General features: G+C 47.0%; 8 protein-coding genes across 20 annotated transcripts in view; 1 reads left to right on the forward strand and 7 right to left on the reverse strand.

The window, feature by feature from the left end:
* Positions 1-4,956: 4,956 nt before the first annotated feature.
* On the reverse strand, positions 4,957-10,612 carry LOC142898076 (uncharacterized). The gene is made up of 3 exons (XM_076040842.1): positions 10,080-10,612; positions 7,275-9,626; positions 4,957-6,001 (listed from the first exon to the last, which is right to left on the reverse strand). The coding sequence occupies exons 2-3, from the start codon at positions 9,600-9,602 to the stop codon at positions 5,639-5,641; spliced, it is 2,691 nt and encodes an 896-aa protein (XP_075896957.1). The 5' UTR covers positions 9,603-9,626; positions 10,080-10,612; the 3' UTR covers positions 4,957-5,638.
* Positions 10,613-11,620: 1,008 nt separating this feature from the next.
* On the reverse strand, positions 11,621-19,931 carry ntd5 (ntl-dependent gene 5). Its single transcript, XM_076040886.1, has 8 exons — positions 19,770-19,931; positions 18,495-18,629; positions 17,675-17,866; positions 13,994-14,117; positions 13,391-13,467; positions 12,631-12,813; positions 12,309-12,506; positions 11,621-12,141 (listed from the first exon to the last, which is right to left on the reverse strand). The coding sequence occupies exons 1-8, from the start codon at positions 19,864-19,866 to the stop codon at positions 12,059-12,061; spliced, it is 1,089 nt and encodes a 362-aa protein (XP_075897001.1). The 5' UTR covers positions 19,867-19,931; the 3' UTR covers positions 11,621-12,058.
* Positions 19,932-20,741: 810 nt separating this feature from the next.
* On the reverse strand, positions 20,742-30,202 carry dbpb (D site albumin promoter binding protein b). The gene is made up of 5 exons (XM_076040885.1): positions 29,190-30,202; positions 28,654-29,001; positions 27,550-27,993; positions 24,289-24,548; positions 20,742-23,418 (listed from the first exon to the last, which is right to left on the reverse strand). Exons 2-5 carry the CDS (start codon positions 28,841-28,843, stop codon positions 23,209-23,211), a joined length of 1,104 nt encoding a protein of 367 aa, XP_075897000.1. The 5' UTR covers positions 28,844-29,001; positions 29,190-30,202; the 3' UTR covers positions 20,742-23,208.
* Positions 30,203-31,669: 1,467 nt separating this feature from the next.
* On the reverse strand, positions 31,670-40,501 carry LOC142898070 (uncharacterized). Of its 10 annotated transcripts, none has more exons than XM_076040830.1 (4): positions 40,260-40,500; positions 39,591-39,703; positions 35,576-38,009; positions 31,670-35,269 (listed from the first exon to the last, which is right to left on the reverse strand). In XM_076040830.1, exons 3-4 carry the CDS (start codon positions 37,542-37,544, stop codon positions 32,916-32,918), a joined length of 4,323 nt encoding a protein of 1,440 aa, XP_075896945.1. In that variant the 5' UTR covers positions 37,545-38,009; positions 39,591-39,703; positions 40,260-40,500; the 3' UTR covers positions 31,670-32,915. The 10 variants fall into 10 exon arrangements, with proteins under 10 accessions (XP_075896945.1, XP_075896944.1, XP_075896946.1 ...); XM_076040829.1 differs by having other exon boundaries at positions 35,558-38,009; XM_076040831.1 differs by having other exon boundaries at positions 31,670-35,731; positions 37,325-38,009; positions 40,260-40,489.
* Positions 40,502-45,223: 4,722 nt separating this feature from the next.
* On the reverse strand, positions 45,224-57,569 carry shisa7a (shisa family member 7a). 2 transcript variants are annotated; one of them, XM_076040847.1, is made up of 6 exons: positions 56,795-57,569; positions 49,791-52,330; positions 49,115-49,269; positions 47,847-47,912; positions 47,424-47,609; positions 45,224-47,303 (listed from the first exon to the last, which is right to left on the reverse strand). In XM_076040847.1, the coding sequence occupies exons 2-6, from the start codon at positions 50,570-50,572 to the stop codon at positions 46,294-46,296; spliced, it is 2,199 nt and encodes a 732-aa protein (XP_075896962.1). In that variant the 5' UTR covers positions 50,573-52,330; positions 56,795-57,569; the 3' UTR covers positions 45,224-46,293. The 2 variants fall into 2 exon arrangements, with proteins under 2 accessions (XP_075896962.1, XP_075896961.1); XM_076040846.1 differs by having other exon boundaries at positions 49,103-49,269.
* Positions 57,570-58,914: 1,345 nt separating this feature from the next.
* On the reverse strand, positions 58,915-63,016 carry ube2s (ubiquitin-conjugating enzyme E2S). The gene is made up of 4 exons (XM_076040892.1): positions 62,835-63,016; positions 61,639-61,786; positions 60,511-60,701; positions 58,915-60,396 (listed from the first exon to the last, which is right to left on the reverse strand). The coding sequence occupies exons 1-4, from the start codon at positions 62,835-62,837 to the stop codon at positions 60,022-60,024; spliced, it is 717 nt and encodes a 238-aa protein (XP_075897007.1). The 5' UTR covers positions 62,838-63,016; the 3' UTR covers positions 58,915-60,021.
* A 1,015-nt stretch (positions 63,017-64,031) lies between these two features.
* Positions 64,032-66,689, forward strand: josd2 (Josephin domain containing 2). The gene is made up of 5 exons (XM_076040902.1): positions 64,032-64,170; positions 64,430-64,558; positions 65,533-65,658; positions 65,886-66,080; positions 66,405-66,689. The coding sequence occupies exons 2-5, from the start codon at positions 64,437-64,439 to the stop codon at positions 66,514-66,516; spliced, it is 555 nt and encodes a 184-aa protein (XP_075897017.1). The 5' UTR covers positions 64,032-64,170; positions 64,430-64,436; the 3' UTR covers positions 66,517-66,689.
* Positions 66,690-67,882: 1,193 nt separating this feature from the next.
* ttyh1 (tweety family member 1) overlaps positions 67,883-68,458 on the reverse strand; it is a 22,225-nt gene continuing 21,649 nt past the window's right edge. For all 3 annotated transcript variants that reach the window (XM_076040859.1, XM_076040860.1, XM_076040861.1), the window contains one exon: positions 67,883-68,458. This exon is cut by the window's right edge and continues 561 nt beyond it. The gene's annotated coding sequence lies outside the window, so the exon portion shown is untranslated.

The following is a 68,458-nucleotide window of genomic DNA, read 5'->3' on the forward strand; positions in this document are numbered from 1 at the left end:
CTTGTTTCCAGGAAGGACATGGGCAGAATTGTCGATGCGCTCGTTTAAAATCACGCCGAAATGAACAGCTTTTGTGCGTTTCGCTCGCCAATAATGAGCCTTTTTATTTAATCCACACCACAGAGGAGGGAGCGCTGTCACACTGCAGGTGGAGTGTAGGTGTGAAGTGCATGGAGGGCATGACTGCACTGTACCGCCGGCCATCATCTGTGACTGAGAACTAGAAAACAAGCAAAAGCAAAACAAAGAATTTCCCATCCGCTTCAAACTGAGCATCCTGTGTTTTCTCCACGTCCACAGTCTGCACACTTCATGTGTTTGGACTGAACAGACAGACAGAACCGAGACTTCAGACCAGGCATGGGCAAACTACGGCCCGGGGGCCATATGCGGCCTTTTAAGCTTTTTCATCCGGTCCGCAAAACTTGGAGAAATTATATTATTAGTCAGTAAGTCATGAAATAGCTGTATTTCATCCATTTTTTCAGTGTTTTAAGAGTCATTTCAATAAAGAGCTAAATACTTAATTTTCAATTGACACTTAACCACATGTTTTCTAAATATATATGACACATGTTTTCTTCTATGAGGTCTATGGGTCACCAAAACACTCCATCCGTCTGCTGCTGCTCCAGCGCCCCCTCTGTCAACATTTTAGAACCCACTGTGGTCCAGTCCACCAGTCAAAAAGTTAACCCTAACCCTAACCCACCTCTGCTTTAGACATTACACACTTGCGTCCGAGGCCGAGACCCGTCGGCGTGGAGCTGCGGCTGTCTGTCATGTCATGTATTCAGCAGAACCGGACACCGCCGCGGTGAAAACAGCACAACTGCGCAACCTGACGACGCACACGGCGATCGGATGGCAGCCTGTACGTAGCGAGCTACACAAACCACGCCACCACACCACCACACTGTGGGTCCCGCTCTACGATAATGATTTGACACCTGTCCGGTCTAGAAGGAGAAATTTGCTGCTGTTACATAGCGAAAGTTAACGATGACAACGGGGACGTTGGAAAACTAGGATGAAAGGCTCAGCGTGTAGGATTGTTCTTCTATAACGGCCACACAAATATTTTCGATGTTGTCGCACCTTGACAATCATAGAAGAAAAATACTAACAATCGTATATATATGCAATGAAGACACAAGGAATCCCATTCAGTTAAGGCTGAGTGCAGTTTTTGGCATCTAATGCTCACCATTAGGGAATGAGAACGCACAATTTATATTTCTTGGCAACTTCTAACTAAAATATGCTACATACGTTGCTTCAATTCTATTTCATGCCAGTAGATGGCTTCCAGTGGCACGCTCTGGTCCTTTAATTTGGCCTTTCCCGGGTGGAAATTGCGGACCAGCGGGCGCAGCGGCTGCCTGCTCTCTGCAATGACTGCCGTGTCTGATTGCGATTTAGCGTTTGAAAGCTGAGGCTAACGAGGCGTCACGTGGCCGCGGGCGCGAGGCGGCGTGCCATTCTTTTTTTTTTCATTATTATTGCAATTATTATTATTATTGCTGTATTTGGATCTGCACGCACGCTTGTTTGTTTGTTTTTGTTTTTTTAGTATTCTTCGACGACAAAGAGCTTAGAGATGCTGCCCAGTCTTCGATGCTGGGGCCTTTAATCTGATGTGGGTGAGGGACAAAAAAGATTCTGACGTCAAGTCCCTCTAATCACACGGAGCCTCGGAGTGAAGATAGCAGCACACGGGCCAATTACGGTTGCCATGGAAAGAAAATGGACCAACTAATGGAAGACGAAATGAAGGAGGAGGTGGGGGAGGGGGGGGGGGGTCTCAATTTGATACGTAGGTACAGACGGGCTGCGCTTTCAGGTGCTATATTAGTTATTGTTAGATTTCTTTCTTTTTTTTTTTCTTAAAAAAAAAAAAAAAAAAAGTCTTCTTGCACTATGTGACGTGCGTTCGACACACACAGGCGTATAAAAACAGACTGTACTGCAGTATAGAGGGAAAGGTGATGTAATTGGTTCCCCAGCTCGGCTACAGCAGCCTCCCCTGCACGCACACTGTGAGAGACTCCCTGTCTGATTAACACCTGTTACTCTTTCCTCACACACACACACACACACACACACACACACACACACACACTTCACAGTCTTAATCCAGCACTGTCTGGTGAAACATGAGGCCCGCATGCTGCCTGGCTGTCCCTCGTGTAAATGTATAGAACTGGAGTTATTCTGGATTCCCCTCAACGCAGCACACACAACATATTTAATTTTTTTTTTTTTTTCCTTCTTCTTTTTTTTTTTTTTTACACACGCGCCTCCTTCGCGGCTGGAATTAAAGCGTTGAACGTTCACTGGACTCACTTTTCTTTTCTCCGCCACTGAGGCAACGTGGAAGGCGGCCAGGAAGTAGCAAAACCATGCACCGCATTCATCACGAGTGCAAGTGTGCCCTCACATGGCCGATTACTGCAATGACAGCCGGTCCAACAAAATGGAAAGAAAAAAGGAGAGAGAACAGAAAAAGAAAAGAAAAATCCAGTCACGGTTAGTTTAGCTTTCCATCACTTTGGCCCTCAGTGGCAATTTTTGGGACGTGTGTGTGATGCAACAGAGCGGATACACAACAAACACATCAGAGCTGAAGGTATCAGAGAGGAGAACAAGCTGAAACACGGCGGCGGCGGCACACTTCATTTCATCTTCGGGCCTCGCCGCCACCGCCGCCGTCACCGCCGCCGTCACCGCCTTTATCTCATGGGTCTGCAACCAGGCTCCCCTCCACCTCCACCCCCCCCACCCCCCTTGCCCTACCTTTATCACTTCAATCGCTTGGCCGTGTGCCTCGTGGCACTCCGAGGGGCTCCGGCTGCCCGTTCCACCTCACAGAACACACACACACATGAATGGAGAAGGGTTGGACACAAGGATATATTTCAAACACACACACACACACACACACACACACACACACACACACACACACACACACACACACACACACACACACACACACATTTCTGTCCTTACCCTCACTGTCCGTCATCCAGCTGTCTGTCAGTCACTGCACTTTGAAGCTGGGCGCAATCTGGACAGCTTCCAGTCCTGCACGCACACACGCATGCACGCATGCACGCACGCACGCACGCACGCACACACACACAAACACACACACACACACACACACACACACACACACACACACACACACACACACACACACACACACACACACCTCCAGCTGGGCAGCTGATCTCACGCACCCAGCCAGCCAGCTGAATATTCATCATCATTATCATCATGTACTTGAGGACCTTCTAGTTCGCGGCGCTGCCGCAGCCCAGTGGTGCCAATTAGGTGTGGAGGGAGGGGTGTGGGGGGGCATTTTGTGTCAGTTCATTCTTTTATATAGATTTTTTTTTTCCCCCTCCCCTGACAGAACAACCTCAGTTTAACGGCAGGGCCCTCGGAGTCAACTCCAAAGTGTGCGTGCAGCACTTCAGCAGGGCCTCTGGAACAAAAGGGATTAGAAGCGGCCGCCAGTAAAGGCATCGTGCGTTTTACGGCGGCGCCGCCGCCTCCGCCAATGAGGGGGTGCGACTCGCATCATAACGAGCGCAATCTGTGAACAACATCAATAAAAAGCTCTGGGGGGCGCCGCCATAAAGCTTGATCAACACACTGGCAGCCATTTGTTGATAGAGTAATGAGACTGTGATGCACAGGCACCTCTGGAGTTTGCCTAGTTGCAATTACAAAACTACATATATTATTTACTCTGTTTATTTATACGTTTGAATATATAATATATGGGCATAAGCTAAGAAAATTGAAATGCGCATTCGACTGAACATAATCAATGTAAAAATGAAATTTTTTTTTTATCACCTCGTGTTTTTCCAATTGGAAAAAAAAAGACCTGAAATGATCACATAGGCTCAAGATAATCTATTTTTGCAAATGTAGAACGCACAATTGATTGAAGAGGGAACTTGAACTGAGTTCAGTTGAATAAGGCTTTTAGACTTTTACTCAGTCAAACCAAGTTAAAAAAAAAAAATTCCAGGTTTGACGTAAACACATCTCCAAAAAGTTGCTTTCTTTTTTTGGATCCAAAAAGTCCAAAGACATATTTGAGATTAAAGCCTGTAGCTTCTCGGATGTTTGCTTATTTAACCCATAAGACATTCCTGTAATCACTGATTAATCACACTAACTGCTACAAGATCCCCTAATTAATCATTTTCACATAAGAGATTAAAGATGTTTTGGGTCCCAGCTTGTTGAAAAATTGCATTCCAGACTTCAGCTGAATTTAATTTGCGCATTTCCCCCCCAAGCCGATCAAATAGAAAACGGCCAAGCTTAAAGTGGGAAGGCAAAACTCTTCTCATTTCATCTCAACTCTTAAGACTTGTGTATATGAGACAACTGCGGTCCAAAACCAATGGACGCCACTCCCTTTGTGAGCTCTACAGTCAGGTAACGCTGAGAAAAATGCAAATCTAACCTGAAGAGATTCACTTCAGCAGACTGTCTGTCCACTCAATGAACCCTTTCCCTTTATCTGAAAAAAAAAATGAGTTAGGAAAGGGAAGGGGAAGGCATGCAATAGCATCAATGTTCGTATAGATGGCCGGTCCAGGAGCAGGCCGGGCAAGAGGGTCGTTTAGAGGAGAGGCTGTTTAATAAGTTATCTGGGGCTCAGCACTGCTGGGCTCAGTGGCTTAAATGGAGCAGAAAATTGAGGAAGTGCAGAAAACAGAAGACTGTCTGGGAAAAACTCAATTACTACCTAGAGGCACTCGGGCCACATCAGGTAAGCTCCACCCTCACAAATATCCGTGTAAAGTCCAGTTTCATCTTTATAGATTGAAAAAAAAAAAAGAAAGTAGAACACGTGGATGTGGGAGCCTCCCCCCCCCCCCGAGTGTGATTGAAACATGACTTACAAACGTGCTACAAAGATTCAGGTACAGTTGGCAAATTTTAATTCAATAAGTTAACACAAGTCATAATTGAACAGAAAATATTGTTTTGGAGTTGTGTTAGAATAAATGGCAACATCGGCCCAAACTCTCACGTGATATGTATTAAATACAGAAAGTCAATGACAGCAACAAAAAAAGGGGATATAAGCATTTACTTATAAATATTGATAAAAAAAAGAGACTGATAACCGAGTTAAAATAAAAAAAAAGTGCAAACGACTCACAGTGTCTCTGACAGTACGAAAGATTACATCTTTCACATTAAATAGTGCAGAAGTGCTGTTCTCTCACAGATAAGTACTCTTTGTATTTACACAACTGGAGCAGGGAATGAGTTTCTCCTTTTTTTGAGCACTTGAGGGTTTTTTGTTTTTTTTCTTGTTTGTTTTAGTACAGATTGTACAAAAATGCTCTTTCATATTAGAATTTTTCATTCAATATTTTTTTTTCCCTGACACAGGAAAGCCCAAAAACCGCCATATACTTTGAAGGCTAAAGTGCCCGTTAAAAGGAATGTAAATAATAAACATTCATATAAATAAGTCGCGTTAAAAACAATAATTTATATTGCAAGTGCTCCCTTCTGGAAAGAAATTTTTAAATAGGTAAAGTTTAGTGTTAGCAAAAACACTCGTCGCGTCTTCAACCGATGTGCAGACAAAAGTTTAGCTTTCGGCCTCCGACTCTGAATGATCAAAATTGGACACAGTGGAGTTGTACCATTCAGCGCTCTCCTCCTCCTCCTCCTCCTGTGCTCCGGCTCCGGCCCCGCCCCCACCGTTCCCTCGGTTGGCTCCGCCCCTCTCGCTCAGCATTTCCATGGCTACTTGGTGGTAGGGGTGCTTGCGCTTGGTGTGGCGGCGCAGTGTGTTGCGCTCGGCAAAGCGCGTGTGGCAGAGCTGGCACTGGTAGGGCTTCTCGCCCGTGTGGACCCGCTGGTGGCGCTGCAGCTCGCCCGCCTCCCTGAAACGTTTGGCGCAGATGGGGCAGACAAAGTTCCTCTGGCCTGTGTGGATGTGCTTGTGTCTCTGTGGAGAGGAGAGGGCAGTGTTGTAGTCAAGAGCGCACAAATCGAGACCAAGACACTATCAAAACTGGAGATATCATGTTTATAGATATAATATCTATATATATATATTATATGACAACAATTAAAAGGTGTCCATTTGTCCCTTGGAAAAAAAATGTATATCACAACATTAATGCCAGATCAACAATCACATCAGAAATGTTGCCACAGCCAATAGCATGCTAGCTAGCTCGCCAGAGGAAAGAGTAATGTTCTGATGGTGTGAGGAAATCATCAACGCAGCGTTTACAGCAAGGCCCTGAAAATATTAAGAGTTAAGAACTGAAGTGTGCAGACTGAAGTACACTTTACTGAATGTCAATCTAATTTGCTTTACTTGCAACATCTCAAGAGAATAATGAGACCAATTTCACAAACGCCCAGACCTCAGTTTCAAGCCATAGTGCAAACTGCTGAGCTGCACACGTTCTCAATAAGACATTGTATTGGTAAGAGCTTAACATACAGCCCATAAATACATAAAAAAAAAAATACCCTTAGTACACCCTTAGAACGGTTCCTGTATGTATATAAAAATATCCATAGATCAAGGGTCTTGCTCCTAGTTAGCTGCCGTGTCGCACCACCACATTTCTAAGGAAGCCCAGTGTGGACAATCCAGCTGCCTGACAGCACGTTTCATATTTAGGGTGAACGCTTGCTGTCCTCAAAGAAAATAAGAAGGGGGACGAGGTATCCAGGTTTGTGCTCGAAGGCCACCGTAGTTCACTGGCAAGCTTGGAACAGGGGAACTAAGAGAAAGAGCACTGCAATCTGAAATGTAACCACTTGATGTTGCTGTTTCTTCTTAAAAATCTCCAAATATTACACTCTGAACCTTTAAGGTGACTGACACTAGAGGTGAATTGTGGATGTCCATTTGGCGCTGATTGGCTGCCAGGCTTCCGTCAGTCTGCCCCAGGGCACCTGTAACTACACATAGCTCACCACCACCAGTGTGCTGTGAATGTGGTGTGAATAAATAATGGGTTCAATGTAAAGCAATTTGGGTGAATTGAAAAGCACTACATAAATCCAATCCATTATTGTTATTATTATTATTTAATGAAAATCTAATGATGTCTACCTGCACTTGATTTCTGCTTATTTCTAACTTATTAACCTGAAGAACTAATAAGCCAAACATTAGACTGGCTTTCAGCGATCCAACGGTCAGCCGTGATAAAAAGGTTGGAAACCTGTCGATGTCACCCGGCCTGGCCGGCACTGACCTGCAGGTGGCTGGAGCGTTTGAAGGCCTTGCCGCACTGCTGGCACACGTGAGGCTTCTTCTGTGAGTGGGTGATGGCGTGGCGCTCCAGGTCGGACAGGTAGAAGAAGACCCGCGGGCACAGCTGGCAGTACAGCACCCGGCGAGGGCCCACGCTGGTGGGCGATGCCAGCGGAGACTGGGGCTCCATGGGGTCCATGGGGTCCAGTGGGTCCAGGGGGTCCATGGGGTCCAGGGGGTCCAGGGGGTCCAGGGCGTCCAGGGCGTCCAGGGGATCGAGGGGGCGGAGTTTAGCGGGCGGGGAGGGCGGGGCCGCGGCGCTGGAGAAGTACAGGTGGTCGTCCAGAGGTAAGTGCTGTGTGTGCAGGACGCGGGTGTCGGCGGGGTCAGGCGGGGGCTCCGAGGTCGGGGGCGTGGCCTCGGGGTCGGGCTGAGCCGCCTGGTCACAGGCTGCAGGAGTCAATGGCTTGTGGTCTTCAGCTGAGACTTGTTCAGCGTCTTTACTTACTATGGCTTTAATTTCAGACTGAGAGCAGCTGATCTGAGCGCAGCACAGCAGCGGAGCGGCGGCGGCGGGGGGCGAGGAAGAACTGGCGACGAAGGAGGGGAGGAGAGAAGAGGAGGAGACGCTCTTCACCCCCGGCAGTATGACGGGGGGGTTGTTGGGACTCAGCCGGATGACCGGGTGAGACGCGGCGGGCAAGGCGAGGGGGGCCTGGGGGAGGGCCAGCGGGGGCGGGGCTGCCGTGATCTGGGCCAGGTGTCCGGTCGACGGGTCGAGGATGGCGAAGGGGGCGGAGTTAGGGGCGGGGTCGCCGGAGGAGGAGGAGGAAGAGGGAGGAGGTACGGAGGAGAGGAGGAGCAGCACGGGGGCGGAGGAGAGAGGGGAGGTGGAGGTGTGGGAGACGGAGAGGGGGAGAGTGAGAGCCAGGGGGGCGGAGGAGAGGGGAGGGGGGGTGGAGTGGGAGGCGGAGGAGGAGGAGGAGGTGAGGAGCAGGATGGGAGTGTTGGCGGGAGGGCAGGTGAGGATCTGGATGGGCTGAGGGGGGAGAGGGGGGACGGAGGAGGAGGAGGTGGGGGCAGGGGAGGGGGCGGGGCAGGGCAGTAGGGGTCCCGTCTGAACCGGCCCGACCCGCGGTGGCATCGGCGGTCCGGAAGGCTCCGTGGAGGCGAGCACAGCCTGGGGCCGCTGCACCGGGGCTGCCAGCGGAGGGTCCAGGTCATCGGAGGGTCCGACCGACGCCTCGTCCACGGTTTGGCTCGTGTTCGGATCCTCAGGCCGAACCGGTCCGGGCGACCTTTGACCTTCCGCCAACTCGGAGGGTGGAGCCTCGGCCGGGGGGGCGTCCACCTGCGGCACGTCGACCAGCGGCACCTTGAGGCCGTCGGGGCCGAGGGTGTAGGGGACGCCCTGGTCGTCGATCAGCAGCAGCGAGGAGGGGGAGAGGGGAGGCGAGGGGGCGGGGCCTTCCAGGGCATCCATGGGCGCCGTCTCTTCGTCCCACCTGCGATCATCATCATCGTCGTCGTCGTCCTCCTCCACCACGTCTCGGTCTCCCTCCCCCTCGTACTCGTCCACCTCCATGATCAACAGACTCTCGCCGCCTGATTCGTCCAGGAAGCGGCTGCACTTCCTGTCTCCGCTCCGCCACCTCCTGGGTAAACTGAGGTCAAGAGGCTCTGTCTGCTCCTCCTCCTGCTGCTGCTCCTCCCCCTGCTCCTCCTCGGCGTTCCCCTCCACCAGAGGGAGCTGCTGGCTTGGCGTTTCCACAGTGTCCGGTAGGAAAGTGAAGGTTCTCTCTGAGTCTTCAGTTTGGATTTTCCTGCTTGAATCGTCTTCTCCTCCCTCCGTCTCGGCCTCCATCTCTTGGATCTCTGGTTCACTTTGAACATCTTCTGCCTCCTGGGGCCGCACGTCTGTAATTTCTCCTCCAGCAGGTGGCGGGACGGCCGGTCCAGTGGCTCCGGGAACAGGAGAGTCTTTGGTCGGACCGCCGCCGCCGCCACCACTGCTACAGTCTGTGATTGACCTCTGACACCGAGGGGGCGAGGCAACTCTGAGTCTGATTGGTGGGCTGTGCTGCAGTGCGCCGATGGCGCTCACTTCCTGAGAGCGTGGCTCACAAGTCCCGCCCACCTCCGGCTTCTTCCCGCTGATTGATGGAGCGCCTGGCCGGGCGGCCGGCGTCGCCTCCGAGGCGCGGGGCTGAAGGTTACCTGGCGATGCTGGCGAACACGCGGAGCTCCTCTCCACCGGCTCCGCAGGCAGGCTGCCATCTTGGACCTCTGAGCTGCTTCTGGTCAGGACTGAAGCCAAGTGAGAATCCATTTTGGGGCAAACCCATTTATACTTCTGCAGAGAAGAAAATCATAATGAAAAGCGATAAGAGATGTCAGAATCAGGATGGGATTGGTCGAGAATGACACACATCACAGTGATTGACACACCATGTGACAGGAAGTGAAATGCCACAGTCGTGAGTGTTGGGGTCAAAGTCAGTCTCCAGGTCAGAACTGACTCACTGGATCAGTCAAAGCTGCCCCAACTCCTCTCTGTCTCTCTCTGTCTCTGTCTCTGTCTCTCTCTCTCTCTCTCTCTCACACACACACACACACACACACACACACACACACACACACACACACACACACACACACACACACACACACACACGTTGCTCGGCCGAACCTGACGCCCCCTTCCTCCCCCCTCCGCACCACACCGTCCTCACAACCCGGTCCGGTGCTGTTTTGTCACGGCTCCCCCGACACACATCCCGAACCGACACCGTCGTTCATTTCTTACCGGAAGGGTTCGATCCAAGCCGCCGAATCACTCGAGAGAACCGCACCGAGGCGCAGAGGAGGGTCCGAGCGGTGCCGAGGAAACGGCATTTCCTCCCCCAGACGACTTCCTCCTCCCCTTCTCCTCCCCCTCTGCCCCAGAAGCACAGACGGCGGGTTTTTTTTTTTTTTTTTTTTTTATTGTTATATATTTATTTATTTATTTTTATCTCGGAAATTCCCGGAACAGCGTTCCGCGAACGTTCCCGCCCGTGGCGTGAGTCGCGAGCCCCTGCTAGAACGTGACGCCGAGGAGAGCTGCTGTGGCTGCGGTGCTGCCGGTGCCGCCGGTGCCAGTGCTGGTGCTGCTGGTGGACGCCATTACGCACAGGTTCGAGAGGTTCGAGAAAGAGAGAGAGAGAGAGAGAAAGAATAAAACCCCAGCCGGCGTTATTCTGCGGCTCGGACCCGGGACTGCGCCATCAGCGGCGCGGCGTCAGTCGACGGAACGCGGTCGCCGAGCGAATCCCGTCTCCCCTCCTCCTCCTCCTCCTCCTCCTCTCCCCCTCCTCTTCCTCCCTCCTCCTCGTCCTCCTCCCTCCTCCTCACCCTCTTCCTCTCTCCTCGGACCTACAGCCAGCCATTTTACAGCCGAGGGTCCGAGGCTCAGCCCGGCAGCTGTCGGACAAACTTTCCCAGCCGGCACGCCGACATTAATTTTCTTCCTTCCCTTCCGGTCGACGCGTTTTTTTTTAAAACAATATTATTTTTTTAATGTAAAAAAATATTCTCCACACAGACGGCTCGCTGCGTGAGGGGACTTGGCTTACCCGTGCCGAGGATATTTCCGGAGGACCAAATATGACTGTGCACAGTGTGAAAAGGGTGATGCTGCGAATGCCGAGGGAGGGAGGGAGGGGTCAGGGGGAGTTGCTATGGTGTCGCAGCCTACCGGGTCCGACCAGTGGCCATGTTCAGCCTATAGAGCTCGGTTGAACCTGCAGCCCCTGCAGCGGACAAGGGCTTCCGGTGTGAGAGCCTGAGAGTCAGCGAGGCGGGAGTCAGGCACAGGAGGTGCCGTGGGAGAAGAAGAAGAAGAAGAAGAAGATGATGATGATGATGATGATGATGATGGTGATGATGATGATGATGGTGGTGGTGGTGGTGGTGGTGATAAGCTAAGATTAGATGAAATAAAATAAGGTGAGCTTTCAGTGATTCCCCTTGAGAGAAATTTTGGTTAACACAGCCGCACAGACGAGTATGTAGCAGCAGCAGCATATAGAAGAAGATAAGTGGAGCCAAGAGCTGAGGGAAAGACACTAAGAATATTATACACAGACAGGGATTTGAAGTACAACACGCGAGTGGGCTGAATGTACTGTGAAACAGAATATCTGCCTTCCGCAAATGTGCAGTGTGCCTGAGAAATGCATTACTAAATAATAAAAAATAGAAAGATAAGTTGTGCTGCGCTATGAAAAAAAAAAAATCTTATTTACTGTCTAAGTAATGATGTATTGAAAGTAATGACGATGCGTCGAGTGTCCGAAATAGGAAGCCTTATCTTTTACAGCACTTTATTGCAAATCAACACTCACAAGTCTTCAGGACTTGATGCATCACACACGCTCAACATAAGGAAGTGGTGCAGGGTCACAGTGAGATATCACAGAGTCAACGAGCGGAGATACAGACACATCCGGTGTAGCACATAGCAATACCAAGTATATAGATCATATCATCAAGGCCTCTGCGGAAAATAATCGTGCGTGCGAGCGGTTCGACGGGGGTCAGCAGGTGGAAAATGGCAAGAAGGCGGCAGTGATGGGAGGCCTCAACCCGCTGATCCATAGAAGCTGAGAAGGGGAAAAAAACAAGAGTCTAAAAGGCCGCGATCAAGGAGCAGAAAATTGACTCAAAAGCTGCAAAAGTGAAGGCCGCTCTTTGTAGTTTTCTGCCGCGTGTCAGGCGGGAGGTGAAGGTCACATGTCCAGGCCGTCACTCCATGTCGGCTGGCTGGCACGCTTCAATCGCCGAGACCAGGCGGTGAGGGAAGAGTTTAAACTGCAGCCATGTGGGCTCTGGAGAAAAAACAAAGAGAGGGCGAGTAAGTGTTCCAGAAGTATCCAGCTGCCAGTCAGCCTCCCTGGTTTCTATTTGCGGTAGTTGACATGCAGGCTTCCAGATAAAGTGAAAAAACAAAAGGGCAGACAGTGTGGGCGTCGGCGGCGTCGGCGCAGGTCTTTACCGAGGTAGCAGGCTGGGGGCTGCAGGTTCCCGTCGAAGCAGCTCTGAGTGGCGGTGAAGCTGCATTGCTTGTCGGGATGCTTGCAGAAGAAGGTCACGACCTCCCCGTGAGGCACCATGGTGTCGGTCACGTCGAAGGGCCAACGCTTCACCCCAGCGACGACCACGTGGCTCCGCTCGGCCGGGATCAGACAGCGCGCTGCCACAAGTTGAGGCCAAGAATTCAATAAATAAATTGGAGGTTGGGGTAGAGATGCAACATATATGTGTTTTGTTTTTTTAACCTCTCTTTATTTTAAATTCTGTGAAAGATCTCCTCCCACCTCTGCAGTGTGGCGGCGATGCGCTCCAGCTGCCGTTGGACAGGCAGGTGACCTTCTGGGGTCCGTCCAGCAGGAAGTTCTTCTTGCACAGGTAGTGGATGTCAAAGCCGACCTCATATTCAGTCTTCTGCACGGCCACCACATAGCCCTGATCCACCTCACGAGGAGGATGGCAGTACACCTCTACGGAGAGGGCAAAGGGTGGATTAGCAGTGTGGTGATGCAGAAGATCACTTTACTTTGAAAGCAGAGACGAGGAGAACCAGATAGGGGTGCTGGACAGTTGGAGGGGGGTTAAAATTAAAACAGCACCTGTTTAATTGGCTTGAGAAGAGTTTGAGCCAGAGTCTGCCACGCTTCTTTTCAGTGAGGGCAACATGCTGCGTGTTGCTGCCTACGTTGCAGGCCTTGCAATTCCACACGGGGCCACATGATGGCAGAAACATGCTGCAAAACAACAGCAGCTCCCGCAGCGGATGCTCGTGTATTCCCGCTTTGATTCACTCTTTATCAATTTTTTTATGTTGTTGTTGTTGTTGTTGTTGTTGTTGTTGTTGTTGTTGTTTTTTAACATAACTGTTGTGTGTCCTTGTGTAGAATAAGGATGATAAATGCGTAGACTCTTTAAATAACCATCCAGTTAAACATTATGTGTCTCCTTCTATTATTAATTAATTAAAATAAATAAATAAATAAATAAATAAAAGGCCCACGTTTGAAACGCACGTGGCAAGTGCAAGGCACACTGCTGCACACTTACCCTTGCAGATGGGGTGAGGATACTGCCACGTCTGGTTGTCCTCGCAGTAATTCTCACTGCTCCCCACTATATCTGCCCTGTGGGGGGGGGGGCAGGAAGTCGGAGTGACATTTACAGCATTGCCAACTGAGGAAGCCTCATCAGAATTTAAATAAATGAATAAATACATAAATAAGTGATGGATAAAAAGGTGTGAATGACCCCCCCCTCCCCTCCTCTATTTCCTTTTTACAGTGACTGGGTGCTGTGTGCACAGTTCTGGCTGACACATCCGCTCAGACTCATCTTATCCTGCCGGATGAGTCAGTGTGTAAAAGGGAGTCAATACAAGATTAGACTGTAATGACCCAGTTTGCTCAATGGCGAGATCGTCGGGCTGGGACGTCCACATTAATTTCCCTGCCACTCAGCGCTCGTCATGTCTCCCCTCCACGACACCTCTCCCGTTACCCAGCAGCCCCATCAGCTCACTCACTTCCTCTTCTTCACACTCTCCATCCGCATCTTCTCACTTCCTCCGTTTCTTTCACTTTGTTGTTGTTTTTTTTTGTTTTTTTTAAAGCTTGTGCCTCCACGTTGACAATCTCAACCACGCTCACTCACCCAGACAGGCAGCTGTAGCGGATGGAGGTTCCCACTGCGGCGTCGCCCTCGATGCTGAAGGTGTCTGTGACTTCCTCAGGCAGAGGGCAGGTCTGGGCAGCTGCAGGCTGGGATGAGGGAGCCTCTGTCAGCCAGAAAAAGAACAACCCAGAGGGTTAATGGCGGTTTGAAGAGTCAAGATTGCAGGTATAACTCAATAAGGTCTTCAAAACAACTACAAATGGGAAAGGAAAGTGCTGCAGTTCTTCTTAGACTGTTTCTGTACTAAAACTATCGCTCGCTATCGATCTTTCACAGGTTACCAAATTTTTTGGAATCTGCTTCCTTGTTGAAACTTTCCATCACTGGCACCCACAGTGAGGCGACCTTATCAGATATGAAAGGAGATGGGGTGCAGTCGTGGAGGCCTCAGTGAATTACTAATGGCATCTTGAAAATCACCAATCCTTGCCAGCAGTGTGTAGTTACACCTACTGCCACAGGGTGGAGACTCGAGCTCTCCACTTCACATTTCTCTCCATTTTAAAGGCCTTTTGTGGAACAATTCAAAGGAATCTGTGTGAGTGAAATTGAATTTTAAAAAAAATGCACGTGCAAGTTTTGAGATAAAATCAGGTGATCAGAATTAAATATTTGTTGCTTTCTCGTTTTCATGCATTCGTTGTAAGGGCTCATGTTGTCATAAAGACTGGGCCCACTTGTCCGCAAGCAGCCATAACATCCCACTCCATATTTCAGCCCATAAAGACGATTTTGTGGTTTCCCCTTGAAATCATAACTGGTGTAAGGAAGAAGTGACACCAAATGGGACATAATAACACAGGGATTAGCATTAACATTCTTTGCAATATTGTTCCTGACCAATGGATAGTGATAAATCTGATTCACTGGGCCTTTAAGTAATTGTGTTAAACATAGGATTTAAACGGTTTGCATTATCGTCCTCTGCTACTGTCACTGACTGGAAAGGCTTCCGTGCTCAAGTGCGTGTGTGCGTTGTGATTCATGCAAGCCATACAAAGCTCAGTGGCCTTTAGTCGCACTAGTTTTCACAAGAACACAGCAAACATGTCGGGACCAGTCTCCTGGAGGTGACATGAACCGTGCAGATGTCTGAGAGGAAGGTTGACTGAAGGGAATGATGGAGGAGCGCGGGGAGAGAAGGGCAAGAGAAACATCCTGCCACCTCACCTCGCTCCTTTCTGTGACTTACAGAGATTTATTTTCCAACCCGTGTCTTTGTTCTATTCAAGTCGAAATAACCCCTCTTAGGTAAGAAATCAAAAGTTGGACGAGCGGGTGAAACATCACCCTTCACCTCTCCAGCCTCACGTCTATATATCTGCAATTGTGTAACACCTGGCACTGTTCTTTTCCGCAGGTTTGAGTGCCTCACGACCGTGGAAATATAAATATCGAGAGTGGTGCTTGGAGAGAGCGGCTCCGAGTGACCTGGGCTCCGTCAAACGTGGGGTTCTGGGAGCCGAGAACGGCGGTGGAAAAAAAAAAGAAAAAGAAAAAAAGGCAGAGGCAGCTTTTGGCCTGAGGGCCGTCTTAGGTAGCGGCAACTGAGGAGCGTTAATATAAGAATGTAAAGGCGCCTATGGGAGAAGGCAGCGTTACGAGCGTGCTTGGCTGCGGATGAGAGCCCCCGAAGCCCGGTTCTGTTTTCACATATTGGCCCTACTCTCAGTAGCCTGGCGCTGCTGCTGCCGCTGCTGCTGCTGCTGCCGCTGCTGCCACCCACACAGGCTGCAGAGCTGCACTGTTCTGTAGCAGGTAAGTCAGATTCATCTTGGAAAATTTCAGACCTTTACAATGAGGCGCAATGCAAAAACGAAAAAAAAAAAATCCACCACTGATTGACTCACTGCGTTGCAACATACATTGCAGGGAGAGAAGGAGAGAGAGAGAGAGAGAGAGAGAGAGAGAGAGAGAGAGAGAGTGCTTATATAGGCCCAACCGAACCGATGGAAAAGGATGAGAGGAGAAAGAGATGAAAGGATGAGAGGATGAGAGAAAGAGCCGGGGAAAGAAGAACAGGGAAGAGAAAAGGCCTGGAGCAGCGTGAGCAAGAGAGCTTCTGACTCTCCTGACTGTGATCTGTCGCCCACACACACACTGAACACATGTGCAATCTGCCCCCTCACGCATACACATCTAATGTACACACACACACCTCTGCCTTGAACAGATACTCAATTTGTGTGTGTGTGTGTGTGTGAGAGAGAGAGAGAGAGAGAGAGAGAGAGAGAGAGAGAGAGAGAGAGAGAGAGAGCGGTGCTCGGTGCCTCTCTGACAGTGATCCGCCGCCCACCGCCTCCCTCAGCGCAGCCGTGAAGGAGCTCCACTCGCACGCTAGCGCGCACGCGTGCCAGCCCAGGGAGCCGCGACGCCACGAAACGCTCTCACGCGGTACCGAGCCCACCTACCTGCTGCCGGTGCAGAGCCAGGGCCGTGGTCGCGTGATATCGGGGGGGTCGGCCGAGATCTCGAGGCGTTTGATTGGTGTCGGCCCTTCAGAGGCGACAATGTGATTTTTGTCAAGAGAAACGTCCGCCCAACACCTGAGTTGTGTTTGTGTTGACGTGACCCAGGCGGTGAGAAGCACCGCTGGTTGCTAATGCACATCCCGCTGTGCACAGCAGTACTTCCAAATGTTCTTTTCCTTTCCTTTCCTATTTTCTCCTAATAGCCGACTATTCATATTCATTATTTTCTTTTCTATATTTAGACCGATGAAAAGCACAAAGGCGAGATTGTCCTTGGGTGGGGGAGGGGGCACAGTGGATCTTTTTTTAATTACTGAAAAGCACTTTTAAAAAAAGGGGGAAAAAAAGTCAGCATTGACGTCAGCTCAGTTTTTTTTCTCCTGGTGTCCTGGCCTGTGCACCGCACAGCGGGTTGCACCGGAGCACAACACATTCACACGACGCTACTTCTGGGTCAATAAAGAAATTGTTGTGGGAGACCTGGATTCGTATTGAAGCTGCGTCCAAAACATGAATCACCCGGCTTCTATTTTTAAGCCGCGACATGAGCTGCAGTATACTGTACCGCTGCCAGTGGATTGGCTCGTCTCTAATGGCGCTGGACGAGGGGACTGAAATAAAATTTCAGGTGATATCTGCCGGCAACAAGCAAGGGAAGGAAACGCTAACCGTTGAACAAATGGAAAATTAGCTGATATCATCATCATCATCATCATCATCATCATCATCATCATCACACAAGGAGACTCCTTCTCTGGTTTCCTTGCACGGCAAGCAAAAGGGAACCGTAATTATTAGAATTAGTTGTGCTGAACTCCGCCCCCGAGCTACAGCGGGGTCACCTGACACACCAGACTGAATGTGTGAGGTGCAAGAGTTCAGAGCAGGAATCCAGCTGCGTTGCAGGAATCCAGCTGCGTTGCAGGTCTGCGCGATAAGAAGTGCATCATCACCTTGGCACAAACATCTGCTCCTTGTTAACGAGCAGGGAACACACAGCAGCGGCAGCAGCGGCAGCAGCGGCAGCGGCAGCAGCAGCAGCAGCATCCTTCCAGATGTGTATCAAGCTGCTGATGTGTGTGCGTGTGTCCCTCACTTCGAAAGAACCACAGAGGGGAAAAGCAGGCAAGCAGCAGGAAAGAACATTTTTTCTTCTATCCCCCCCCCCCCATAACATCTTGAAACTCACCTGTGCAGACGGGCTCGTCCCCGCTCCACTGACGGTCACCTTGGCAACGGCGGATGATGACATCCAGGCCGTTGGCCAGCGTGAATCCCACATGGCAGCGCACCTCCAGCAAGGCGGAGAAGGTGTGGGAGGGCGAGAGGAGGCGGGCGGACACGTTCTCGCCCAGGGCGAGAGGCCAGGGGCAGGTGCGACCTGAGGACGGGGCGCAGAGGAAGATCAGGGGACAGAAAACATCCTGTGACGGGAACCATTCTGGACCTTTCCCACCGTTGGAACCATCAAGCAGGGATGGCAGCAAGCCGACCGTTTCCTAATGACGTTAATGAGGTTGTATGAGCGAAACTGGGTGAACTGGTGCTGCCTTTAACAATGAAGGAACGTTGTAAAACAAGAACACTGCACCTTTTGGCCCCGGGGAATCAGAATCTGAATCAGAATTCCTTTATTAATCCCAAGGGTTAATTGCTTTTTGTTGCGACAACAGCTCCAATTCAAAGTTAAAACAAGCATAGAAATATAAAGATGTAAGAAATACAAAATAAAGTGCATGATAAAAAAACAGAAAAGAACGGCAGCGATGGTCAAGAATGTGCAGTATGTACAAAATGTGCAGTACATGAATAATGTGCAGTGGTAGTTTTATGGGAAGCTGTGTGTTGGCACAGCTGGATACACACACACACATACACAGTAAATGGTGTTCATGGTGATTACTGAGGTTGTTGTGGGGGATGTGGAGGAGGATGGGTGTGTGTGTGTGTGTGTGTGTGTGTGTGTGTGTGTGTGTGTGTGTGTGTGTGTGTGTGCAACACTGGGGTACCTGGAGCCACACAGCTGAGACCACAATGGCCGTCACACAGACACTGACGTTTGCTCCCGCAGTCTGAGTCCAGCTCGCAGGGCCGCGGGCACGACCTCCTCCTCTCCTCCCCCAGGAGCCTCTCTGGGCACGACCCTGTGGTGGTGACACACACACACACACACACACACACACACACACACACACATAGGCACGCACAGAAACACATGCACAAACACACACACACACACACATAATAACAACATCAGCAATTGTTCCTTTGTTTGCAGCCACTTCCATTCACGGCCTCTCGTAAACCAAAAAAATGCAGAGGGCCATAATTGAGGTTTTGTTTGCCAGTTCTGCTTTAAGATGAAGGCAAGGTAAACTGAGTGTGGGTGGCCGGCAGGATGTTTGCTGCACTGCTTGCCAGATGAATGCGTTTTGAGATGCAGTTTCTTTATTCTCTCTTTGCTGGGTTTTTTTTTTTCTCAAAGAAAGAAAAGTGTCTGGTCTGCCTTTTTATTTATTCATTTTACGACTTTAAGTCCCCCCACCTCCGTCTTCCATCACACATAACGACACCAAATCTAACTAACTAACACTGGCAACAACAACCGGGTCCAGATTTCCAGAACATTTCAGGACGGGACGGCAGCAGCTTCAAACAGGGTGCCCCCCCCCTCTTTTTTTTCCCTCCCTCTCTCCTTCTCTTGAACTGAGAACACACGCTGTTGTATCCACTCGGCACGCGGCGGCACATGTCATCACACATGTGCGACCATAATGCTTCCACGGTTGTCTGGGAACAGCAGTGGTTTGTGTTGCAGGACAGAACAGAACGGTACGTGTGAAGATGCGAGCTTCAGCCCAAACTGAGGAGTGAGATTAGAACGCTGAGAGGCTCTGCAAGACCATCCTGATCAAACACTCTGATGCCCTGCAGCGGAAACTAATAATCATTTTCCAGCCCTGCAGTCCAAGCCTCACTTAGTGCATTGCATAAAACCATCCTCATCATCAAATGCACAGTTGTTTAATGGTCTAATTGCATTGAGAGCAACCCCACCCCCCCACCCCACCCCCTCCTACCTCCCCAGGTGACATCACGCACCTCATCTTATTATTCATATAGGCTCTTCAGGGCGACATAATGGTGCAGCAGGGGGGCCCCAGCTGCTCAGTTAACTGCGCTGCCCCAGGATGCAGAACAAGTAATCACACCTTACCCTGCTTTCAGAGACCACTGAACCTGTACAAGTCCCAGGTCCCAGTCGGGAGCAGAGGGCGTCCTACCTGGAGTCTGGAGGAGCACCGTTCCGGTCAGAGCCCAGAGGGACAGCAGCAGCAGCAGCAGCGGCGGCAGCGGCAGCGGCAGCGGTGCACGGTCCATCCTTGAAGCCAGGCCTTGGACGACGATAGTGCCGAGGCGTGCGCACACACAGCGGTTTTAAGGGAAGAGGGGAACAAAGGGTGGGAGCAGGGGGGGGGGGGGGGGGAGCCAAGTGTGATGGGGAGGGGAGAGGGGGGGTAGATGAGAGGGGATTTGGGGGTGGAGGGTGGGGGGCGGGGGGGCGGGAGGGGGGAGCAGCCCAGGAGTACACATCTGGTTTGTGTTGAGGAGGAGAGAGTTGGAGTGAAAATTCCACTCTGAAGGACCTTTCACCCATTTCTGTTGAGACAGCAGATAAAGGACAACACGCACGCACACACACACAGACACACAACACACACACACAGAGACGCGTTGGTCAACAAAAAATGTTGACCAAACAACAACAAAGCAAAGTTTATGGACTTTATCTGAACACTTAAATCCAATCTGAACTGATACTGCCGTTTTGCAAGTTATGTTTTCATTTCCCAAAAACAGGCCGTTTCATGCCAACCTTGGCCGCACTAGAGCGGCACGACTAGTTACCAGCAACTCGTTCTACTTATAAATCATGCCTAAAAAATAATACTGCCTGAACGTACAAGCAGGCATAACTGCTTGTTCTCTTTTTTTTCTATTAAAGGAATGTGCATCATGAGACCAAAATCTAAGGGAGGTGGGAAATAATCTGGTTATGAGGCCGAGATAAATAAATGACGTCGTAATGCTCCAGCTGTCGCTTCCTGCTATTCGTCCCCCCGGGGGGAAAAAAACAAAAAAAAACAGGCTTTTGTTGGGGTTGCAGGTGCGATGCACACATACGGATCAAAAGATGTAAAACTAGTTTAAAGAGAAGACATCAGGAGAAATAAACTGACACGTTAGGGCAAAGGTGAATGAGAAGATTTTTTTTTTTTATTATTGGTGGTTTTGGAAGAAAAAAAAAAAAAAATCACATCCAAACAACCAGCACTGAGTGGGGCTGTGCACCGCGGACATCGGTGGCGCAGCAGGGCATTTTGAAGTTCAATTACAGCCACTAGAAAGACTCATCAGCCACGTGTGAGGAGATTAGAGACCGCAGGGAGAGCGAACAATCACTGACCGAGGTGAGAAAGGCCCAACGAAATCCACGAGAAGCAAACTGACGGTTGTGCATAGTCCATACGGCGACAAGGGAAAAAAAATAAAATAAATCATGACGATAAAAGCAAGTCCACATGAACATCATGTTAAAGTTACCGAGTCACAATTGAGCAGGGGAGGAAAAAAAATAATCCATGAGTGAAGGAAAAACACAGGTGGCAAAAAAAAAACTAAGTGGGAGCGAAGTCAGGTGAGAAAAGAAAGGAGGGTTGTTGTTTTTTTCTGTTTTTTTTTTTTGCCATTTGCAATTGTCTTTTCTTAGAAACACTGAAGATCAAACATGGTTTAAGGTGCAACGGATCATGTTCATCTAAAAGAAAAGGAAAATCATTCAGTAATATAGAAACAGCAACACCGAGAGGGATAATCATCATAATCATAACAATAACAGTCGCAGCAATGGAAACTATTTATCATGATCATTTATTAAAAAGGGGTTAAAGTGAAAGTCTATCACTAGTCATCCCTCCCCCCTGGGAGCATGCCGTGCCCCTGTGTGGGTGACGTGGGTACACAGAAGTCTATTGATACAGTATAAAGAGTATTAAAGGAGCAGTGGGGGGGGGGCTAAACAGAACACAAGTTAGCAAGAAGCTTCGAGGATCAAATATAGGAAATTTTGGCTTTTATTGCTCCCAGAAATCTGAGAAATTAATACCATTCCACTCAATGGGAGCATGGAACCCATCTACTGGAATACATCAAATACACAATATAGTATAAGCTTATCCAATATACACGACAACCCGTCCCCCCCGCCCCCGCCCCCCTCAGCCCATAACAGTTCTAATTAGAGTACAGTAAAGTAACAATGTGCATTTTTCTGTATTTGCTAACCAGGAAGATTGATTACTGTTTAAGAACGGTGTGGGAGAGAGCGAGAGAGAGGGAGGGAGGGCGAGAGAGAGAGAGAGAGAGAGAGAGAGAGAGAGAGAGAGAGAGAGAGAGAGGGAGAGAGGCGCAGGGACAAAATGTTACGGCAGGAGTTGCACAGCAGCAGAGCCGTGAGGGGGCTGACTGCCAGCGAGCGCCGACAGGAATAGAGGAGCAGGATATAGAAACACCCAGTGAAAAGAGACGTCCCGGCCATTAAAAAAAAAGCAATGAAGAAGAAGAAGAAGAAGGAGAAGAGCCAGAGATGCCCGGCGGGCATTTCGGCAGCTAAGATAAGAAGCGACATCAACAACAAGCAGAAAAAAAAAAAAAAAAAAAAAAAAAAAAAGGCCTGGACTGCAGAAAAGACGGCAGGACCAATTTAAGCACGAGCGACGTGCAGGAGGAAATTAGAGGGACGAAAATATAATGAAGAAGGGGATTAAGTCGATAAAGGGAGTTAAAAAAAAAAAAAAGAAATAAGGTGAGATTGGCCAGGACCAGGTGGAGGATCCCACGAGACTGTTTACATGGTGTCACCTGCTCGCTCGCTCTCTCTCTGTCGCCAACTCGCCCCCCCCTCCCAGTGAGTGACGGGAACACAGAAGAAATAAAACGTAATTTAGTGCGCGAGTAAAATCCACAGAAATGTTAAACTATACGATTACAAGTTCATTTCTGCATTTCTGCTGTCTATAGCCTAACTGTTACACGCGCCCACCCTCCCCCCCGCCCCCTTCGCCGCCGCATCTTGACTACAATAAATCGAGTCCAAAAAAATATATATATTCATATATATATATATATGTATGTATGTATAGACACCCATCGATGACTGACCAGCTGTGAAACTTCTCCCGTCTCGTCCAGGATTAAAAAGACATTTACTATAGCTCAGCCCCCCACTTGTTCTCTGCTCCCCCCCACCCCACCCCGGCCCCACAACATGTAGAAAATATACAAAATTATTCTCCAAATTTGCTCTCACTCAAATTTTTCAGAATCATTATAAAAATATACAATTCTCCGATAGCAAAACTCTTAAAAGTCACATCTTTAATCTGTTAAATTACGCTCGCCATTCATCACTTTTAAGAGTCGACACCTCGAACAGAGCAAGACACCTGAGCTGCGTTACATAAGCCTTCTCCCCGTCTGATACATTCATCATCATAATCCTCCTCGTCCTCCTTAGAATCATCATCGTGGTCGTCGTCGTCATCATCACGATCGCCATTGCTGTGACATCATTGTGTCTATCGTGCCGTCCCTGGACACCCAGAGTCTCAAATCCAGCTTTGATTTCTCCACTTTCCTCGTTTCTCTCCTCGCTGGTCTTCATCACTGGTCGGCGCTCTCATATTCGTGAATGAGGCTGCGACAGCGGCCAAGTTCCTTGCGGACCTCTGCCAGCTCCTGCCGGAGGCCGGCGTTCTCCCTCTCCAGGAAGGCGGCGCGCACCGTGATCTGGTTCTCCTTGATGCGCCGAGCGTCGCGGGAGCGCTTGGCTGCCTCGTTGTTTTTATACCGGCGGTTCCAGTATTTCTCATCCTGCAACACAGAGAAAGAAGACCGGTGAATAGCTGGTCAGAAAGATGGTCAAAAGCTTCAAGGGCTATACATCATTATCATTATTGTTATCATCATTATCATCATACAAGTTAAGTCTTCACTAAGATTCCGTATGAGAACAACTAAAGTCTGCAAATACATCACATTTGGCAGGATGTTTGCTGCGCAGCTTGCCAGATTGAGTGAATTTTCGGATTTAATCGTAACAATAACAGCTGCAGCAATGGAAACTATTTATCACGATCATTTATTTAAAAAGGGGGTTACAGTGAAAGTCTGTCACTAGTCATCCCTCCCCCCTGGGAGCATGCCGTGGCCCTGTGTGGACGATGTGGGTACACAGAAGTCTATTGGTACACTATGGAGAGTATGGAAGGCGCAGTGGGGGCGGAGTTAGCGCGAAGCTTTGAGGATCAAATGCAGGAAATTTAGGCTTTTATTCCCAGAAGTCTGCAAATAAAATCACATTTCACAGCTCCTCAGTGACACAACATTGAAATATGTTTCCTCTTAAATTTGCCTCTTGCACTATTATTAAAATGTTGTTTATTTGTTGTTTTTATTTTTAAACCGCTGCATATTTTTGTGGGCTCACTTCACTGATGACCTCTGAATTCTAATTAAACATGTTGCTACTGCGTGCATTCCTTCTTCCTTAAGATGCGATTTCTCATTTCTGATGGATTTTCAGGCCTGCATGCTGATTTGCAGTTAAAAATAATCTTCTTCGGTGGGTCATTACTATTCTTATGGCTAATAATCAATTATTCTGTCTGTTTGTCATAAGTGTCATACATTCATTTTGTTTCCCCCCCCAGTTGTTCCCCACTGTTGTGCGTCAAAACTTACTTTCATGTTGTCCGGCACCAGGATCTTGCGGGCTTTCTTGATCATTGGCTGCGGCTTGAGCTCCTCCTCGCTGAAGGGACGCTTCCTGGGGTCGAAGCCCGAGCGCCCGTTGGAGGGGGGCAGGCTGTCTGAAGAGTCCATGTCGAACATGCTGACCGCATCTGGCCCGCTGTCTGTGGGCGTCAGCAGCGGCGGGCAGGACGAGGAGGAGGAGGAGGAGCAAGGTGACTCGCAGGAGTCGTTCATACTCGTTTGACTCCCTGAAATAAAGAGACAGGGGAAGAGCGTCGTCAGCATGCGTTCCTCCGGACAGCACGCACCATAAAGGTGGATTATAGGACTGGGATGACAACGGTGCAACGGGAGAAAAACACACGCGGCAGTGCACCGTCCTGACCACTAGATGGAAGCACAGAGCTAAAAGCTGGCGCCTCTTACAGAGCCGTTTGAGTTTTTCAGGCTGCTTAAAATAACATTCATGTGCCACAGACCAGGATTAAATTTTAGTGGAGTGCAGAGGGTGAAAATTTCAAAACAAAATCCTCCGATAGGACAGAAAATACTTTACATTGAAATGGACGGATTTGAAGGTTTTATTGTGAAAAAAATATTGCCATTGAATCAGGAAATAAAGAACTTCTTATTATTGTACGCTCTTCAAAAGAAAAACGTGACAAAGTACAGAACACCAGGAGGTCGAGCGGTTCCAGTGGTAATCGGCCTTCTGACGAATCTCTGTGAGCGTCAAAAGAATCTCTGTCTAGTCTGCAACCTCGTGTTTTAACATATCACAACCACATGAATCCTGGCAGGAACGGACATTAGCTACGGCTATTAATCGAAACCACAAGTTGCAGCAATCCACCATTACCAACTAAATCCCAGCACTGAAGTAACAAAGTGGAAATGTTATGTAACTTTCCACCCCTCCCTTTTAAAAAAAGCACTTTCTTTAGGAGGTGGCCTGTAAAGGGCTGGAGCGTCACCCACCCCCCCTTCACTCCACTGAAGCACCTCACTGTATTTTCTTCTCTATAGGAGAGAGAGGTTCCCCCCCGACTCATACTTTGCACTAGCAGCTGGCCGAGCGCATGCCTGATCAAATGAAGGAGCAAGCGAGGGAAACCACGGTGAACTAATGCTCACAAGTAAGTCTAGACATGTGATGGTGATGCTAAAAAACTGGCTGTAAAAATGCCTCAATACTATAAAAAACACAACCCTGGCCTCTATTCTTGCTACTGAATAAAGACTTTTTATTATAATGTAGATTTCTAGCGGGGGGGAAAAAAGGTTTGTCTGCTCACTGGAGAGAAAACAAATCTCCATCTATGATGCAGCTGGCTGAGCCGAAGCTCATTGTCTCCGTAGCTGCAATATACAAACAGCAATCAGCAGAGTAATGGCTGCGTAATGTCCTTGCACTGTAATGGGACGGCTGGATGAGGCCTGTTACAGTAATTACATTATCCACTTATGCTGCCCATTTTTACCTCATTGCGCGTCTTTAGCTTAATGTGTGCATCTCATCTCGTCAACCGCAGACATAAAAAACAATAACACCTGGCAACAAAAAAAAAATCTATACAAAGAGTGTGCAGATCCTGTCGAGTAATGAATAACTGCACCTCCTGTGTCAAATGTTCGATATTCAGCTGCAGCACTGCAGCAAGGTTGCCTGTTTGTTTCAATGGCGCGCTTGTTTTATTGTGCTGTCGTCGTATTATTGCCACACAAGGTTCTTTACTGACGCTTTTTAGAACGTAAACGTTTTGCATATCAAATGATGACTGTGACAGATGCAGACTGTGGAGGGAAAGACCCACTGCAGTGCTGACATTATCAAGTTACATTATACCAATGCATCCATGACACTAAAATCCACTCAGTGTCTTCCTGCGAAAGCCACACACGAAACCGCTCCCAAAAGTTGGATTTTGTTCTTACTAAATGTGCATTCAAAGTCAGGAAACGTGCAGATTATGCTGCTTAATCCTTTCCATAATTTTTTTTTTTTGGTGGGGGTGGGGAGGGGGGGTTGAAAACGTGCAAACCCTAAACCCTCCTGCGCTTTCTTTCAGAGTGCAATTCCTTCAGGGAGGAAATGCTCCGAAAGTGACTGAGGAAGCGTTCACCTCTGAGGAAACGCTCCAATAAGTGACTATGCACACATCAGGACTTGTGCAACAGCATTCCGACAGGACACGACGCTGCTGCTGCTGCTGTTTGAAAGGCGAGTTGTACTATGCCTTCTCAGGTTCAATAAACTCAAATATTGTCAAGTGAAACTAAATTCAAAAATGAACAAAGCTGTGAATCCCATCCATTTATTATTACTGTTATTAGTGTTATTATCATTATTATTATTATCATTATTATTATTATTATTATCAATAATAATTTTGGGGTGGTGGCAAAGAGGTGTTGCAGCCCTAAAAATTCCTCTCCGGGCCTCCGCCTGGTAAAATGTCCTTAATAGCTGATGACAACACGTCCAGCAGGAGGGAAACTCTTCCTGTTGTCGAGTTGGCCCCGCCCCCCCGGGCTCCTCCTCCGTGTCTATTGGCCATGCCTCTAGTTCTCTCGGCCCAGTGCTCAGGCTCGGCACGTGTACTGAGGCGTACACATGGCTGTGGCGTGTGAAGCGGGGAGAGAGATTTAAAGACACGCAACCGCAAACAGCGCGCGCTCAGCCTGGGCTGGCTGGGGCTGCGCTCTCTCACTCTGCCCTCGCTGTTCTCACCCTCCCGCACATTAATAATTGGCTGAGGCCGAACGCTGACTGCGTGTGTACTCAGAGCAGCGTGCGGCTCACATGCGCCGCTCAACCGCCAAACTTGAGGCTGACTCATGGAGGCGACTCCGTCCTTCACCTCTCGCCATCACTTGACTGCGTGCGATCGCGACCTTTCGCCCTCGCGGTGAAAAAGACGACTGATGGATATTTCTGATGGGCTTCCCATCAAGTTTGCACTTGGCTAAGGAAGGGTTGAAGTGCTGAGTCACCGGCCTGTGGGAACTTCATAAGCAGGCATCATCATAACCTTGATTGCACGCCGACCATTATTAAATTGTAGGGTCTACGGGTCTCATATCAGAGGACGATTTGTCTCTCTCGCCTCGTCAACTCTGCTAAGTTTACAGAAGGCCGGCCCGCGATATTACTGCGCTGAGCTGATATGAGCGAACCTTGATGACGTGTCCTCCGTCCGATTTTTCCAATATCTCACAGTCTCGCTCGGAAAGCGTCGGCGAACTCACCGTGCAAGCAGTCGCTGCCGCTGAGGCTTTGCGGCTGCGCCACCTCCAGGCCGATGAGCGACGGCGAGGAAGAGGAGGTCGGCGACGAGGACAGGGAGCCGTGCGGGGACGAGGGCGGCAGGCACTGGGAGCTCTGGTTGGGGACGGCCGACTGGGGGCTCTGCGAGGGGACCTGGGCTGAGCTGGAGCTGTTGTTGTTGCCCATCCCGTTCTCGGTCAGGAACTCCTCCAAGTCCATGTACTGGAGCTGGAAGAGGCTCCCGTCCGCTGCGGCCATGCTGCGATCCCAGAAGATAGGCCCCAAGAGCTGGTTAAAGTTTCCGCCGCCGTTTGCGCCGCCGCCACCGCCACTTCCCAGACAGCTGTTGCTGTTGCTGAGTCCACCACTGTTCCTCATGGCGCACACTCCCAGGGAGTCCTCGTCAAGGTCAAGTCTGTCCTTGTCTGCCAGAGAGAAGAGAGAAGACTCATTGTTACCACCAGACTGGGAAAATAGTTTGGATTTGCTCAGAAACACCTACGGCCTGAAAACCTTTTTGTTGAAGAACTGAACTCTCTGGATAGTCGACTGCATTAAACGTGGATTGGTGACAGATGCACAATAAGACGATGAAAATCTTGCCCTTCCATCTCTCACACACACACACACACACACACACACACACAAACACACAAGCTTGCACTCACAGATGGGCCAGATGGTAGCTGAATTGCAGCATTAGACAAGAGCTGAAACTAATTTGTTATCATAACATATAAATAAGCTCTTAGACAAATCTCACAACAGATGAGAGTACAGTTTGTGCAAAAAAAAAAAAAAAGTATCACTTATTTTAATCTGGGCCCCTATTTTGTAGTTGCAGTCAGGACTATAATCCGTGTTGGCAATTTAGCAGGTTCACTGAGAAGTCATCATGACTAAGTAATTATTATTCCGCTGACTTTCTTTGATTTTGGTGGGAATAGCAGCAAACAACATTTCTGTTCTCATACAACTGCAGCTATTGGACTTGAGGAGCGTGGAGCAACAGAGTGGTGCAACACAAACACAACAGCGTCGTGACGTTGGCTCGATTTGCCAAATGAGGAAGAAGATGTCTTCACCTTTCAAGTCACACAGTTGTTTGAGCCGCTGGTCTCCCTTCATGGGGTGCTGCAGGAGAGACTTGAGACCCGTCAGGGAGTTGAGGTTCCCTCCTGTGAGCGAGCCCGCCGGCTGGGTGCAGCTGCCAAACTGTGGGCTTGCACCTGCCGGGAGGTCGGGGGTGGGAAGCTGGGTGAGCTGCCTGGACATCCTGGACCAGACGGGGTAGCAGGGAAATCACCTGGGGGGCACTTGAAGGGGTGTGGCCACACCAACAACAACAACAACAAAAAAACAAAAAAATCGAGTGGAGCTCCTGCCAATGATGTCCTGGCTTGGAGGACGAGGCTTGAGTTGTACAGGAAGAGCTGAGGTGGAGGGAAGAGTGAGAGAGTTCTGTTCAGTGTCAAACCTGTTAAAGTCAAACAAGCTTCTGCAATGCAAGTGTCACAGTGTGAGCGCTGACTAAACCATGCAGGAAGTTACACTATGAAAACGTATGTTGAAAAAAAAAACCAAACAAACAAACAAACACACACACAATGAAGATTCATACCTTGATATCGTAGGAGGAAAAATGTCCTTATTTCCTTAGAAAAAGAAATTCACCAAAATATTCCATTGCAGATGGCTGCTAAAATGTGATCAAGCTGCGGTTCTCCGCGTAGGAGTGACGGTCAGTCCATCCGAGAGGGAAATCGCTCCATCACAACAATAATAACAACAGTGGTGGAAAATGTCCGCACGTAAAGAAGGACGCCGTTCAAAATGTGAAGATCGATCACTCGAGTCGATCGATCGACAGTGAAGAAAACGGTAGCAGCCCCTCCTCCTTCAAAAAAAAAACTACTGCGAAGTCGATGTCCGTTCAAACGAAACGAGCAAATCCAAAAAAAAAGTGACGTTGAAGAAAAAAAATAATAATAGTGTTAATAATCGAAGAAGGCGAGTCGGCGGCCGCGTCGGTCAGATGACAACTTGTGTTGGTATTTCTCTCCTCTCCTGTCGCTCTACTGTCCACCGTGCACGAAGGAGTGAGTGAGAGAGAGAGAGAAAGAGAGCAAGGGAGGGGGGGGTCGTCTCTTCTTTCCGTCTGTACTTTTTTTTGTAGTTGCATCCGGTGGATCCAGTCACGGGCGCACGAGCTCTGTCGTCTCTGTTTGGGTCCGTGCGGCCACCACGTCCCGCCCGTTCTCTCTCTCCTCGCTCTCAGCTGGAGCGGACACGGGCGCTTCACGTGACGTCACGCCCCCTTCGGAACAAGCGGTTGAGAGGCGCTGTGTATGTGTGCGTGTGTGTGTGTCTGTGGGGAGGCGGGAGGTGAGGGGGGCGGAGCGCAGATCCCGGGGTTGGTTCGTTCATTATTAATGAGGCGCACCCGCCCTCCTCCCTCCCTCGTGCCAGGCTCCGAGGAGAACAGCTCCGTCGCGGGCACTGGAACACCAACGGGCGGGCGGCTCGCGGTGTGTTTACGTCGCGGACGGAACGCGACATGTTTGCTGGTTTCCACGAGGTCAGGAGTCCCTTTGACTCTGGCTGGCTGCACGTCACAAGCCGCCGGTGTGCAAGGGTTCTACCTGCTGCGCGCACGCACACACGTTTATTATTGAGGGTCTGTTTAGGAGGTTTGTCTGTTGCTTGCACGCACACACACTCACATGGAGAGAGAGAGAGAGAGACTGTCTCTGTTGTGGAAGTGTTTTTACAGTAAAAAATAATAATCATTTTTTTTTTTAAAAATAGTATTATTATCATTATTATTATTATTATTAACAGTAATAATAATAATGACGATGATGACAATAATAACAATGATAATATCGTAGCGCACCGCGGCTCTTCCAGCTCTCTTTGTAATCCACTGAAAACGTGCGCGTGCAGTTCTTTGGGCTGCAGCACGTTTCCTCCCAGCTGTACAATAGACGTCCACCGGCTCACGTGTGCCTAGCACGCGGAGACGTGGCTGTAAGCCGGCGACTCTGCCTCACGATTGGCCCGCCGAGGACGCGTCGCTCCGCCCACGGCGCGAGCCCATTCGGCGCGAGCGAGTCCAAGTGCGCCCGCCCAGGCTCCCTCCGTGCATGCCCCTGCCGCGTGACTCGAGTTCCAAACGGAGGGAAAGCAGCGCGCGGGGCCGCCTGCCGCACACAGCAAATAAACACTGCGTGCTGGTCGGAATGCACAATAGGAACATCGACAAGGTGCAGCTGAAGGGCTGGCCGCGCACCGCGAGTCCACCGTTTTAATGCTCCGAGTCATTGTGTGGGTGTGACGATGTCACCCTTTCACACAGTTAATAACACAACCAGCGCATTTGTGTGTAGAATGTCCCCCCGACTAACCATTCAGCTTCGTTGTTTGGTCGGCTTTTAATGCCTTAAAATTGATTGTACACCTGAAAATACCAAATGAATGGTACCAAGTCCGAGCAGTGGGTTAAAACATTATTTTTCTAAAGCCAGATTTCATGATGTTTAAATAAAATTGACAAACTTCGTCAACTCTACACAATTTAAATGTTGGTATTCATATGCTAGTCAAACCATTTAGCACAGCTATATTTTAGTATCGCCATTAGGAATGACCCATATACATTTGCACAAACCAAATTAATGTGCAGTGAAACTTACTTTCTATTCCTACCGGCCGTAATTACATGAATATATCGACACATTGCGTTTAGCTGGGGTCATGTCAACAACAGACAGCCTTAGAATTCGGTCTCACGGGCGGCCCTTCGAGCCCGCCCCATCACACCGAGATCCATGTGACTCCCACACGCCTCCATGGCAGGCGAAGTAACGTTCAAAAGAAATGTGTTCGTTACTGCCATCTAGTGGTGGCAGGAGAATATGTTCTAAAATTATAAGAAGACACGACTAACGACGTGCAATTCAACATTGGAATATTGACTTTTACTCAAACGTAATAAAAATATAATATAATACTGACTCGGGTTAAATTACTTATATTTAACAAGCACTTTGCATTATTTCTGTGTGAGTACAATGTAAAGAGAAATCAAATCAAATCAAATCAAATTATGACACTTAAGGTTTATTCATTTCTGAAATATAATCAACTACCGACTTCTCTGTAAATAATGTAATAGAAATCTACTCAAACTATCATTTTCTTGAGAAGAAAAAAAACAAGGCTTGACGGGGGATAGACATTACACATGTGAGTAACGTGACATGATTTACTTCAAACTTATTGTTTTGTCTAAAAAAAAGTTGACATTGAGCATATGATTGCAACTCAGCAAATAGCAAAGGATATTAAGGGTTAGGTTTAAGATTGGCATGAAAAGTGATTGGGTTACACACATAAATACATGGAATATTACATTTGCTTCTAACATGATAGGTCCTTGTCTTAAACACACTGTGAAGTACTGTAGAAATAATCACTGCTAAAAAGAGCATACAAACATGAGATAAACTTGTTACAGTCCACGTGTTTTACCTGTTTTCAATCCCTTGGTATAAAAGCTAATAATATCTCAAATAAATGATGTAACATCTAAGCAAGGCTTTCTTCATTTTGGCAGGAGAGGGATCCTTGTAATGCTAATTACCAGAATTACCAGAACCAGACTTTGACATTTTATCTATATGTGATTAAATCACTAGTGACTACAGAGTAACTTTAAAATCATCTTTAACACTACAAACTTTTGGGGATATACTGAATAAACCATCACATATTGTAGGAGTGGTTTCACAACCTCATCAAAAAACTTGACCAGAGAACAAACATGCACTGACAAACTATCAACAAAGATCTTTGTCCCTGTGTCCCTACTCCCAATAAATGCACTTTACATAAAAAAAAAACCCCAAAAAAAACAAATCCTCAGAGCCTCTAAGTGAACAACAACAAGACAAAGTACACAGCAGAGACGTTTATCATACAGCAAGAGGTGTAGCGGGGATTCTAGTTATTGTAGGGAAATACATTAGCAGGTCATACCACCTAAATTCGTCTAGTAACTGCACAGTGTCAGCCAAGCATAGTGTCAATGCACTTAAGGGGTTAATAAACCTAAGGAAACAGTCACGTCTTTAAAAACACCTTCCAATACAATCTGGAAGAATTAATGATGATATTTTATAGGATGCTCTACAGTAGTTGTTAACACACTCATTCTAATAGTCAGTAGAATATGAGGCAAATTCTTCACAAGGCAACGCAAGCCTTTCAAGTCCCTTTATCTCGTCTTTCCATTTCAAAACTGGAATATGCCCCCTTTTTTGCCACTTGTTAGAACCCAGACTGCTCAGTATCTGTATGGTCCCTGGGGGTACGGCGCCTCCCCTTGACCCTCTTGGGTCTGTCGCTCTCTTGTTCTCTCTGCAAACTTCAGCCTATTTGCCTCCCCTCGTTGCAGTCCTTTAGCCCTGCGGCGGCAGGATACCTTGTGCCTGTGGAGAAGCGTTGCATTCCAGAAGCGAGAAGAGCAGCGTCGGCATGAAAAAGTCCCCCTGGCACGATGGGAGGCTCGGTGGATGAAGGCTGCCAAAGGCTTGTGAGACTGTTTCCCACATACACTGCACTTTAATCGCTCCTGAGTGGTTGAGGCTTTGTGTGGGTGTTTTACTGCCATGTGTACCAGCAGTCCAGCTTTACGAGAAAACACAGAATTGGGGCATATCGGACAGCCGAATCGCTTAACGGGGACTTTGAGAGACGACAGGATGTGCACCTTCATTCCCCCCGTGTTGACCAGCTTGTACCCACCACCACCTGATCCTCCTCCTCGTCTAATAGTCAAACGAAGAGAGCCTCGTTTTTTATTTACCTGCCCTCTCACTGAACAAATTATTTTTCTCTTCCTTTTGTTTCCATCAAATCTGACTAAATCTTGGTATTTCCACTTATTTGCACTCTTGTTGGACTTTTTTTTTTTCTTCTTGTGTCGTCTCGCGTCATCGTGTGATGGCTGAATGGTGCAGTCGGGGTGTTGGTGGGACACGGTACCTGGCTGATGATGAGGATGATGGTGGGGGTGATGATGGTGATGATGATGATGCAGGTGGTGATGTTCAGTGGAGGGCAGTTCCGTGAGGGGCTGGAAGGGGGCTGTAGTGTGCAGTGTACGGCTACGGGATCCGGCCGGATATATGTGCTCTCCTTTCACCCCTGCCGGAGAATGCGGATGCTGGGGGGCCATGATGGTCGAGTTGGGAGGCAGGGGTTGCGAGTAAGACGGAGCAGTAGAGGCTGAAGAGTGGGCTGTGTCGTAAAAGAGGGAAGAGTAACCAGTTGGTGCGTGTGGGGGTGCCTGTTGGTGGCTGTGTGTAACAACGCTGAGACTCTGGCCTCCGTGACCTTCCGTGGCAGGAGCCATCTGCAGCAGGGCATTGGTGGCAGCCTCACTCTCTGACGTCGACTGATTAACATCGCCCCCGGCTCTGTTGTCTGCAGACCTGCCGCTGCCTTCTTGCGGGTTCGAAGCTTCGTTACGGGTTATTCCGTGCTGCGATTGCCTGTGTCGAGTCAGGCTGTTGGAGTAGGCAAATGCTTTGCCACACACCTCACAGCAGAAGAGCTTTTCTCCCCCGGCTTCGTGAACGGTCTGGTGATGAGCAGTCAGATGGAAGTGATGGCGGAATGACTTCCAACATATAGCGCAGGTATAGAGTCGCGGTGCCTGCGGCTGAGGCTGTGGAAGAGGCTGAGGTTGTGGATTGCTGTCTTGAGGTTTGACATCTTGGGGATAGTAGTAAGAGGAGGTGCTTGGCGCCTGGTTCTGGCCTCGGTCTTGGCTCACGCTACACTGTGGGTTTGGGTTGAAGCTGTTGAGGTTCTCTGCAGCAGGTGTTGTGGGTACCTCTTCGAGCTCCCCTTTCTGATGCAGTTTGCTGTGCCTCCTGAGGCTCTGGGAGTAGCCAAACTCCTTCCCACAGATGTTACATTTGTAATTCTTCTCTCCAGAGTGGACAGTTTGATGTTTGCTGAGGTGAAAGGCCTCCCGAAAATACTTTCCGCAAACGGCGCAGTGATGGGGCTTCTCGCCGGTATGGATGCGGTCGTGTCTTCTCAGGGTCTCGCGACGTGCAAATCCCTTGCCGCAAACACTACAGAGGTGGGTGCGTGGGAGACCGCTGGTTCCCATTCTGGGGGTGTACTGCCTACGTTTGGGGGGTTGTCCACCAGACGCGGGGTCTTTCTTAGCTCTAGGTTTACGGGGGCGTTTTGGTTTAGCGGGAGGATTCTGTGGGTTGCTGCTCATTGCCTCCTGGCTCCCCACACCTCGAAAACTCTTATCCATGCCAGATGTTGTTGAGGGTGCGCCCAGAGGACCTAAACCAAGACCACCTAGCAGACCTCCTATGATGTCACCCCTATCATCTCCTCTATTACCGCTGTTACTAGCCGCTGTGATAGCAGAGATTGCATTATTGACTGAGCTTGTAACATCATCCTCTGAGTCATCCAGTAGAGACGAAAGTGGCAGGTGGGGCTGTTGCTGCGGATGGTGGTGCTGGTTGTGGCTCTGTGAGTGTGGATGCAGGGTCGGGGCCAGGGGTGCCTTTCTCAGGGATGGGCCCGCCATCCCACTTCCACAGGGGGAGGCACCAGAGTAGCACGGGGATGGATTACCTTGAGAACGGTGGTCATCGTGGTAGCCTGTGTAACGATTCCGAGAGTAGTCAGTAGGGTATTTACCATCTGTTCTGTCCCTGTCATTTGAATTCCCTCCCCTTCCAGTCTGAAACATACTGTCACATCCTATGCCTGATTTTGGCTCTCCTTCCCCAACAATGATTACACCATCTTCTTCCTCAGTTTTCCCATAAATAACCTCTCTATTGCTTTGATAAGTTCCCCTTCCTCCATTACCTCCTTCACCCCCTCCCCCAACTCTGTCCTCGCCATCAGTTCCTGTCTTGCCGCCCCTTTGTTTGGGTCCCCTACCTGGCTTGCCGCAGGTACCTGAGGCTGCGTGGTTGAGTAGAGAGGTGCTCTCACGGAAGGCACGACCACAGGCAGGACATCGGAATGGCTTTTCCTCATGTATCTTCTCGTGGCGTGTCAGTGACTCTCTACGATTAAAAGCCCGAGAGCAGGTGGAGCAGCCATATGGGCGGGCTGAAGAGTGTAAAACACCATGTTGGAGGAGGTGCCCTTTTTTCTTAAAGGCTTTGCCACAATCAGGGCAATGAAATATTTTGTCTGGGCTAGGACAAGAGTTGGATGAGGACTGGGTTTCTTGAGTTGAATGGGGAAGGCTCGGATCTGACTGTGTTTTAATATGAATAGGATTTGGACCAGTAGCGGTAGTATTGCTAGTACCTGCAGCTGTTGGCTCATGCATGCGCATATGCCTACGAAGGCTTGAAAGGTGAGGGAAGCTTTTGCCACAATCTTTACAGCTATAAACGGGTTCTGTATCAGAAGGCGTAGGATTTGGATGCATTGCGCTTTGGTTATCAGATTTAGATAGGTGAGAATCATTAGAAACCAGTACTGAGGCAGCAGTGGAAGAAGGAGCAGAGGAGGAGGAAGAAACTACAGATGAGGATGAAGATGAGGTGAGAAGGGATGAAGGGTCTCCACCCATGTTTGATATGCCCACCCCACTCCCAATTAATGCAGGGGGTTGGCCATGACTTAGCCCTCCGCCATTACTAGTACTGCTGGGATTACCACTGTGGCTGCTGTTGTTAGCGACACTATCTGATTTCCTCTGTGGCAAGTAACCAGCCATAGCCTTTTTCCTTCGACTACTAGTACCACCGTTTTCTCCTTTTCCATCATCCTTACTTAAAGATAAATGAAGCGGCAAAGGAAGCGGTAGACCTGCTTCCTGCTGCATCAAAGACGCTATCTGATTTGACGAAAGTACTGGGATACCCTGAAAGTCAAAGCCACCCAATGACGAGGGCTGCGAGCCTGGGTGGAGTGGGTGATGGGGGTGAGAATGAGGATGAGGATGAGAAAGAGTGTGAGTGGGAAGTTGCTGCTGTTGGGGAGGCTGCTGTGTTCCTTGCTGTGGCTGAGGAGCGGAGTGGCTGTGCGAGTGAGAAGAATGCAAAGCAGGCGGCGAACCAAGACTAGTGCTAGGTTCTCCACCTGTCTGACCTAAACCAATTCCTAAGTGATTATGAGTTCCCTGCTGAACGAGAAATTGCTCTAGACTAGCATTGGCAGGTACTCCAGAGAGAAAATACTGATTAGCGGCTAACATGCAACTAAACTGTTGGTGGAGACTTCGAGCGTCAGACTGGGCCCCAACCAACTGGTGTCCCAATGAACTGACTGCACTGCTGCTGGGAGGATTATTAGGGGTGGCCACAGAGGTTGAAGGGGAAGGAGAGGAAGAGGAGGGACCAGATGATGCCTGGGGCACAGAGAGAGCAGGATGCAGAGGAGGAGGGGGTGGAGGTGCTGATGTTACTAATCCTCCTAATCCCCCAGCACTCCCACTACTGCTACTTCCCCCAGAAAAGTGCTCAAAGCGGCCTACACCTGGGTGCAACTGCTCCTGTGCTAGTGCTGCCTCAGACGGGTGGAAAGAGCGCAGGAACTGCGGGTAGCTGGAAGAATGGCTTGTGCTGCTGCTGCTCATCTTGCTTGACTTTGAACGAGAGCTCTGAGATGAGGGAGGTTGTTGTTGTAAAGGTGGGGGAGGAGGGGCACTCATCTTGGCAAAAAGGGAGGCAGAATCAGAAAAGGCGTTACCTCTTGACCCTTGCAGGGGGCCCAAGCCAAGTCCAGACAGAAGCGCTCCAGAAGTCTCAGCCTGCTGCTGCTGCTGTTGGTGCTGGAGTTGATGCTGGTGAAGCTGCACTTGCTGTTGATGCTGTAGTTGTCGATCTAAACCGAGGCCTTTGAACTGGTGGGCCTGATGCCCACTTAACATCTCTATAATGTCCAGATTGTATTTTCCAAATTGGAACATTTCCCACTCACTGGCACATGGGGTTGCAGGGCCAAACCTCCAGCGCTAGAAGCGGCAACAATAATCCCAAGGCTGGCTGATGAAAAACAAAAGTGACCCTAAGGGCGAGGTTAGGATACTATTTGTCCAGACTTGCTTAAAAGTCTTAAATGTAAAGTTTGTCTCTCCAGACAGTTTACTTCTGGTGATGCTACTCGCTGTTGGTCATCCACTGCCCACACTCTACTTCCAAAAGGAGAGGAGTAGTCAGGAAGATGTGTTTGTAATCAAAAGGTAATGGTTTTAATAGGAAAACAAGTTCCGTCTAACTGTAAAAAAAAAAAAAAAAAAAAAAAAATGCTTTAATCATTATTGTTTTAAGAGGCAGTTCAAACAACTTCTTGTTTCCTCTGCAAGTTAATGCGTTGCGTTTTTGTTCATCTAAGAAAGATTCCACATCCTTGTTCAGCCAAGAAGTTCCTACAGCTGAAAAAACACAATTCACAGAAGTATGAAAGTCATAGACAGGAACAGGAATAAAACTCTGAATGTTACAAGTTGCTGAAATACATGGGGCATGGTAAAGGACATACAATGTGGGAGGCTAAGGAAGTATCAACAACAACATAAACTCTATTAGACTGATTATGTGTGTGAGCTATTTTTCCAGAAAAGAATCAAAACAGAAACTTTGAGGAAGCACAGTTTTTGAAATAGACAAGGCATTCACATTTCTTGCATTAATGAGCTTTTTTTTTATTACTAAAAAGCAATTAACAAATATATTCACAATCTGCTGCATTATTTGGTCTGATTACAATTAAATATTTATTTCAGATGATCTCATATACATATATATATATATGTATATATATATATATATATATATATATATATACACACATATATATATATATATATATATATATATATATATATATATATATATATATACATATACACACACACACACACACACACACACACACACACACACACACACACACACACACACACACACACACATATATACACGCATATATCTAATTTCTTATTAGCCCTGATGTAAGATATTTTAAAACAGCCACGTAAAAATAGAGATGACCAATGTCAGAATAGCAGATGTGTTGGAGATCTCACTGTGTCAATGCCCCGTGTATTTTGGCCTTTACTGTACCTTGACAAATCAAGCTTTGAAAATGCACCCAATCCATTTAGGTTCATCTAAATGGACAAATACTTTGCCATTTTCAATGGCAGACCTTAAAGAGAATTACAGATTTTGAAACACTATTTGGTATTACAATGATTTAGTCATCACACTTTTCAACTGAGGAAACATAATGGGGGGAAAAAATTGGAAATGTCCGCTAAACCAAATTGTCTGAATTCTTATATGAACATTAATTTAAGATTGTCATCAGCCTTTTGCTGTATACTGTTTCCTTTAACTATTTTCCAGAAATTAAATATTCTCATTGACTTACCCAAAAACACATTTTTAAAAAATCCTATTCATGTTACGGCAGAAACATTATTTTCAAGCTAAGATTGACTGTTGTTATCACATCTTCATTACTCATTACAGGAAGGAATTACAAAACACAATTTTTTTTAATATTGGGGGGGGATCCCCATTGAACACTTGGCTCACCAAACATGCTAAGTTTACAAAAGTATCCAGTGCATTACATTTAATATAAATGTATAATTAGTCTGTTTGACTTCTACAGTAGAATTCTTCCAGAACACTGAATTTGACCACACGCATTTATAGCGGTGTGTTCAAGTGTGACTGAGAGACTGAACAGATGTACTTGCAATTACTGTGCAAAATGATGATGTATGAATTCTACAAAGGTACACATGACCGCCTGCATACTTTTCTAAGGTCTGAAACGAGGAGAAGATAGACATTACAATTTACGGGAACTTGAATGCAAATTTTTTTAAGCCAATTTTCTTTTGTTTTTTGGAGTGAGCACTTCGGGATTATGTTCAAAGTACATTGGCGACAAAAGATTCGCCCACTTTGTGTCTTGTTTTGCTCACCTCATAAAATCTTACCGTTTCCTCCGATCGATGCGACGAATCCAGCGGGGAGTGAGCTCCCCTGGCAGACGAGGGAAGTAATCTATCGCATCCTTGACCGACTCTCATTTTAGTGTAAATCTCTAGTCCTGCGAAGAAGAACAGGAATCCTCAAATACCATACTCGCTGCACAATGTAAACATTAGCGGAACCTCAGAGGCGCAAGTGATAACGGGCGCACTTAAGGGAGCATCCAGGCTAGGTTGCATCTTAAAAAGAAAAGAATTGAACATTGGACGCACTTGTACTAATTTCACTTAATTTAAAATGACCGCCGTAACTATTTTATTTCCACCTAGCTCGGCGCACTTCGCTGTTCGGCGCCGCCGCCACACACGTAATGTTGGAAACCTACAAAACCGCTCAAGCTAACATTAGCCCCGCATCTAAAGCAAATTAGAATAATAAGCACACAGACTACCGGGGAGTACATGTGCTAGCGTTAGCTCGCACACCCTCGTAACCTATATTCGGTAAATGTTTACCCGCACATCCAGTTGCAGAGCACAGTTGCAGATGGATGAGGCCTGTCACGCCTTCCCCTAACCGCCTAGCTAGCTATCATCCGCTTCCATTTCTGCGTGCTGTTTTCCAGTCGTTAGCCAGAGCCATTTTCACTGATGCTGACTTTGGCGAAAGCTTACGCTGTTCCTCGCAGAAATCGACGCCGATGGATCTCCCCGTCGCTCTCCTTCCATTCGATTTCGGCCGCTCGCGTTGGCCTGAGAAGTTCTGGGGAAATACCTCGACGACCGGCAGAAATTTGGGTGGTCGGCAGTAATATTTTTGGGTAAAAGTGAGTGACGTGTGCTCTCTTAACATTGGTCCTTTCCGGCCCTTGTAATATTTCCGGGTAGCTCTAGCGGGGCTCACAGGGGGCTGCAAAGGAGCAACAACGGGTTCACCGCCCGGCTAGACCGGGGGTTCTTTTCCACAAACGCTGCACATTCACATAATAGGTGTACATTCGTCTTTCACGAGGTTATATCATCACTTTCACGCTCTCGTCGAGGGTTGTTTATTCTTTCTCGGGGCTACATAACAGCTGATGCTTTGCGGGCCCAAATTAACAGAAGTATTATTGCATCTGCGGGCTCCAGTGGTTCCCATGATGATAATAATAATAATAATAACAACAACAACAACAATAATAATAATAATAGTAATGAGCTGACATTCATAAGTTTCCTTGATTCGAGTCACCTTATGGTTTATTAAAGCTGTAAGGAAAGTCTAAGTACAAATCGAAATTTTCTCACAAATTGAGTGGCAATTAAGAATATGGATTTTATTAATAATAATAAAGTATCATTTTGTAGTGATGCAAACAAAATTAAGAATTAAGAAATACATATTTGCATACGTTATTGCCACCCACTTAACTCAGTTTCAATAGAATACATTGTATGTAACACATAGGTTTTGTAGCAGTGCACACAGTTTGTTTTTCAAGGCCTAAAACATCCTCCCTCACCTTTGGTCTACATCAATTCGTCCCATTCAACTGCTGGACCTACATGATTATGACCAAGAAATATGCATGAGATTTGATTTTGTTCATCTGGGTCTAAAAAAAAAATATTTAAAAAAAGAGCCGTGGATTATTCAAGAGCTTATCAGGATCAATCCACATTTTATTATGATGCTTACAGAACATGATTCAGACATTTCAATCAAAAAAATGTGAATAATTTCAGTGTCTGTGATTCAGATGAAGGGTGTTAATCATGTGAGGAATAGGATGATAATCATGAGCCAATGCTATGCAGGGCACTTACTTGAAGATTCAAGGAAAGCCTTTAAGTAGACAAGAAAAAGAATAATAATTTCTAGTGTCTGGCATTGTTCTGTTTAGATGCAGCACACTAAGTGTGTTTTGTTTGAGTACACTAAGTAGATAAAGAGTAGAATCCATCGAGAGTTGTTTGATGGTACAGGGGCTTTACAAATCCCTGATACAATCTAAGTAGCCTAATTGTCAGGCAATGTAGGCTTGTTCAGCCTTAAACATCACAGTCGGTTTGTGATTCATGTAGCACTAAGAGGTCACTGAACCTCCTTGTGGTGAAATGTGCAAATTACAAAGACACAAATACATCAGCTGATGCACCCTGTGCTGAACACAAACACAATCATTTTTGTGCATGCTGTGTGGCCCTTGTGTAAAAAAATGAAAAGAAGAAAAGACTGAGCCCATTGCCTCAGCTCGCTCTTTCATTTAAACCTTCATACATCTCAGCGCAATAAATGTATTCACGGGAGGTTTTAATATGAGTTTCACAGCCCTCATACTCCCCCTGAGGCTCCAGCAGGTAGAGTGTGATATAACTCTGTACTTAGAGGGCTTGTGCAGTGAAGTATATGAAGACAATCTCACCTTTTCATTTTAAAAAAGCTCAGATGTGCACTCCCACTGGAACCGTATAGCGCTACTGTGTCTTACACAACATCCTTATGATGTGATGTTTTATCATGGACCTCATTTGTGTGTTTACTGTCCCACTACGGACTAAAAGGCTGCATTGTGTTGCACTTGTTCTGATCCTTTCTAAAACAATAATGTGTCTATTATTATATATGTCTATTTTAATATCCAAACATCAAATCAAATTATTTTCACCTCTCCACCGAGGCCTCAAGCATGCAGGCTGTTGCATTAACATGTTAAACATGTGGTGTGTTTTGGCTGAATTCAGTTGGATATTTGTGCAGAAAAAAGCCTCTTAGTGGTCCTCAGGTTGTGTGATAACTGAGTTCAATACCAAGGTTCTTGAAATCCAAGTACTTCCATTTCATGGCCACAAGAATTCAGTCAACAATTAAGTTAAATGATCAGGAGTTTTTAACTTGGGTTGCTGAATACAAACCTAACTGAAATCATTTTTAAATATGACGTACTTTCGGATTAAACTATACTTTTAAATATATGTATGTTTTAAAAGAATTTCTGTTTATCAACTGTAACAATTTGTTATAAAAGCGTTTGTAATAATAATAATAATAATAATAATAATAATAATAATAATAATAACAATAACAATAATAATAATAATAATAATGATAATAATGATAATCCAAAAGTATTTAACTCACAGTTCCCAACTCTGAGGACAACTTTTATTAGTTACATTGTATTCTGGCATTATATTCTTGTTATTTACATTATTTACTGGAAACTATACTCAAATAAAATATGAGACATTTTTTACCATAATTCATGAGCTATTAAATTACTAACACTTAGGATTAAAAAAAAAAAATAAACTAAAAACATAATATTATTATTAATATAATGAAAAGGTAATAGATGAAGACCAGCTAACTGTGAGTCGCTTTACCGAAGGTTCACCCGTGTGGTGCGCTTACTTTAATAACGAGTGTAAAAAAAAAATTTCCCACCAACTTTATTATACAAATTCTTTGTCATTGTCGTATCCAAGGGGGTCACTGTATTGAACAAAAGGCATGAAAAACAAATCCATGAATTTAATTTATGGACAAAACTCCCGTCCATACAGTTCACTGATAGCAATGCTTTTTTTTTTTTAATTAAAGTGGCCATTGACTCTCTTCTCTCCAAATGAATTCATAATGGTCGAGACACACACCATATTCATTCATTTCTTTCTCATCAGCTAACCTCATTAAGCTTGCTAGCCTGTCTAGTAGATCTTAGTTGTAAAGAAAGAAACTGCCCCTCTAGTTCTTGTAGGGGCGATGACAATAGAAAGACAACAAAATGTTATGAGTTTGGCACTGTATATTTCATTAAATACTAACACATAATTTGTTGAATCCTCAAATTAATGCCAAAGAGATCACTCAAAATATTCTGATTGTACTAGCTATACAAAATACAATACTTGCACATATTAGATCAACCATTTATAAAAGTGTGAAAATGAGTACTCAATGGATATGGCTTGTGAGATTTTACAGACTTTGCTACAGACCCTTTTGTGGCTCTATTAAAAAATCTACTATCTACTTTATGTCCTCTCTCCTATCCCTGAAAAACATACTGCACTCAAAGCATTCAGGTTGCCATTAGATCTATATTTCTTCCCGACCTGGGTAATAAACATTCATCCAAACACACATACACTATGGCATTATGAGTTTGGATCCCATAAGAAGCTGTTTGGTCCCGCTGCTCCAGTGGAGACCGATGGTCTCCAATCTGGTGGTGTTAATGACTCGTAACTCACCCCCAAAACATCTATTCCTCGCTGGCTGTGACAACACTTCATCTACACATAGTACGTTAAGAAGGCTGCAGTTTCATGTTTTTTTTTTTTAACAGATGTTTTTTTTTTTTTCTTGTTTTTTTGTACCCGACTGGAAACCTAAGTAATCACTCGAGATCAAGAATAAGGCCGATGTCTAGGCACAGTACATACAGCTGGAAAGTTGGCCATGTAAGCAGTGGTGACCTCATAATCCAGGCATACTGTAAATGCCTCTTGGTGAAATGGAGCTGGCATGCATCAAAGTTCAGAACATTTGTAAAAACTTTATGACCAGATGTGTGGAAAAAAAAAGTGTCGTGAGAATGCTAGTTATCTAAAAAACAATAAACACTTAATCCCACCAAGTAAAAGAACATCACATTATAAGATAATTGTTAATAATAACCATAACAGTTATAATAATTATTAATAACACTCCATCATATTCATACAACTACATGTAGCACTGCGTATAGGAAGATTGTCCGAATGGAATCTGTGTTTCAGGGTTTTAATCTCTGTGTCCTTTTACACGACTGAACAAAAACCAAGGAGGTTAAAATTTTCTTCTCTGATCTGCGTAATTATGTCAAATTTCTTCTTGTTATGTAAAACTCCATATGATAGCCTCCATTGATCAGTCACACTTTCAGCCGAGTTTGTACAGGATGTAAACTTTGAGGACACGATACAAAGTCAGCTTGTGCCTGGTGCAAATATCAGGGGGTTAGTTTGTGCAAAGTTTCCTCTGTGTGTCTCTTTGAACTGTGCTTAAAATTGCTCCTTTTTTTGTACACATTAATACTTAATACATCATGACAATATCAACACAAAATCAAGAGAAAGAGATAGCATTTTATATGGACCACAGATATCACATACTACAGTATATAGGATAGGATAGCCCTTAGTATTGATAAGCGTTGTTATTGATGAGGATTTTTTTTTTTGTCTCTTTTCTGCAATTCTTACTGGCTGAAGTGCGATATGATACAGCAAGGTCTTCGTCTGGAGGACGGACAGGGCTTTCTAACCGTCCAAGTCTCTTATGGCATCTGAAGCCACACAGGAGAAAGGCCTCGGGCCACTCCCTCTGAGGACTCAGCGGTGTGTGTGGGCTCACTCCCAAGCCCAACCTTTGACTGTACAAAATCGTAGGATTTGTCACCTGGTGAGAATAATAAAGTGGTGATTGTCAGACCAGCTTCCCCTGTGGTATTTACTTTGTATCTCCAGAAATGGCTTTTGAAGGACAGTTGTGTAAGTGCAACCTCTGCATCATGGTCTACTCATTTGTGCTCTGTAAAAACAAAAGTAATAATAATAATAATAATAATAATAATAATAATAATAATAATAATAATAAACCCCGTAAGTTGCCTCCCTTTTAGTAAACTGAACATTATCTCTTGACTCATCTTCGCTTGTGTCAAGATGTCTCATACTAACGTGACAGATGGCTCTTTATTATCTAGTAGCCCATTGTATTTTTTTTATCGTTAGATCCTGATTCGTAGGAGGGGAACTTGGACAAAAACCACGCCCGTAACTTAATTTAACACCAGCTTACACTTCTGTAGCGTAACAGTGATCAGAGTGTGAGTTCCTCTGTGGATTTGATCTAAGGTCACATGGAAAACGAGGCAATCCAGGCATCAGATTGGTAACGTGGGTAAGTCCGCAGTTCTTTAAACGAGTGCCGAGTCTTGCCAATAGTCTCTGGCTGTGGCGTCCCAGTTGGAAACGGCGACAGACATCCGTTCTGTCTCCGTGTGTCAGGAGGAGGTCCCTTCAGAAAAAGTCACAAATCCCCCCCCCCCCCCCCCCCAAAAAAAATCCTGACCAGGCACACGGCTCATTCAAACCTCACCGGGTCCTTTCACCCGTCAAATTCAGTCTGGCAAATCGTGGTCCGTGAGAGCTGAGCAGACTGGCAGTCCAGCAGGTGGTTTGCTTCATTCTCTGTCAAGCTCTTCATGTTCCCTATAAGTCCTCCTCTTCATCCACCTCTTTCTTTCGTATACTATCTAATATGGCTCCTGAGTACTTTATGAAAATACATGTATAAGGACAAAGTTATGAACAACACTTCTGTTGGTTGTTGCGTCCCCACGCTTGAGATCAGTCTTTTCTACTATTCATGATGCCATTGTACATGGCAATATGGCAAAAAATTTTGTTACAAAATATGGCTGATGTAGGCTATCACATAATTGGAACAGATATTCCCCACATAAAGTCTTGTTTTGTTGTAATATAATTTGGCTATTGAATGGCAATAAAACACTAATTAAGACTTTCCTAAACACATTATACTGTTACTACCTTTTATATTTCCTCTAGTTTGAAACCTGTAGTTGTTTCTCTAGTAGTTAAATGCTGAAGGGTGATCTATTCCTATGTCTTTGATGGAGGTGGAGGGGGGTAAACTCTTGTTTAGGCACAAACCTCACACCGTCACCTCATTTTTACTCCCTGTCCTGATCCCCTGATTTCCTCCCCCACTTCCTGCGGAGCCTCCGCCACCTCCGCCCGGAATGAAATGCAGCTGCTCGATGGTGTTCTGCCTTTTCGCCGCAAACGCCATCCTCCTGGCACTGTGGCCCCCTAGTGTTCCCGTTCCCATGACGACACCCGCCCCGGGCATCTCCCCCGCCCAACCCACGCCTCCCCCGCTGCCGCTGCCGCTACCACTGCCGCTGCCCGCGCCGCTGCTCATGTGTCCCGTCATGCCCGTGTTCCTCTCCTGCTCTCGGCCAGACGTGGGGTGGGAGTTCATCTTGATCATGTGGTGTCGGTCGAGGGAGGGCGTTGCGCAGACGTTCTGCTGAGACTGGGCCTTCTGCTGGCGCGGCAGAGTGGGGACGACCCCTCCTGTGTGGGCGTACGGATCCACCACTCCCATGCCGCCGGGACCCATCCTCTCCTCCAGGTGGTCCGGGGACATGAGCAGCCGTTCCTGCCTCTCCTGCCTCTCTTGCCTCTCTTGCCTTTCCTGCCTCTCCTGCCTGTCCTCCCTCCTGTCTTGGGGCTTCCTGGTGAGGGTCTGCGTGTTGGAGTTCTTATTCAAGGTACCCATGGCTTTGTAGTACTGGTGTTGCTGGTTCTTGGACATCCTGGACAGGGTCCCAGTGTTGCCGGGAACGTCGCCCATGTTGAGCAGCTGGTCGGTGGACTTGACTTTCCTGGCGGGCTTAGACAAGGTGTCGTAGTTGGGGTTGTACTGTGGTTCCGGGGGATCCAGTGGGTAAGGATTGGGAGTGGGCGAGGCGGGCATGCCGGGAGGCGGCGGTGGGATCCAGGGACGTGCTGCATGTCTGGGGAGGGTTCCTCTCCCGCTGAGGGTGTAGTCTCCACCCCAGTGGAGGTGGTGCTGGGAAGATTGGAGAGCCGGCTGGGCTGTATGAGGCCGGCGCTTGGTGGTACAGTAGCCTGACGAATACTCGTCAAGACCTTTCTCTGTAAGCCAAACAAAAGTGGTGACCCAACGTTAGAATCATCTGCGCCACTCTGACTGACTGAGAGATGTGACCGAGTCTCCAGAGAGGCTGCAGGTCCGACGAGGGCGCAGGAACTCACCGAGGCGTTTGAGGGACGAGTATCTGTTGAGCTCCGGTTTGGTGGCGCTCTCGTAGGAGGGCGGCAGCTGGGCCAGGTTGTGCAGGGAGTGGTGGAAGGAAGGCTGGGACTTGGTGTTGTTGTGCTTACTGGAGAGCAGGGTGCCCCCGCCCGCCAGCTGAGCGTTGTTCATGCGAGGGGTGCGCTCTGCGGAGACCACGGGGGAGAAAACAAACGTGTGCTAAATGAGATTTTCTCCGCGCCGTCAAGTGCTTGTTGGGATCTGTGAACGTTCGCCAGACACGTTTTCACATGCAACAGCAATACGAGCGGCTGATGCAACGGTCATTGCTATCATTGTTAAGATGAATGGGCCCTAATTTTGGGCTTGACCCAAAACTGAACAAGCAAATGAAGCATTGTGGTCTCTATCAACAGGCTTACCAATAGTGGCGGTGTGTTTGGGACTTGACCCTGACGAGTGGATGAAATTGTGCTGCAGATTTCCCACTGTAAGTGAAAAGCACAAGAGGCAATTAAATATAGACTGGATGAAAAAAAAGAATATTCCTGGTAATTGTTGCTCATCTTTCTGCGTCACTTTGACTCATCACATGCTTCTCTGCATCATCACAGCATTTGAAAGCATTAACCTCTACATTATGTACATTGAACAACCTCACTTCAGAAGAACCAGTGGGCTACTTCAATGTTTGACTTTTGACAAAAGAATTATGACTAAACAGTCACCAGTTCCGGCAAATATAGATTAAAGTTTTAGTTATATGTATCTCGTTTAATCAGCACATGTACCACATCATTCAGAATATCAAGACATCAATATAAGAAGCATTGATGAAATCAATGTCTGCTTTATAAAACAGTAGTTACTACTCAGACTATCTGACAGCAACAATATATTTTAAACATTAGAAGGTGGAAGTATAGATATTGAATTGGTGCATGTAATTCAACATAAAATGACCATAGAAAATCTGATGAAAACAACTTATTCATGGCCTTCTTTTTAAATGATTTAAATGAATAACAGCAGGACATGAACATCACCTGTGGACAGAGAAGGAATTTAAATTTGTCTAGACACAGGGAAAGACACACAAACTATCTGTGTTTGAAAGAGATCTAGTTCCTCTTTTATAAGCTTCTGAGAAGTGAATCTCTCCATAAACACACATTATTGAATATGGCTATAGTTATATATTTTAGATGTCCATGTAAATGGTTGCGATAATATCCTTTCTTAGGAAGAAATAAAAAATAAACAGGAAGACATTAGACTAGAATGATGAAATATAGGCTGAATTGGAACTCATTAAATTAATCAAACATTTATTGCAATTTAACATTCATTTAACATTTTGAAACAAGAAAAATAGCTAATTTAGTTAAGGAGACAAAGAAGAACCCTCAAATATAAATTTGATTCAAATATTATGGATCACCATATATACTACAAAAACTACAGGCATAGTACTACTCCTAAAGAAAGCCATCCTCAAATGAATGAAACAGAAACCTTGCCATTAAGCCAAGCTATAGTCGGGAGGGATGGATGGATTGATGGATGAATGGATGGATGGATGGATGGATCCTTTAGTTAAATAGCATGATGAGTCACTGCACAAAAAGGATGTGTTCAGAGGCCGCGCCGATGACTGACGCTGCCTGTGATTCATTACCAAGACCCTCACGTCTGTTGTCCTTGCTGGGTAATCCTGGGGCGTAAAGATTTTTTTGGGCTCTCCCCAGTGTCCCCTGCCCGTCCCCGACCGTCAGAGCCACACTGTTGTTTCTCTCATCCTGCTGGACCGGGGTGGACTGGTGCCGCAGCATGTCAACAAGAGCTCTATCAACACAAGCAAATGGGATGAAAAGGGTGAACAACGGGAACTATAATTCAATTTCGTGCTGGTCAAACATCTCTAGGGCTGCAAAGTCATGTTGAATTTAAATTGAGTTTTTCTGTCTTATCAACAATGCTTATACTGTACTGTTCAAAATAGCAAAAAAACAAAACAAAAAAAACAACAACAATACACTCTTCTGTGGAAAACTATTCAAATTTCAGAAATAAAACTGCGAAGCGTGGATGCAAAGATTATTTTGGCTGTATAAGGGCCCAGAGGAATCAAAACAAGCTTGAGTTCTGCAGCATTCACTCACTGAAGATCAAATATGTTTCAGCTGATGACTAACGACAGTATTCTGAGCCCAGAATGATGAATCTGGCCCATTTATGGAGTCCTGAAAACCTAATTTCATACAAAGAGCATTCACACATGGGATGAAATAGCAAAACTAACTCTGATTCAAGAAAGAGAGATTTTTTTTGTTTGTTGTTGCTCTCTTTGTTTGTCAAAGCCTTACCTGGGCATGTTGAGATCCCTTTGATTGGCCTCCAGCTGCACTTTGTTGAAGACCACTTTTATTCCCACGGCCACGGCCACCATGAACGCCACCACGCCCCCGATGACGAATCCGGTGTTGTGGCTCTGCTGCCTGAGCGGATCGAAGTCCGGGTCGGGGCCGAGCTCCTCGGGTAGCATCATGGTGTCCGTCTGTGGCTTGGCCCAGTCCGGGGAGTCGTAGTTCCTGCAGTTGTCCTGATCCAGCTGCCGCCGGGACTCCGGGCAGCAGAAGCGGTAATGGCAGGTCCCACAACAGAAGACGAAGATGTCCTTGGAGCAGTTGAAGGCGCTGTCAAAGTGTCCCATGACGTCATAGTACCCGCGGCACACATCCATCCACGGGTCCACGATGCGGGGTCGGATGGGCACCACCTGGGCCGCGCCCAGGGGTGGGGCCAGGGCTTCGGCTGAGGTGACATTTTTGGGGAACATGGTCTGCGGTAGGGCTCTGGGAGGGGCCTCCAGGACCGTCTCTGTCATCTCTGGATCCGTATCGGGGGCTTCGGGGGCGTCTCGGAGAGCTGCGGGCCTGACAGCGGGGGGCGCCAGAGAGGGGCCGGGCACCTGCGCGAACGGCCTCCCCGAGCCGGCCACTTGTGGTGGTGGGGGCGACGGAGAGGTCTCCACCACCGTGGTGGTGAACGGGGCGGCGAGCAGCGAGAGCAGCGAGACGGCGAGGACTCGAAGACTGGCAGTGGGCGTCATTGTGATATGACTAAGAGATCTGCTGTTTGACGGCATATGGAATATTCATGCAGCATGTACAGCATCGACTGGAAATTTGCGATGTATAGCTCGCCTCATTCACCGTTTGCAAGGACGAGCTGTTGAGCCTGTTCTTGTCCAGAGCTGAATATGCATGCGGTGGTCCGTCAGAGAAGAGAGTAACAATCGAGGGCTGAAAGTGTTTTGGGTGCGTTTTTGATCACGATAAACTAGGTTCAAATAATTTTTAATTTACAGCCAGGGAGCAACTGTGAATGTGTAATGGCTTCATCTCTTGCACCTCTCAAGTCTAAAAGTCTAAAATGGACGCGTCTCGGCAGAGAGGGCACACTGAGACCAACAATCTTCATGCTTTTAGCGCCGAACGCCTTCGTTTGTTGCACTGAACTTCAGAACAAAATGTGACGTAAACGCTGCACAGTAGGAATCTTAGAGGGCACAAAGGCTGGTAAAACTTGATATTCTTGCTATTTTTTTGTTTGTGTTTCCATAAAAATATGACAGGCCCTTACATTCTTGTGCTGATGGTGGCACTCGACTCTATGGATTTTGCACTTTCTCAAATGTAAACAGCGTTGACTGTTCCTGCTGTGTGAAATTCCTGGATGTTTTTTTGTTTTTTTATCGGGCACTATATACAGTGAAACTGGCACTTGTTCAGGCTTCTTCCGAGCCAATGTACGCAAAGGACTTCTTCTCTAATAAAATTGTTTCGTGTCTTCCCTCTCATTCGTGTGGGCACTGTAAACACTCAGGCGTAATTAAGAATCTGCGCCGGTGAGGAAGACCGTCTATAACTGACGCCTCGTCACGTCTGTGGAGCCTGGGGGTGGGGGGTGTGGGGTGGGGCGGGGGTGGTCGATCTCCACGCTTTAGCCTGTTCTAGCCGCTCGGCGCCTCCACAGATACAGTACGTACTGTACCCCTGGTGCTCATCTGGCACAAAGCGTTGCAATGGCTGAGCCAGGGGTGATGAGAGGCTGGGCTTAGATGCTAGGAGACCGTAACAGCTGGAAGTCAGGTGATAAGCGCACGCCAGCGAAACATCTCGCAGGCGGTGAAGGGAATGAAGGACATTCCCGAAGAGGGAAAAACGCCACGAATCTGTGTCGGGAAATAGCTTTTAGCGGGGCGGAGGAAATAAAGCCTGCAGTGTTATTCCACTGTATCACTAATTGTTAGATATGAACTGAATGGCACGTCGCTTCTCTGTGTGACACATCCCTCTCTTTCTGTGTGTCTCACTCACACTCTCTCACTCCTTCTCTCTCTAAGAAAAAAAATTCTTGATTTGTTTTCCGAGGTTCAAAGAATATCACTTTTGTTGAGAAATATGTAAATGTGTGAAGTTATTGTGTCGGAGGTGTCTGCAATAATAAGACGGAAGCCGATCCGTCTCCCACAGAATAATAATTACATGTAATTATAAAAGAAAAAAGAAAAAATACCCCCCCTAAAAAAAACAGTCCCTATCTGTAGCAGAGAATGTAGGCACAGATGGGAGACAGAAAACACTGAGGGCTCCGCTTGTTTCTCCTCTGACCTTCTGAAGAGGGTTCAGTGGAGGGAAAACAGCAGCTGGCAGTTCTCCCACCGACTGACTGACTGACTGGCTGACTGACTGACTGACTGACTGGCTGACTGACTGACGCTCCAAAAGAGGTTTTCCTCGCTTCCAAAACCCCGTCCAGAGGAAATTCTCTTCTCACCTCTCTGTGAGGGTTTTGCTTGATTTTTTTTTTTTTTCTCAACGAGGGTAAATCCTGGTGAATCCTGCAATGCAAAACGAGAGACATGATTAGAAGGAAACCCTTCAAGCAGTTTGTCCTGACGGGGCATTCGAGATACCACGGCCATTTTCATGGGTTGCGTTTATAATGCCGGCAAAGGCAATGGCGAGAAGCCCAGCGTGCGTTTTGTGTTTTGGGCTGTTTGGGGTTTTTTTTCCAGTTGCAGGAGGGGGAGAATCACGATCCTGATCGAGAGAGAGTGGGGGGCGGGGGGATAAGGGGGACGCCGCTGACAGAGAAAAACAGAGGCATAAATGCAGGATGGGGATTTAAATAAGCAGAGAGAAGATTGTGGCGAGCAGGGAGAGCCAGAGGTATAGACGCAGAGAGACGACCGTGAGTGGGAGGGCGGCGTGTGGGTGGCACAGATTCAAGTACATTTCTCCCAGCACTTACCATTACAACATAGCACATCACACAAACAGCCACCAAGCAAACAGGTCTGCGAACGGGCTCGATGCCACACACACACACACACACACACACACACACACAAACACACACACACACACACAAACGCACACAACTGGAGCGTTAAAATCGAGACTGCAGATCCTTCACTGCATCTGATTGTCTGCGGCTCTGACTGGGCAGCCGGCAGCTCCGTCACCTCTGACCAGAAGCAGTAGCAGTCAACTTAGGTTAAACCTGTACAAGTACAATCCTTGGCCAAGATGGGCAACATCTCACGTCTAAGCAGCTCCTTCTCACTCCTCTGGGCTGAGGAGGTTTCTTACACTCCTCTGCTACTTCCTCTGCGCTCGCCTCAGCTCCTAGACAGCAGGCAGGCTGCTGATCCACGACATTCCCTTGGACCTGTTTGACCTTCTCCGGTGATTCAATGGACTCAAGCCAATGCACCATGTTCTGGTTCCACTGGGCATTTAAATGGGGACCCTTTGCCGAGGGTTCCGGTGGTTCCTTTAGGTGCTGGGACGTGGGTAGCTTGTTAACAGCAGCCTCTAAGTGAGGTGCATCTCCTCTGGGTAACTGCCTCTCTAACTAACACACAATCTGTTATCATGACTCCATCCGCTCAGGTGGTCTTTATGGGGGTTTTACAGCTAATGAAACACTGACAGTCGAGTAAAGATGTTTTAAGCCCCCTTTTCATCCCAAATACTTTTATTGATTTAGTAGATTTTATAATAAACTTGTCTGTGAGCACTTCTGTGCTTGAAGGAAATTCCAGATTGAACAATACTAAATTCAGCAAATATTGGTTTGGGCACCATTTGCTTCATTAAAATTACACTAATTACTTTAGTGGCTGACATGGGTCGCAAACCCATGCGCTACTGTCCATCTACGAATGAAATCCATGTTCTCCACCACTACATTTCTGGAAGTTGTAGACTGTCCATTCCTCTGTTCACAAGAGTCACAATGCATCCAGTTACTATTATTTAAGAACAAATCTAAAAAGATGGTTAACACATTTCATGAGTGTGTGTTTTTTTGGGTTTTTTTGCTCGGTTTCTCAACTGTCAATAGACAACAGCACCTCAAGACTGTGATAACTTCGTTTTAAAAGCTTTACACTTGAGTTCCCTTTCAAAGTAAAGGAGGCTGAATATTGTACCGGTTGATTTGACTTTGTTGCTTGACCAGTAGACCAGGTCACTGTATACAGTGTGTGCACTATGAGACTGTCCGACTGAATAAGATCTAAAATTTGCACAACATGTAGAAACAAAGACGCGGGGCTCCGGTAGTAAACTACACACTGAACTGAAGTCACACCAGCAGCATTGCCACATTTCCCCGAGACATAATTCTCACCCAGCGTGCGGCCTGGTGGGAAAATAACACGTAGCTTTTGCTGGAGTAAACTCTTAACAGATCTTAAGAAACGGCCACAAAAACAATGACTAAGATTTTAACAGCAGCAGTGGCGGCGAGAAAAAAAACATTTGCATGTGTGCACATACATTGTGAACCCACAAAATGGCGACAACACGCTGCTGCTGCTGCTGCTGCTGCTGCTGCTGCTGCTGCTGCTGCTGCAGTTCGCAGGTTGAACTCAGGTAGCGAGCAGCGGCTCCACGTAGGCAGCCAACGTCCCGAGAGCCCGAGCTGGGCTACGACTTCCTCGGAATCCAACTGGTGCAATGTTTCAGCACCAAAACTTAAAAGTACGAAAAATTACAGTGACTGACGAAGAAGTAAGGTGACGCCTATATCATGCAAAAAGGAAAGAAATTATGGTGATGGTGATGGGGAAGTGTGTTGCATGTTCTGACTTGACCATGTGGGTGAAGGCAAAAGCTATCAAACAGATTAACGCCACGTCACGCAGATTACTGGAAAACGCCGCAGCCGAACATTCTGATCACAGCAGATGAGGATCAGATCCGCAATGAATCATCAGCGTGTGTTTTGTGAAGCTTTTTAACCTTGCTAATGGATGAACCCCTGCTCCCCACCCCTCCGCCCCTCCATCCCGACACTTCGAGCAACTTTTAAACATATTTTCCAAATCGTGACTCACGATGATGTGATCTTTTCAACCCGCAGTGCAACATCCGTTTCAGTACGGAACAGTTTTGTTTTTTTTTGTTTTTTTGCAGAACATTCGATTTTCAACTTGTCACGCCGGAGCAGCCTTAAAGGCTGGCTGTGTGCAACTGCAAAGGTGCCTTGTGTAGGATCGTGGTGGTTGTTCTGTAAACCTCCTTCCTTCCTTCCATCCATCCATCCATCCGTCCATCCTCTCGCCTTTATTCCCCCTCGCTGCCTCCCTCCCTCCCTCCTTCCCCGCTTTTTTTTTCCCTCGTTCTGCTCTTTCTCTCTTTCTCAGATTCCGTGCGTGGGTTGAGGCAGCTAACTCTCTCAGAATAGCACTGCATCTCTGTCTGTGTGTGTGTGTGTGTGTGAGTGAAAGGCAGTGAAAGGGAAGGCAGGCAGAATCCAATCTACGGCCGAGCTGATTGGATCCTCAGTCAATCAGGCGACCCACGTCTCAAAAAGTCACATCTGCACGACTCCCCGCTTGACATCGCCGCCGTCGCACTGATGCCTTCCCAAAAACCTCAACACCCCCGATGCACTGCCCCCACCCCAACCCCCCACCGCTACTTGCACAATATCCAAATCCCCTCATGGCGAGGGGCATAATTGCAGCTTACAAACAAGGCAGGGAAAATTTCAATTTTTAATAAGCTGCGAAAGAATAGGGGATTCTCAGTCGTGGCAAAGTGCCTCATAGTGCAACAGAAGCAAATTGTTTTCCTGTAGGCATCCTTGTTGCTGTGCGGGAGCAATGCAGTGGAAATGGGAGAGAGAAGAAAGACAGAGTGTGTGTGAGGGGAGCAGAGAGAGAGAGAGAGAGAGAGAGAGAGAGAGAGAGAGAGAGAGAGAGAGAGCAAAAGGGTGAAGGCCAGCACATTCTGCGCTGCTGTGGGGATTCAAGGCTTTGACCACAAGGAGGAATTTCGCACAGATTCCAACAGCACAGCCGAGCGGCGCCCCTCGCTGCCACAGCAGGAAGCTGCAGCAGCTGCGCAGCCAGGCAGGCAGCGCGTGGAACAATTTCAACAGGTGTGATCAGTAGGAAATGAAACAAAATGGCTTCTTTCTTTCTTTTTTTACCCCCCCTCTCTCACAGGAAGGGGGGGGGGGAGCACCTGCCACAGCTTAAAATGTCACACAACAAAAAGAGCAATAAACAGTCAGTCCTGGTGGTGGGGGGTGGGGGGGAATGAAGGAATACGCGCTGCGCAATGACTTGGCATCGAGTGCGTAGAAGGAGGTAAAAGATCGAGACCCCCACACCCCCGGTCCTCGCCGCGTCCCTCCTCAGCAGGCGGACAAGTTGCGACTTGCAGCGGACGAGCGCGCGGGTGATGATGGACATGACTTGCATGTATCAGTGGGGCTCGGGGAAAAAAAGTGCGTGGGTGTATCCGTGCCGGCGCGAGTGTTTGTGCGCGTGCGTGCGTGCGCAGCAGCCCGGCTGGATGTTCAGTGCGTGTGTGCGCGCGCGCGCGCGCGCGTGTGTGTGTGTGTGTGTGTGTTCCCAGCCAATATCAATATGTTCCAATCGCCGCAACGTGCCGATTAAAGTGTCTCTTGAAGGGAGACGAGGGCCGATGAGATAAGAGCAGCGAACAAACAACAACACACTCGGTGCAAAGAAAGAAGCGTTTCCGAGGCGCACAGATTTTCATTCCAAATGGTTTTTGGTTGATCATTATTCTATATATATTTTTTTTGTTGTTGTTTTTTGTTTTTGTTTGAGAGCCTCGAGCGCAGCTGGTGGCGCGACCAACAAGATGCACTAATAGGGAGGGGGGGGGGAGAAGAAACTTCCTCATTCATTTAAATGCTGAGAAGCAATTGTGGCACAAAGCGTTTTGTTTTCCGTTTGTTTTTTTTGCCCCCCCTCGCAAATTAGTAGCGGGTGATGATGCCTGAGTGAGAAGGTGATGATGATGTCGTGCCTTACCTGTGCGCTGCTCTGGGGGTCTGACGAGGGGCTGGAGAGGAGCGCTGGGAGAGCCTGCGCACTGGATCTCCGCGTCTCTCTCTCAGATGGCAGCCTGTTATTGTAGCACAGGATGGTGATGATCAGAACAGCGTGAACTGTTGCCGAAAATCTGCCACCTGTTTTGTTCTTTCTGCCTCTCTCTCTCTCTCTCTCTCGCTCTCTCTCTTTCCTCTGTTTAAATGCGCCGCAGATCTCAGTCACACTTGTAGTGTCTCCTCCATCCGGCTGTTTGTTAATCCGTTATAACGAGAGGTGGTGGTGGTGGTGGTAGGGGGGAGGGGGGTAATCAGAGGATGGAGAGAGCGGGTGCGCATGCAGGCGAGATTTCTCTGGGCTGCATCTTGATACGTGCCACAAAGCGAGTCAATTCTGGAGGAGGGGGGGGGGGGGGGGGACAGAAAACAGCGAAAATCCGTGAAGTTAAATGGCTCTGTCCTGGAGAGAGCGGCAGTGCGGACAAAGAAAATCATGAGAAAACGAGAGCGTTTGTATTTTTTTTTTTTCTTACTCCACACAAAAAAAAATTCGTCTGGTCTAACTTTTCCTCCTCTATCTCACTCAGGTCGGCATCCTGGACACATTTCGAGCGAAGCAGGTTACTCCGCCTGACTGCGCCGGTGGGGGAGCGCTGTGATTGGTCGCTGCCGGTGCGGATGAGACGCTCCACTCCGCGTTGACGGTCATAGGCCAATTCAACTGGTGGCGTTCGTCTTAATCGCCCCCCCCCCCCCAACCCTCACCCCCATCCTCCCACCCCACGCACGCACACATACACACACCTCATTTCCTTCTTTGATTGAATGACCCAGATGTCCTACTTTATTTTTATTTTATTTATTTCAAATTCCAGTCCTGGCATATTTTCCTAGTCCATCTTTATCGGATTCGGTCATGATGTCACAAGTTCGAGGCTGAGACACACAGGTGTCAAAATATATATGGAAGAGGAGAAGTTATAGGTAAATATATTCACATCAAGACCTCCGTGATCCAGTGTGTGTGTTTTTTTTTCCCCTGTATCTCTCTCTTTGTGTATGATTGTGTGTGTGTATGTGAGTGTGAGGGAGAGAGAGAGCGAGGGAGACAGAGAGACAGAGAAAAGGAGACACGGTTGCCACAGCAACTGTGTCATTATGTTGGTGGCAATTATGAAAGCGATGAAAACGGGGAAGGGGAGAGGATTGGCGCAAAAAAAAAGGAGAGAAAAACGCTCCGACACTGAAGCGTGAAAGAAAACTGTCAATTAGAGTCGGATCTACATCTTGGGGGGGTGTTCAGGGATGATTGGAAGTCCGAGTGATGAGGAGTGATGAAGGGTGGTGGTCAGTAGAAGACACCTCCGACATATGGGGGTTGGGGTAGGTGAACAGGATGTAGTGTTGGGCGGGTGAGGTTGGTCCCTGCCCTGCTTGGCTTCAGTCAAACCGAAACATTCAGTCATCTGCCTCTTCATCGTCATCATCAGTAGCAGCCTATCAGCCCCCTTACATGACAAATGATCAGGAAAAAAATGATCATGCTACACTATTGATTCTTCCCCCAGAGTGTGAATCCCAAACTGCCTCAGACGGACTCAACAGCCTGCAGGACCCCGACGACACGTCGGGAACGACGTGCTCCACTCCGAGAGGGGAGTCCGGTGGGTGGCAACAGTGGGAGTGTGTGTGTGTGTGGCCTAGATGCCGTGCAAAAGTTGTTTTTTTTTTTGTGGCACCCCAGGTGTTGAAGACAGGCCCAGTAATTACCTGCATGGCAGGCTGTTATTCCTACACAGGTGGGTGGGCTGCTGCTGCACGTCTGCAGCAAGAGGCTGCCTCAGCCTTTCATTAGATGCTCCAGTGACGCTCTACCGGGTGCACTTCTCTCTCACTGTTTTTTTGCTGGGGTGAATGCAATTACTGCTCCCCCCCCCCTGCCCCCAATAATGGATATCGCCGCGAGAACAAGACGCCGCTAAGAAAATGTAGCGCCGTTTCCACGCGAGAGAAACACGACGAGGCTTCCACCCGGTGTTCATTTCATTTCAGTCTGAGTGATCCACGCATGGCAGAGGAAAAAATAAATAAAAATGCAACTAATTTATTTCACTTCTGGTATTTCAATGTTTTATTAACTTAAATAATTTAAAACAGACACAAAATATTCAGCCAACAGCGTGCACAGTGACAGGAGTTTCAGGGACACCTTTTTTTCCCATCAAATCAACACTGCACCAGTGTGTTTCCTGGGGGAGATGAAAGGAAGAGCGAGCATGCATTGACAGTAGTGACGGTGGTGGGGAACCGGTCTGGGACGCTGCGAAGGTGTAAACGGTTGGGAGGCGTTTCCTATCAAACGCAAAAGTTTGCCTGTGTGACAGTCAAAGATGGTGGTGGTGGTGGTGGGAGGGGGAGGAGGGGAGGTGGGGTCTTTTCATTTTGTAGGAAAGCAAGGCATAAAACAGGTCACACCTCTGTATGTTAAATACTGAGAATAAAATATTCTAAATATTCTTTTTTCTAATATGGAGCAGTAGCGTACCCTGTAGCCTTGATGCCACTGATCTATGTCTTTAATCACAACCACAAGACAGCTGAATATAGGCATGTCAGTTATACACAACCTTTGAAAATACTGGACAGTGAAAAAAAAAAAATACCTCGTAGAAAAAGAAAAAAAAAAAAAAGCTAGGAAACCGCTTTTCACTCCGCTGCCGACTTCTCATGTACTTTACCGAGTTTGTGACGTTTCTCTCGTGTCAACTTCTACTGCTGTGCAGTACACAGTACTATCACAGCAGCATTTTTCTAAAAAAAAAAAAAAAAAAAAAAAAGAGGGTGCTGCAACAATAACAGCTGGCCTTTGTGATGGAGCTAGAGCTAAGCTGGAAACTCAGTCCCTGTGTAATTCATTTGTACTGACACGACAACAGGTTCCAATGGCGAATTAGACGCTGTGGTTTTCATGATGAGGGTTCAACACAACAGACGGTTGTCGTCGAGTTACAGGGCATCGGAAAGGATCAAACCTGCGATGCCAATCGGGAAAAAGTCATGGCAGTAAAGGAAGTCAAACTGGTGTCCAAAGAGTCGGGAGAGAATAAGTCACGGGTGGGGGGAGGTGGGGCATTGCCAGCACATGTTTATATTTACACACTCTCACATTCACGCACATACGCTCACACTTTGAGAAATCCGCTGAGACTATTAAAGCCGCCTCAAGGCGCGCTTTTTATCTGCTTTCTTTTTCCCTGCTACATTGTTAGTGCTACTACTGTTGCTGTTGCAGCTGCTGCTGGTGGTGCTGGCTCCGCTGGCTCCGTTACCTAGGGACACTGGCACGACGACGGCGGCGCTCGGTCCCGCCCGCTTCGTGGGGTCACCTGCGTGTTTCTTGGGCTGCGGGCCGTCGCTGGGGTCCGGAGGCGCCCCCGAGGTCCCACCGGGCCCGCCCATGGCGTGGATCTCTGTGATTAGACGGGCCCGGGACTCGTATTCTGCATAGTCCTCTAAGAGCAAACGGCCGGCCTCTTCATTAAGAGCCGACTCTGGATTCGGATGGATGAGGAGACACTTGATTGTCTGCGGGGAAATAAAGGAGATGAATTGTAAAAAAAATAATAATAAATAAATAAATTAGCCGAGGCAGCAGAAGTCAATTAACGAGCGCAACAAAGGCAAGAGGGTCCATCTTACGAGCAAGACGTGTCGGAGGCCGAGCTCTGCCTTCCAGTCCCGCTTTAGCACGTTGACGCAGATCTCCCCTTTGTGGCCCACATTGGGGTGAAAAATCTTGGTCAGGAAATAACCCTTGGGTGGAACCGCAGGGAAGTCCTTCCCGAGGACCAGGCGCATTCGGAAAACGCCTCCGGCAAACGGAGTTCCCTCTGTCAGAGCATGAAGAATTCATTTCATCAACAGTGTGGGCCGACGGTGCCAAGCCTGCGCCATAAAACGGGTCACAGAGTGGCAGAGAGCTGAACATAAACAGGAGCACAAATCCAGCCATGGAACAGTTGGTTTGTGTCACCATAAAGATAATGTTATAAAGAGACAAGCACATGGGTCTCTTTCTTTCTGTCTCTCTTTTTTTTTTTGGATTACTGCTGATTTAATTTGTTGGCCCAAATACCAACACATATGTCCATTAATTTCTCTGGGGGATTTTTAACAGGATGTGGGGAAAAAAACTGCCATTAGCAGGATCATATTGACAAACAATATGAACATTATTAGCTTTGTGGGTTAGTCAATTGCATCAACGCTAAATCAGAAAAACTTATAATAAAAGTATTTTCAGATAGCTTTGGATGAGCGGAAGAAGAGAAATGGTCAATGAAGATGGCGATATTGAAAGATTAAATATGACCCTTTCACCATCACATTGAGCACCGCCAGCACTGTTGACCAGGCAGGGCATCACAAGGGAAGGGATGTGAAAGAGCCAGGAGATGATAGGACGATCATAAAAAGTTGGCTGAACGATCCTTCAACCCTGTCGGGCAGTTATCAGTAGCGCAGGGGCAGAAAATATGCAACGATTGCTTTTTGACTCAAACCGAGCAGAACATAAAGTTGAGGAGATCGTAAAGCACTATACAATATATTACTTGAAAGTAACCAAGAAACTAACACATGAAACTCACTTAAAATTAAATAAATAAATAAATAAATAAATAAAAAATAAAAATAAAGCTTACTTAACAATTAAAGACATTGCCTGGTCAGTAATTAAACTTAACCAGAATTTCTGAGACAGAACAATTTAAGCCTTCCTGTCCACTTGGACTATGAGATCAACCAACACTATCCCAACATCCTTACCTGGCCCTTCGATGGCAGTGTGCAGTTCCGTTATGTCTTCCTCACTGGGATAAATCTTGATACCCTCAGGCGGGTCTGCGGCTAAAGCTGAGACTTCTTTGTAGACCAAGCGAAGGACATGAGGAGGCAAATTCTCCACATTAGAATTCTGAAAGAGAGGCAGCAAGATGGTGAACAACAGGAAACACTCACGTTACCGGCATCATCAACCACTGTGTTTTAAATTCTCCCATCATGAAGGACTGCTTCTTTCAGTATTTGACTTGCCACCAAAGGCATTTACCATCTAACGGCAACTTTTTTATATAGATAAAATACAATAAAAACTACAAAACAATAAATATAATAAATATAAGTATCAGAATAAAATATGTAATGCATGAGTATTGTATCATATTTTGCAATCCATTTGCATCAATAATTAAGAGATAATGTTAGTATCATCTACATAGATATTGTACACTAAACCAGACATAAATGCAGGTAATATCTGATGTCTATGTACCCTCAATTAAATGCCTACAAATTTGAGAAATGATACGGACACATGACATCCCAGCATGGACATGCACATAAAAGCTCAATTAAGACATAACATTAAAAATAAAAACGCAAACGTACACAAACAAAGCGAGAATTAACATACCCTGCTGCGCTTTATTCGAGGTTGTATCCAGTTTTACTCAAGTATGACAAACTGAAGTCTGAGCTGTGCTGTAAACTCGCGACAAACAACTTCAGCACACTTGCAGACGGTTCTAGTAAGTTTTTGCTCGTCGTCAAACCTACGTTTTCCTGAATGCAGCGTCACAGAACGCCAGGTTAATGACGGTGTTGTTACAGGAGCATCCTTTCTGACACTTTCATGAAATATCTGAACGTTATGTTGCTGTTATACGCGGTTAGCAGAAGGCTAACGTTCCTAGCCTTGCTAGTATCTGATAAAAACCCATGAGAACACTTCTCGGCGATTCCAACATTTGTGGCGCACCGACGACATTCGCGACCGAAACTTCACTTCTGGCGTGAGAAAACGAGACAGCGTTAATTAAGCGACGCGACCGTCGCAGAATCCAACGAGTAGACGCAACCTAATTTAAAAAAACTCGACGGCTGGTAAAAGGCTAAGCATCGGACGAAGCTAGTAGCTGTTGTCCCGCTAGCCCCCCAACGATGTGCTCGGCAATTTGACTTACCATCTTCAAAACGGACTGTATAAAGGCAAAGTGACGTTTGGCTGGTGGCAGATATGGAAAAACTTTTTTGGTTGAGCAAATAAAAACTGTCTTTGACGAAGACTTGGCAGGGTCCGAATGCTTTCGGCTCTTTTCTTCTTTTCGTTGACACAGGAACAAAAATACGACACTCAATTTAAGCTATTACCGCGGGCCAATGGGCATCGTAGTGGCGTGACACGTCAGAGTCCTTCAACCAATGATGACAGAAATCAACGTTATCGTCACAGCTGGAGGCCCAATCAGCCAAACAGAGTTTAAAATATTACCAATGATAGCCCACCATAGGTCAGTTTAAATAACTCTCATCCCCCATCCATGTAAATAGGAACTACGAGAAGCTGCACAAAAAGTAAAAGGTGATATATAATACAATCATTTTAAGGACAGACCAGACGGTGGCATTACAACTTAGTGCAGCATTGCTTCAATGAATTATCTGCTGGCTTCCTGCTATTCAATTCATGTTATATGGTATATGTATTTGTTTCTAATGATGGGTATTAAAATGGGCACCCAGGAACATTTTAAAGATGATTATGCATATAATAGTCTGTGGTGTGAATGATAATTTATACACCGATTATATCACCTACGAGCAATGTTAAGGCTACCTCTGAAATAGAACTAGTGATAAGGTTATCCTAAGTGGTTGGATTAGTTGAGGGTTGAGGTTGCTGCTGAAACCAGCCAATGGGTCGAAGGTGGCCTCATCTGCTCCTACCCCAACTTCTTTTTCTTCATTAGCATCGCAAGTTCAGTTTACATTCCATTGTGCACTTCCAGTATTTTTGCAAACAAAACAAACAGACAAATGGCACAGTGAAGAATTGAAACATGACTAAATATTTGAAATCAAGAAAGTGGGGAGAAACAGAACAGATAATACTAACTGACATCAAAAATGTTGAGAGGAGGGGGGGAAATAGCACAATCCAACACATCTGGAGGCAACAAGCCACCATAAGTACCCAAGCTCCACAGAAGAGGGCGCCGTAACATAACACATACAGTCATAACCCCCGATGTTTCCTCGTTATGTGAGCGTTTCTGTGTGTGTATAATTTCATTTATTTTAATTTAAATATGGACCACCTTTAAGTAATTGCAAGCGACAAACTATAAGGGCGACTCCAGGGCATACGTAAATCTCCACTAAATTGGACGGCCAGCCGCATAAAACAGCATCACCACCACAACAACAACAACAACAACAACAACATATCTACTTCCGGTTTCTGGAAGTAGCTGTCAATTCTCCAGCATCTTTTCAAACAGGGAACCGCTTTATCAGCAGGTCTGTCGCTTTATTCCGCTACCATTTATTCAAGACACTGCCACATGTTGTTTTTGTGAAAACAGAGCAGAAGGCAGCTACGATACGACACACTTTGACCACCTGCGCGGTAAGACAAAGCTAAGCACTAGTTAGTTAGCCTGGATGGGCAGCGCAGGGAACTAGCTTACTGCCGCACGCTCAGCTGTGCGCTGGCTAATGTTTCCCCCGGTAATATTGCCTCTGGTGTTTTGTCTGTTTTGTCGTGTGTCTTCCTCAGTGTTATTATGAGCGAAGGAGAAGTGTTTCATGAGAAGCAACGACTGGAGCTGTGCGCTATTCATGCACTCAACAACGTGCTCCAGGAGCGGGTGTTCACCAAGGAGACGGCCGATGACATCTGCAAAAGGTAGAGGAGGAACCTTTGTGTGGGGGTGGAAGCACATTTGCCTTGTAAACATAGTTAAAGATCTCATGTTACGCTGCATATTAAGTGCAGTCTGTCGGTGGACTTCCCAGAAATGAGAAAAGCACCCTGGACTCTTCTGTTGCTGCCCCATCACCCCTTTGTAAAGAAAGTATGTGATGTGGGTCGTTCAAATATGGCCTTTGACAGCAAAGACACTGATACCGATCCCAAATTAGGGACATCACTTATCAGTCCGACCTTATCTGTGACTATAGTTCTGCATGATCCTCACGAATCACGGTCACATGTTTTCTTATCATGTTGATTGGATTTTCTTACTTTTTAATACCATTCCACACCTGGTACTGTGTCTCACCCCACAAAGTGAGTGAGTGTCCGTTGTGTTAAACCGAAATCTAAACCTACTCGGCTCGTGCTTGCCACTGTCACATATGCTCTTTTGCATGGAGAACATGTGACATGATTATGAGTACCGACATTATACTTCCAACCACACCAGAAATATTATTTAAGAGTTTATTTTTTAGACCATAATCCCAGACTTTACAATTGTCACAACCACCTCCTATTGAATACATTTCTCGCAGGCAAGAAAAGTCGCCTCACAACCTTAGCTAATGACTTGCGTGCCAACACATGTGACTTATGTGCTCTGTCACTAAATGCATCATTGTTGCTACAGGCTTTATATAATGTTTCAAACATTGGTCGAGTGAACGTTGAATAGTCTGTTTCTGTAGTCTAGAATTAGTACGTTCTGCACTTGTATCCTGCAGAATCACTGTGGTTGACCACGTCCATTAAAAGATAGTTTGGCAGAACATTGGGGGGCGGGGGGGCCGAGTGAGTTTTATGTTTCGTTTTGGGTTTGTTTTTATTCTGCCAGCTGCCAATTTTAAAACTGAGCAGCACCAAAGCGAATCTAGACGATAGTGGTGCGTCTCTCTCTACAGGCTGGCTCCACAGTGTGTGGTCAACCCTCACCGCTCCATGTTAGGCACGGGAAACTACGACGTCAACGTCATCATGGCGGCGCTGCAGAGCCGGGAACTGGCCGCCGTGTGGTGGGACAAACGCAGGTGAGCGAGACCCACTGAGCACCGAGTGTCTGGTAATCAAGTGGCTGATTGGGACTTTCCTTCTATCGGCACTACAGCACATTACTGCAGTCATTTGGTGTTGGTTGTGCCATGCAAAATTGCACCATCCTTTATAATCAAATCCTGGAAATTGGAAAGAATATTTTTGCTGTCAGTCTGGTGATGGTCTCTCTTTCTCTCTATTTCTCTCTGTCTCTCCTCTGCAGGACAGTCGAGAGCCTTTGCACGGCGAAGGTCCACGGCTTCATTCTCAACGTGCCATCCAGAGTCTGTCTGGGGATCGTGTCCCTCCCGCTCCGGCGACACCACTGGCTCGCGGTCCGCCAAGTGAGCGGGCAGTACTACAACCTCGACTCCAAACTGAAGAGTCCTCTCTGCATCGGGGGCGAGGCCGAGTTACGGTAAGAATGTGACCAACACTCTTGTCTCCAAGTTGTTTACGGCACCGCCCCGTAAAAAAAAAAAAAAAGTGGCCTTTTGTGCGGCTGGAACTGCGTCCCGGGGATTGAGTCATGCCGGACGAGCCAGCGGGTCACATGGCGCTTACCTCACTGTTTGTGTTGGAATGCTGCACTGGAGAAATCGGCCCCTTCGGTCCACGTTCTAGATTTACACAAGAGATCGTCTCTCTCTCTCTCTCTCTCTCTCTCTCTCTCTCTCTCTCTCTCTCTCTCTCTCTCTCTCTCTCTCCTCTCTCTCTCTGTCACATTTGTTTGTCTTTGCAGCATATTTCTCAGCGAGCAGCTCTCTCAGGATGTGGCGGAGATGCTCCTGGTCGTCCGGCGGGAGGTGGAGGAGGACGGCTCGTGGTTGAACCCGGACAACACCAAGAAGTGAAGCTATGGGATGTGACATAACTTCGCATAGCATGGAACAAAACCTCCTCTAGGACTTTTTTTTCTTTCTTTTTTTAAAGTAAACACCTCATTACAGGAAAGAAACACTTCAGGGAATGCACTAAAATGATTTAACACACACGCGCACACACACACACACACACACACACACACACACACACGTACATACAAAGGAAATTCCAAAGAGAAGCAGAGACGGATGTTTGATTTTGCAAAATGGAGAACTGTTTTGATTGTAACAGCTGTTGCTGTGACGTTACCCTCGTGTGTGTGCGTCGTCCTTCTCTGTGCACCGTTGTTTTAGCACCCAGGGAGGTCACAGTCGCTGGGCTCCAGTCAGAGGCGGAGGCTTGTTTGGTGCTTAGGTTGTGACTGAACATTCACTGTTTCGTGGTAGGAAATGTGCAGTATTTGTGCGAGGAAAAAAAAACCAAAACTCGACAATAATGACAACCGGGCGACGTTGATTAGAAAATTACGACCAAGACGAAACACGATCATCCAACTCACGGTTTTAGATAAGATTTATGCTCTTGGGCCGAAGTGACCAAAACTAGTTCAGTTTGTACTTTAGAAAAATGTTTTTTGTGACAAATGTAATCTGTTATCGAGCGCAACGTCTGTTTTGGAGATGTCCTGTTGTAGACCTTCTATGCACTACAGAGTTTGTGTTGGCACTGTTTGCGTGTTTGTGCAGGCGTCGGTACTGTTAAAGCCTCACCAGTTTAGCAAATGAAGAACTACCAGTGTCTTTGCATATTTCTGCCCATGTACTACAGCGTGTTTGCCTTCTCACAGTGTGCCACATGACATCTCTAATCCGTTCCTCGTAAGTCAGCCTTTGTTTACCTTTTTACTTTGTGAGACATTTTGAGATTTAATCAGCATTGATAATCTATTACGTATAACTTGAAGCCTGTCTGTGGGACGGTGCGTCCGCAGGCGGGCAGGACTGAGGCTTTGACTGATCAGGCGTGACTTTTAAATCTCTGCAGCCATAAATGAAAGCCAGAGGTTGAGTGGAAGTTCTGAAACTTGCTTTATTTTTCAGTTTGTTTGTTTTTTTCACAAAGCTTTCTTGGTAGTAAATGTGTCAAACATGCAAAAACACTGGTACTGCGTTTGTGCGTAACCTCAATGTTTGTATTTCCTCTCTCCTGTTGATCTATGCATATCCAAACAGAAGGTTGTCTCTGGTGCACACTAGTGACCGACTCTTAACACACGCCTGAGCTCAGAGGTTCATACTGTTGTAGCTTATTTATAATAAACTTTAACTTCCTGTTTTAAGTAAAAACCCTGTGTGCAGCCTGTTGCATTGACCCGCAGACACGATGCAGACCAAGTGAAGGTTATTAAGTTAATTTTTATTTATATTAGACTCTCGAGTGTAAAAGGATGCCATTCAAAAGGAGCATTGGTAACCATACAAACTCAATTCAAGGGTCAACAAGGTCAGTCGGCAAAGACGGGTGGAGGTCGGGAGAGGATCCGATGAAGTTCTCCAACATACCGTACCATATATATATATACACAAAAAACGTCTTGGAGAGATCTCAGAAACCCACTGCTATACATAGTTATTGCTAGTTACGGTATGGCTACTGCGACACCAGTAGCAAGAATCATATTGCTATGTACCTGCTGTCATTGCATGGGATTTGTAGTCGTCCACTCTTGGCCTGAGCGGCAGTTGTCGCGTCTCCCTTCAATCGTTGAAACAGGGTCTTGGTAGCCCTCAAGTATTTTTATTCAGATATTACAGACAGTGAGATATACAGAATACCATAAGGTAGTACAAGGAAAATACAGAATTGCCACCTATAAAAAGTAATCATATTAATGTTTTGTTGTTGTTGTTTTTTTTTAAAAAAAGAAAGAAAAAAAAAGATACCAAGTGAGGGAACTGCATAAACATTCAC

Source organism: Nelusetta ayraudi, unplaced genomic scaffold, assembly GCF_046127955.1.
Source record: "Nelusetta ayraudi isolate G7.1 ecotype Tasmania unplaced genomic scaffold, CSIRO-AGI_Nayr_v1 ptg000063l, whole genome shotgun sequence".
NCBI lineage: Eukaryota > Metazoa > Chordata > Actinopteri > Tetraodontiformes > Monacanthidae > Nelusetta > Nelusetta ayraudi.

What these genes read in the sequence shown, in the direction of transcription:
- LOC142898076 (XM_076040842.1), bottom strand. Translation starts at nt 9,602, where the DNA reads ATGGATTCTCACTTGGCTTCAGTCCTGACCAGAAGCAGCTCAGAGGTC. An exon ending in AACGCTCCAGCCACCTGCAG is followed by an intron (nt 6,002 to 7,274) that starts GTCAGTGCCGGC and finishes TCCTCTCCACAG; the next exon opens with AGACACAAGCACATCCACAC.
- ntd5 (XM_076040886.1), bottom strand. Translation starts at nt 19,866, where the DNA reads ATGGACCGTGCACCGCTGCCGCTGCCGCTGCCGCCGCTGCTGCTGCTG. An exon ending in ATCGCCGCCACACTGCAGAG is followed by an intron (nt 12,507 to 12,630) that starts GTGGGAGGAGAT and finishes AACTTGTGGCAG; the next exon opens with CGCGCTGTCTGATCCCGGCC. An exon ending in GCCCCCAGCCTGCTACCTCG is followed by an intron (nt 12,142 to 12,308) that starts GTAAAGACCTGC and finishes TTTTTTCTCCAG; the next exon opens with AGCCCACATGGCTGCAGTTT.
- dbpb (XM_076040885.1), bottom strand. Translation starts at nt 28,843, where the DNA reads ATGTCCAGGCAGCTCACCCAGCTTCCCACCCCCGACCTCCCGGCAGGT. An exon ending in ACAACTGTGTGACTTGAAAG is followed by an intron (nt 27,994 to 28,653) that starts GTGAAGACATCT and finishes TCTCTCTGGCAG; the next exon opens with ACAAGGACAGACTTGACCTT. An exon ending in TGGTGCCGGACAACATGAAA is followed by an intron (nt 23,419 to 24,288) that starts GTAAGTTTTGAC and finishes TCTGTGTTGCAG; the next exon opens with GATGAGAAATACTGGAACCG.
- LOC142898070 (XM_076040823.1), bottom strand. Translation starts at nt 37,544, where the DNA reads ATGTTCCAATTTGGAAAATACAATCTGGACATTATAGAGATGTTAAGT.
- shisa7a (XM_076040846.1), bottom strand. Translation starts at nt 50,572, where the DNA reads ATGCCGTCAAACAGCAGATCTCTTAGTCATATCACAATGACGCCCACT. An exon ending in AGGGATCTCAACATGCCCAG is followed by an intron (nt 49,270 to 49,790) that starts GTAAGGCTTTGA and finishes TTGTGTTGATAG; the next exon opens with AGCTCTTGTTGACATGCTGC. An exon ending in CAAACACACCGCCACTATTG is followed by an intron (nt 47,610 to 47,846) that starts GTAAGCCTGTTG and finishes TGGTCTCCGCAG; the next exon opens with AGCGCACCCCTCGCATGAAC.
- ube2s (XM_076040892.1), bottom strand. An exon ending in CACTGCCATCGAAGGGCCAG is followed by an intron (nt 60,702 to 61,638) that starts GTAAGGATGTTG and finishes ATGCTCTGACAG; the next exon opens with AGGGAACTCCGTTTGCCGGA. An exon ending in GCCTCCGACACGTCTTGCTC is followed by an intron (nt 60,397 to 60,510) that starts GTAAGATGGACC and finishes ATTTCCCCGCAG; the next exon opens with ACAATCAAGTGTCTCCTCAT.
- josd2 (XM_076040902.1), top strand. Translation starts at nt 64,437, where the DNA reads ATGAGCGAAGGAGAAGTGTTTCATGAGAAGCAACGACTGGAGCTGTGC. An exon ending in GCCGATGACATCTGCAAAAG is followed by an intron (nt 64,559 to 65,532) that starts GTAGAGGAGGAA and finishes CTCTCTCTACAG; the next exon opens with GCTGGCTCCACAGTGTGTGG. An exon ending in GGGGGCGAGGCCGAGTTACG is followed by an intron (nt 66,081 to 66,404) that starts GTAAGAATGTGA and finishes TTGTCTTTGCAG; the next exon opens with CATATTTCTCAGCGAGCAGC.